This window comes from Oncorhynchus gorbuscha, linkage group LG01, assembly GCF_021184085.1.
Source record: "Oncorhynchus gorbuscha isolate QuinsamMale2020 ecotype Even-year linkage group LG01, OgorEven_v1.0, whole genome shotgun sequence".
Lineage (NCBI taxonomy): Eukaryota > Metazoa > Chordata > Actinopteri > Salmoniformes > Salmonidae > Oncorhynchus > Oncorhynchus gorbuscha.
This window is the reverse complement of record NC_060173.1, coordinates 33,942,883-34,014,971: the sequence shown is the minus strand read 5'-3', so window position 1 is coordinate 34,014,971 and position 72,089 is coordinate 33,942,883. Positions and strand designations below refer to the sequence as shown.

The following is a 72,089-nucleotide window of genomic DNA, read 5'->3' as shown; positions in this document are numbered from 1 at the left end:
ATTGGCAAAAGAGGTATTGTAGCCCAACAATTAGCTGGTATACTCCATCGGCCTAGCTCGAGGCTAGCTCAAGGCTAACTGGTGCTTGCTTCGGGAAATGAGGCTTTAGAACACAATAGCCACACTGTTGCAGCTAGCTAGCTGCGATGATCCGATGTAATGGTCCAGAGCTTGCGGCAGGAATCCGGTTATGTGGTAGAGAAAGCAGTCCGATATGCTCTGGGTTGATATCGCGCTGTGCAGACTGGCAGGTAATTGTCCGAGCTAAAGGTGAAGATCGCTAGCAGTGGTTAACAATGACTAGTAGCTAGTTTGCTGGCTAGCTTCTTGATGGAGGTTCCAGTTACAACCCGCCGCACCACATTGGGTGCGGCGGGTTGCCCGGAAAGTATAATTAGTTCGAAGATAGAAAGTGAGATTAAAATATATATGGAAAAAAAAAATCCCGCACCCGTCAAAAGATCGCTCCACCATCTCTTGATGAGATCATCAAAAGTTAAATGTGATTTTTAAACACTATGAGATTTGTGGTGATGTGGGGAGCAACAAAATTCCCTCCCTCTGGCTAGAAACTTGTTGCAGATTTAGAAAATCACTGTTTATTTTTACTTTTATCCTAACTTGTGATGTCACAGAGACACATTTTTTAGGGCCTTTATTATATTTTTAACCACAGATCATAGAAACATGCTGTTTTCACATACGTAGACACTGGTTTGGTGCTGGAGAATATGAATATGAGGTTGAAAAGTGGCGGAGTTGCCCTTTAACATATAGCCTATTACAGTATATGCTGGCCATAACCCTGGCCACCAAAGCACTGCCCCACTTTCTTTATGATTTCTCTGAAATATTGTCTATTGTCCTTGAGAACTATGATACAATCATTGTGTTGGGTGATTTTAGCTAGCCCCCGAATAGCAGCACTGTAGAAACTATTACACTCAACGGAACGACTTGATTAGTGTAGTGTCAACAACGCAGCCACTGCCAGCTAGCCTACAAAGTCAACAACGCAGCCACTGCCAGCTAGCCTACTTCAGCAGTACTGTATCATTTTAATCATTTTAGTCAATAAGATTCTTGCTACGTAAGCTTAACTTTCTGAACATTCGAGACGTGTAGTCCACTTGTCATTCCAATCTCCTTGCATTAGCGTAGCCTCTTCTGTAGCCTGTCAACTATGTGTCTGTCTATCCCTGTTCTCTCCTCTCTGCACAGACCATACAAACGCTCCACACCGCGTGGCCGCTGCCACCCTAATCTGGTGGTCCCAGCGCACGACCCACGTGGAGTTCCAGGTCTCCGGTAGCCTCTGGAACTGCCGATCTGCGGCCAACAAGGCAGAGTTCATCTCAGCCTATGCCTCCCTCCAGTCCCTCGACTTCTTGGCACTGACAGAAACATGGATCACCACAGATAACACTGCTACTCCCACTGCTCTCTCTTCGTCCGCCCACGTGTTCTCGCACACCCCGAGAGCTTCTGGTCAGCGGGGTGGTGGCATCGGGATCCTTATCTCTCCCAAGTGGTCATTCTCTCTTTCTCCCCTTACCCATCTGTCTATCGCCTCCTTTGAATTTCATGCTGTCACAGTTACCAGCCCTTTCAAGCTTAACATCCTTATCATTTATCGCCCTCCAGGTCCCCTCGGAGAGTTCATCAATGAGCTTGATGCATTGATAAGCTCCTTTCCTGAGGACGGCTCACCTCTCACAGTTCTGGGCGACTTTAACCTCCCCACGTCTACCTTTGACTCATTCCTCTCTGCCTCCTTCTTTCCACTCCTCTCCTCTTTTGACCTCACCCTCTCACCTTCCCCCCTACTCACAAGGCAGGCAATACGCTCGACCTCATCTTTACTAGATGCTGTTCTTCCACTAACCTCATTGCAACTCCCCTCCAAGTCTCCGACCACTACCTTGTATCCTTTTCCCTCTCGCTCTCATCCAACACTTCCCACACTGCCCCTACTCGGATGGTATCGCGCCGTCCCAACCTTCGCTTCTCTCTCTCCCCGCTACTCTCTCCTCTTCCATCCTATCATCTCTTCCCTCTGCTCAAACCTTCTCCAACCTATCTCCTGATTCTGCCTCCTCAACGCTCCTCTCCTCCCTTTCTGCATCCTTTGACTCTCTATGTCCCCTATCTTCCAGGCCGGCTCGGTCCTCCCCTCCCGCTCCGTGGCTTGACGACTCATTGCGAGCTCACAGAACAGGGCTCCGGGCAGCCGAGCGGAAATGGAGGAAAACTCGCCTCCCTGCGGACCTGGCAGCTCCCTCCTCTCTACATTTTCCTCCTCTGTCTCTGCTGCTAAAACCACTTTCTACCACTCTAAATTTCAAGCATCTGCCTCTAACCCTAGGAAGCTCTTTGCCACCTTCTCCTCCCTCCTGAATCCTCCTCCCCCTCCCCCCCCTCCTCCCTCTCTGCAGATGGTCAACCATTTTGAAAAGAAGGTCGACGACATCCGATCCTCGTTTGCTAAGTCAAACGACACTGCTGGTTCTGCTCACACTGCCCTACCCTGTGCTCTGACCTCTTTCTCCCATCTCTCTCCAGATGAAATCTCGCGTCTTGTGACGGCCGGCCGCCCAACAACCTGCCCGCTCGACCCTATCCCCTCCTCTCTTCTCCAGACCATTTCCGGAGACCTTCTCCCTTACCTCACCTCGCTCATCAACTTATCCCTGACCGCTGGCTACGTCCCTTCCGTCTTCAAGAGAGCGAGAGTTGCACCCCTTCTGAAAAAACCTACACTCGATCCCTCCGATGTTAACAACTACAGACCAGTATCCCTTCTTTCTTTTCTCTCCAAAACTCTTGAACGTGCCGTCCTTGGTCAGCTCTCCCGCTATCTCTCTCAGAATGACCTTCTTGATCCAAATCAGTCAGGTTTCAAGACTAGTCATTCAACTGAGACTGCTCTTCTCTGTATCACGGAGGCGCTCCGCACCGCTAAAGCTAACTCTCTCTCCTCTGCTCTCATCCTTCTAGACCTATCGGCTGCCTTCGATACTGTGAACCATCAGATCCTCCTCTCCACCCTCTCCGAGTTGGGCATCTCTGGCGCGGCCCACGCTTGGATTGCGTCCTACCTGACAGGTCGCTCCTACCAGGTGGCGTGGCGAGAATCTGTCTCCTCACCACGCGCTCTCACCACTGGTGTCCCCCAGGGCTCTGTTCTAGGCCCTCTCCTATTCTCGCTATACACCAAGTCACTTGGCTCTGTCATAACCTCACATGGTCTCTCCTATCATTGCTATGCAGACAACACACAATTAATCTTCTCCTTTCCCCCTTCTGTTGACCAGGTGGCGAATCGCATCTCTGCATGTCTGGCAGACATATCAGTGTGGATGACGGATCACCACCTCAAGCTGAACTTCGGCAAGACGGAGCTGCTCTTCCTCCCGGGGAAGGACTGCCCGTTCCATGATCTCGCCATCACGGTTGACAACTCCATTGTGTCCTCCTCCCAGAGCGCTAAGAACCTTGGCGTGATCCTGGACAACACCCTGTCGTTCTCAACTAACATCAAGGCGGTGGCCCATTCCTGTAGGTTCATGCTCTATAACATTACGACCCTGCCTCACACAGGAAGCGGCTCAGGTCCTAATCCAGGCACTTGTCATCTCCCGTCTGGATTACTGCAACTCGCTGTTGGCTGGGCTCCCTGCCTGTGCCATTAAACCCCTACAACTCATCCAGAACGCCGCAGCCCGTCTAGTGTTCAACCTTCCCAAGTTCTTCACGTCACCCCGCTCCTCCGCTCTCTCCACTGGCTTCCAGTTGAAGCTCGCATACGCTACAAGACCATGGTGCTTGACGGAGCTGTGAGGGGAACGGCACCTCAGTACCTCCAGGCTCTGATCAGGCCCTACACCCAAATAAGGGCACTGCGTTCATCCACCTCTGGCCTGCTCGTCTCCCTACCACTGAGGAAGTACAGTTCCCGCTCAGCCCAGTCAAAACTGTTCGCTGCTCTGGCTCCCAATGGTGGAACAAACTCCCTCACGACGCCAGGACAGCGGAGTCAATCACCACCTTCCGGAGACACCTGAAACCCCACCTCTTTAAGGAATACTTAGGATAGGATAAAGTAATCCTTCTCACCCCCCCTCCCCTTAAAATATTTAGATGCACTATTGTAAAGTGGCTGTTCCACTGGATGTCATAAGGTGAATGCACCAATTTGTAAGTCGCTCTGGATAAGAGCGTCTGCTAAATGACTTAAATGTAAATGTAAAATTTTAATATTCATGTTGACGAAGAAATTCACCCCAAATGTATGAATCTTTTGAGCTCTATGGACTTTATCCAACATGTTATTGGGCCCACCCATAACTGCAGCCATACTCTGGACCTGGTTATTACCAAGGTGCGTTCTATTGACATATCATCTATTGTTGATATTGCTTTATCTGATCACCACTGAGTATTTTTCACTACCTGGTTGCCCACAGCACAGGGTAATACTGAACACATGATTAAGAAACACCATCTTACCTCTGAAGTTGCTACAGATTTTACAGAACAATACTCCATCACCTATTCTGCTGCCTCTTGTGATGATTTAGTTGATAACTTTAATAGCAAATGAAGGGCAACCATTGTTGCCATAGCTCCAGTAAAGTTGAAAAATGCCACATTCAAATGGTGAGTCCCTTGGTTGAGTGAGGAAACTGTAAGTAATCTAGATTCTTCAGCTCATAGCAATTTTTGGCCAATCTCCAACCTTTCATTCTTAAGCAAAATTCGGGATAAATTGGTTTTCAAACAGCTACATTATTTTTTAAGTGCCAATCTTAAAAGAGATCTTAAAACACCTTTTTAGGGTGCTTTTTAATCGTTCAGTTATTGTTATTATTTCGTTTTTTATCCTCTTTTGTTTGTTGTGTAGTAAATATTCCAGTTTTATTTTCATTGTTTTTTATTTTAATTTCTTCGGTAAAGCACCATTTCTGAAATGTGCTGTATAAATAAAGCTTGATTTGATGTGATTTGTTGGGGCTGGCTCTATCAAATGTTTTGTGGTGCCTAGCTAACAGTTACTATGATTTGTCACATAATTGGGCCACTGGTGGCTCTAATTACCTCAAGCTCTGACGTCAGACTCAATCACACAAATGACAAGAGGCCAGCAATCCCAGTGTAGAGAGGAGGAAAATAACGGAAGAATGCTTTCTTTACTTCATTATATTTCAGGAGAACACACAAAATAAAGGGTCCTCAATTGATGAATAAAATAATTACACTACATGGTGCTTACACAATTACCATGTAACTGTCATAAATCTTCATTCCAGGGCTTGTTTTCTCTCCTCTAATTACAATTTCTTTGAGTGCGGTCGGTCTCTTTTCTCCAGCTGTTTTTATGACAGTGTGTATGTTCCCTCTCTGTACTGCAAAGGGTGCTGACAAGCACTCGGAATCGGATCATGAGCAGTCTGGTGGTGACATCTTCATGCTTCTATTTTTCCACGCAGACAGGAAGCCTGGCAAAGCACACATGCTAATGAGAGATGTTCTGCCACGCTGATTTCCTTGCTAAACTTCCTAGCTCCTTATGTTAATCTGTCCCAAACCAGATAAGCTAAACAAGGCAGGTGTCGAGGCAAAGGGACAGGTTCATCTCTATATAAACCTTTTCACATCAAATGTTTTCTCTTTCAAGCAAGACAGGCATATATCTTCTTCCCATAGAGAGCCTGTATACTATCTTGCCATTCATCCATCATTAAATGCATAGATACATAGGAAGTTATAGTATATACAGTCAAGTCCAAAATGATTGGCACCCTTGATAAAGATGAGCAAAAAAGACTGTATAAAATAAATAAAACAAACACTGATCTAAGTAATAATAAAAATCATAAAGATAGGGGTCATAATTATCGGCAGCCCTGTTTTCAATACCTTACAATACCTTGTTAGTGTTTCATATTATGTTGTGCCCAAAAGAAATGAATGGTAAATAATGTATAGTGTCATTTATAGTGCCATTTTATTATAAATAATATGTTTCTAAACACTTCTACATGAATGTGGATTATAACATCCTGATTTTAGTTCCTTTTTTATGTCTCTATTTTAGTTTGGTCAGGGCGTGAGTTGGGGTTGGCATTCTATATCTTGTTTTCTATCTCTATGTGTTTGGCCTGGTATGGTTGCCAATCAGAGGCAGCTGGCAATTGTTGTCTCTGATTGAGAACCATACTTCGGTAGCCTGTTTTCCCATTTCAAGTTGTGGGTGCTTGTTTTCTGTTTTGTGTGAGTACATGACAGAACTGTTGCATTTTGTTCTACTTTTGTTTTTGTTTCAGTGTTCCGGTTATAATAAACAACATGGACACTTACCACGCCGGGCATTGGTATGATATTTCCTACGAATCGTTACATGGATGCTACAATGATGACGGATAATCCTGAATGAATCGTGAATAATGATGAGTGAGAAAGGGGGTCCTTCAGAGGGTCATTACCAATAGCAGGGGATGGTTAGCATGTCTTGGGGGTATGATTTTTGACCCGGTGTAACTTTCTTACTCATCAATTTGTAAGTCGCTCTGGATAAGAGCGTCTGCTAAATGACTTAAATGTAAATGTAAAATCATTATTCCCGATTCATTCAGGATTCAGGAAAAGGAGGAGAATCGTTACAGAACCACACACCAAAAAAGGACCAAGCAGCGTGGTAACCTGGAGCAAAGATTTCTGGACTCCTGGACTTGGGAGGAGGCTGGGGAATATCGCCGCCCCAAGGAAGAGCTGAGCGGCGGCGATTTGAGGTAAGGCAGCGCAACAGGCACGAGAGGCAGCCCCAAAAATATTTTTTGGGGGGCACACAGGGAGTGTGGCAGAATCAGGTTGGAGACCTGAGCCAACTCCCCGTGCTTACCGTGGCGGGCGTTGTACTGGTCAGGCACCGTGTTATGCGGTCAAGCGCACGGTGTCTCCAGTGCGCGTTATTAACCCGGTGCGCTACATCCCAGCCCCCGACAAGTGCCATGCGAGAGTGGGCATCCAGCCTGGCGTATTGTGCCGACCCAGCGTGTTTGGTCAGATGCTGCCGGAGTCTCCCATCTATTCGGGGCCCACTGCAAGGGTCCCCAGTCCGAGGGCGGCAGCAAGGGTCGCCGCTCCAAAGGCGCCACTTAAGTGAGCCAAGACTATGGTGGAGTGGGGTCCGCGCCAGAGCCGCCACTGAGGACAGATGGTTTAATGTAGAAATGTTTAGACACATATTATGTTCTTATTTACATATTCTATTCTTACTTTCTCTGCACAATTGTAATAGTATAAAATGAAATAATTTCCCCCAAAAAATGTTGCATACAATTTAGCTCAGTATTTTAAATATTTATTTTATAAACGGGCCCAGTATTTCAGTAACCAAAGTGCATCCTCCCTGCATTTTATAGACAAGACCTTTTACCCCAAAGCACAAATCAATGAACCTTTCCCACTATTTAAGAATCAGAGTAGGGAGGGGAATATTTAAAAAGGTGGAATTTATATATAAAGGGCAGAGGTAGTAAAGTAGAGCGGGGACAACAGATTTTAAATGAAATGGTGTACAGATAAACTCCAACCTACGGTAGATTCTAACAGCAGTGTGCCTGATAGATGTCAAATGTACAGATCAGCTCCAACCTACGGTAGATTCTAACAGCAGTGTGCCTGGTAGATGTCAACGCTCCATGACCATTTGAAGTAATACGTAACTGAGCTTCAAGAACAACAAGAATCTGACATTATCAGAACAAAATAACCTATATGCATGGCACCTCTAAGTCCAATGGCTTGTCATGCTAATGATACTGATCTGGGAAGATATTATACAGTTTTTAGGGAAATAGGATAATAACAGGTTATTTGATTATCTTGGTTGACCATCACTGTAATTCGAAACAGGAGAAATTGCTTTGAGTCAAATTCAATAAACCCTGCAGTACAATTACTGTATTCTAAGCATGCTGTTATCCCCATTGAAATGGTAATCATCTGTCAGATGAAAATGTCAAGCTTTTTACAGTATCGCATGTTCCCATATAGATTGTATCAGAATGTCAGTACAGTACCACATGTTCCCATATAGATTGTATCAGAATGTCAGACAAGTCAGAGCAATCCGTATATATGATCCTTATCTTACGTCTTAAGGCTGCTGGATCCTACAATTATGGGACATTTTGAACAGGCGATAGGAATATTTTATGCCATGTCTTGTGTTGCTGTTCCATGTTACGCACGACAGTGTGGGTTGAAGAGGATACATGAGGTTGCAAACAAACTCTCCCTGACTACTAAGTTTTGAGATTAAAATGTATGAAGTCTGAGGTCATTTTGTAAATTGCAGATCAGAGGTGTTGAGTAGCTCTGTGGGAGGAGTGTAAACATGAGGATGGATGGAGGGTTGGATCACCTCCCTCTCTCTTGCCCCTTCACATTAACTGGCTATAAATATAGACATGATCGCAATTATTTTCATCCTGTATTAAGGAACTGACGCATCTTTTTCAATGAAACAGGTTTGATGGGTTTCATCAAGAATGCTTAGATGACGTCCATGTAATTGAAATTAGCATCATGATCTCAGTAAACAGCTCCTCTGTAAGATGTTAGAGGTGCAATGAACAAGGCAGTATGTGTCATCATTCACTTCTGGTTATGCCTGGGGTTGCAGACACTCTTCAGCTCAGAGGACTACTTCTACATTTTATTTTGAAAGGAAAATGAACTGAGACTTGGCATATCGTAGATTTTTTGTGCAGAGAAGGGAACACGTAGACAGTAACATGAACATATAGACAAAATAGTGAATATTGCAGCAAGAATGAGCTGAGACAAGGTGTCATCAATGAACATACAGTAAGTAGTACTGCTGGTGATATGAAAGACTACATGGGAGGTTTGTGCTGTCTGCATGTCTGAGAGATATTTGTAAGTTAACATGTACCGTCAACTGTCTCATCTGAAACGTTGATGGATATTGTTATCTGTAGGATTTTGTCTGTAAACAACAAAGACGAAGAGCTTCAGAACAAAACACAATTGTCCAGCCAAAGATGGTTTAACTGGTGAGAAGGGTGATTATGTTCAGCTGTTAATCATACACAGAAAGATAAATCACCATGACAATGAACCAAAGTCCTGGTTTGCTTTTCCATTTTGTCTGCAGCTCTTCCTCGAGCCTACTGTTTGTCCAGTGATTGTAGTGACATCACAGGTGTGGTTGTGTAATGGTTGTTTCCTGGTTGGCCACCCAGATGATCAGAGAGCGGGCTGTCTCTAATGATGCTGCTCTTAGCTAACTCACCTCCAAGGCTGACAGACAGAGCTTCATTAGTTTCTTCAGGATAAACGTCTGCCTTTTCGACTCTGTCCTCTAAAGCTACATCTCAAGGGTCAGTGATGGCACCTTCCTTCCTTTGGTCTATTTATAAATCCTGTCCCTGTGTGTGCCTCAATGAGCTTTCCTACACACTAGATGTGCAGGTTGGACGCATAACAACAATTGAGCCTGACTAGACCACAAACATTCATTTTTCTTTGTTATGTTTAAATTACAAATAAGGAAATCTCAATACATCATTGGGCCAGCCATAGTGTACGATATACTAAACCAACAACAAGGCGCCATTCAACTGAGATGAAAAACAGTGAAAAGAGAAATCATGTAGAAGTTCAAAGGAGGTGACATACTGTAGTGAGAACTAACATAAAGGCTAAACCAGCCATCTGCACATTTTCTGCAGGTTCAGCAATTCCAAATTCCTTTTTTAAATATGACCTCATTCTATGACACTTGAAAAATCAACAGTCCACTTTTGGAGCTGCTCTCTAGTGTGTTGTGCTGATTTGGGGAATCACACAGTAATCTTTCTTTACAATGGCAAGGACAAAGCATCACTGGTCGATAGACATTGCCAAATATGGTAAGCAACTGGAAGAATGGTTGAACATTAGAACTGTGAATCTGAATATTCCAATGAGTGAGGCATCAGCCGTTGACAGAAGTTATTGGAAACAGTAACCTGCTGCTTCTCCTGTGTAGCTTAAACAGGACACTTTCCCACGAAGCAACTGGGCTTTAAAAGAGTAGTAAAATCCCCAACATCAGGAGGAGCAGCAGGAGAACCGGAGCTCATCATGGACAGTTTATTTATTTAGGACACAACCAGGACACATCCCCTCCATCTGGGCTGCCACGAGGGGGGCACTGAAACACTGAAACAGGCACACACACATCATCCCGCCCACCTGGTACAGAAGCATTATCCTTACTGCTGAGTACAAATCAGCTATGACACCAAGGCCATCATCATGAAGATAATCATGAATATAATCCATGATGATTGACAAGTAATGACGCAATGCATTAATGTGAGGACTTTACCATACATGTACAATCTATTGATTTGACAGTTATCCTACCCAGGTGAGTAAAGGTTTGTTCACAAAACAAACCCTCTCCCCCTTGGGTCTCTGTCTATCACAGAGAATTCTGGGGTGTGCTTGGTCTGGAGTGGGCGATAAACAGACAAACTGCAGTAACGTGAAACTGTTTCAGATGGATTTGATGAACATTGAATTGTCAGTACAGTAGCTGTCAAAAGTTTCAACCATGCACCTACATCAGTGTCAAAGCACCAAGTTCAGCCAAATAACCATGAATGAATATGAATATTTATGACATCCATTCAGCATGGAGAGCTGATGGGGGCATGGAGAAGGGGCTTGTATGTGTGTGTAGCATCAGACCCTGAGGCTCAATAAAATCTGCAGACGTAAAATAACATTGAGGGGAGTTAAGGTAACAGGTGGCTAACTAAACTAAAATCATTGGTAAACGATACATGTGCCTTCTTAGCCATATTCAATACCTCCTTCATAATCGTACTATTATAGAAGGAAGTCACAAATCTCCTGTACTAATTTCTAGTTGTACAACCACCACAGATCATGTTTTGCCATCATTGAATCAAGGAGCACTTGGACCAGCTCTTGCATGGTAAAACCTTTGATTAGTGCTAATGAAATCAGCATCCCTCTCCAGAGCATAAATCCTATTCAATAGAGCACACTTCATCAGGGATCGTAACGCTGAGCACATCAAAGACACTAACAACCAAGCTAGCATAAATAAACTAATCTAGGAAACATTTCCTGGATCAAAAGAGAGCCCTTTATTATAAAATAACAACAATCTTTTTACAGTATAATGCCCAAAATACGTATTTTATATTTGTCTGTGTTGATCTCAGGAATGTGTTGATCTCAGGTCTAATAAAATGACAAAATAAAGCTTGGTTGTTTTTTATAGATGGCTGTTGGTGGTTCCGTTTCCTTCAGCCAAGGAATCACCATCCTACATCTGCACCAACACGTCACACATCATCATGCATGACACTATCCCTTGAGTACAAACAAAAGTCTATGAATCGAAATCCCACAAACGTATAAGTGAGATGGTGAAGCTTATTTAGCTATAGAGATGTTTTTCAAAGCCCATATTTAGAAGGGGCATCACAAGGGACATTATGGCAATGATGGTGACTCACCTCTTTGTGATACATACACAACAATCGTGCCACACAAAATATTCCTGGGCTGTGTTTACCCGGCATGTCCCCACCTCTTTGGAAAGCTTTCCATTATAAATGAGCGAACACAATATGTGTGATGATGTTCCTGTGATCCAATAGGGGATAGTCTTTGCATGTGGTCATTTGTGCAGATGAAAGAGGCCCCATAGACTGTTCTAGTGATACATATAAAAGAGCTTATGACATAAAAATAGGATTTGAATGTGCCATAAACACATTTCAATATAAATGCTAGAAGAGTTTAAATGAATGGAATACTACCGAATACTTTTGTGCATTTATGGTTCTCCCAATAAAATAATACACCAAATAAAGTGACAACTGTATGATTTTAGTAGTGCCATCCACATAGTGTCTCCTTAATGGTACTGTTCTTCCTCTGGGGTGTAGAATACTGGGAGGACAACCTGTTATTATCTCTATCTACTCAGCCAGGTAGACGTGCTCCTAGCTCAAGTCAACGCTCACAGAGATTTAACTCCCCTTGTCACAAGGTGAATTCGTGGCAAACCTGGAAGTCGGATTATTCCTTCCATTTTATGAAATTAACTATGATTCAATTAGTATGCTGGTCTCTTGTCAAACAAGTCAGTAATCAATGGCCTTGGTGTTGGCTAAATCTCCCATTTTTTGAATTTACCACAGTTAAACATAGATGGATCAAAACGGGGAGTTTTCATGTTCAAGCAGAGAGAGCAATCTCTGACAGGCAAGTTTATGCCTGCTGGGGGCACAGCAGGACCCAAACAGCTCAACCAATCAATTTGCTCCAATCCCTCAGATTAAAAGAGGTGCCATGCTATGTTTTCAATAACAACCTAACCCACAAAGACAATTCTACAGAATTCCCATTTCCCAGTACTGGGCATCACCCCAGGTTTGGCTCTGTAAAATCATTTGAAAACATCATAGAGATTCATGCTTTCTCAGTGGGAGGAGTGAGGGGGCTGATTGATTGGTCATTTCATACCATTCATTCAGAAATGTTTCAGTTGTCATAGTCCCCTCCTTTGACATGACAATCCCTTCTATTGAATGAGGGCAAACTACAAGCTGCGTGTGAGATGGGGATCCTCCTACAGGAGTTGTAGGCCTATGCAGTTTGGTGGCTTTCATTGTATGGCCCCACGGCCTATTTCTTACAGCCAGAGCAATAATTACTGACTTTTCATTCCCCTCTGGTACCTGCCAGCGCATCCCACCCCCTAACACAGCTGATTAGACACAGCTGCAGTACGCTGCTTTCCTCCACTCCACTTCCACACCCTCTTATCTCTGGAACCCAATGAACAATCATCTCACACCACAAAAGACTTATTCAATGGTCCACAATTGTCTGAACAGGAATAAAGACTGATTATATACTACCTGAAGAATCTTAAAACATGTATGAGCAGTAGAAGATGGCATCCGGGTTGATATCAAATGAGGTTTAGTTTATGATGTAATGTACTGCCGGGTTGGTCTTTGGATCTATTGTCTGTTGCCGATACCTCCAGAGGGTTCACTCTGCAGAGCCCCCCTGTGCCTGGTCCTGTCTTGTCCTATTCTGCAGACGAGCCCTGACATTCACAAGGACAGACGTGACTGATCGACCCGACATCACCAGCAACAACTGAATCAGAAAAAAATACTGTAATTTCCCACTTATCTGCAGAGGAGGTGTATTTTGGTCAGAGTGCCTCATGGTGTTGAAGACGTCACGGTCCCAGGGGTGTGAACAGCAGGCAGAGATAAGCTCTCTGACTAGCTGTCAGAAAAACACACGGACACACACATGTTCTAACGCTTCAGACAGACACAGCTCCTCAACTGCTCTGATCAACCGCTTTGATCATGCCAAGCAACATAAAACTACAGTGCTAAAATTGATTTGCTTAATGTCAGTAATATTTCAAATCTGTATTTTAGACCTTGAGATTATAGGCAATACCATGAGAAACTCAATATATATTCTTTCCAAAACATCTGCATAAAGGGTACTGAGGGCAGAAGTTGGAACAGAATCAATTGTGTCATTTTGGAAGAAATGATCTCCTCCCACCAGAAAGCTTCTAAATCAACACCAACGTAAGACATCCGCTCCAATCTGGATTTTACCCGTAGTAATTTGTGCTTTGTTTTAGCTTTCAATGCTATGCCATTATCAATGCCTTTGAATGGGTTCCCCCCAATACAAAACAATAAAAAACTAAATAGTAAAATAATTATATACAAAGAAAGATGCAATACATAATTCAGGTATATCCTAAGGGTTGTGATAGAGCCCCCTTTAACCAACCATTTGTCTCTCCATCCCAAAAAGATTCATGTTAATTCTAGTTCCCAGTGTGTATTTATTTCAATTAAATGTATTATAATGTAATATAATTGATTTGTTTATTTCATATTTGTTTTTATTAGTCTTGTCTGTGGTTACCGTTGAGGGCCACATTGGAAATAAGTGCTGTATAATGCTTTCATGTGTTATTACATTCCAAATATCTGTCCGTTCTATTGCGAGATTCTTAACAATTTAATGATTGTTTGGAGGTGATTTTGTGGTAGTTTGGTGACGCTGGCAACAGTATGAATTCAGGCATGTTTTGGGTGTGTTTTTGTTTTCTAACGTTGCCCTTACTTAAGTTAACCCTAGCCCTGATCTTACCCTAACCACTCACTAGCATGCCTAAATATTATACTCGTTGTGAGATCATGTTACAGAAATTTGATCAATCAGTTAAATAAATGTATGTTTTACCATGAATACCTAGATCTCACCTTATTCATCAAGTTTAATAATTGAACTGTCTGTAACAGTATGCTAATGAAGTTATTCAAGAGTATCCATACACAGTATTTAGAATTGAACATGATCTCTGGTTCTCTTCATGCAGTGCAACTAGATCCTGTTTTGATGTGAATAAAGGAACCAGCGGTTGAAAAGCATGAGAGGAAAATCCTCAGTGTCCAAGGGCTATTCCATTCAACAGGGTGCAGACAGGTTGAAAGGCAGTGATTTGGTAGTGTGAACAGGGGAATGACAGGGTGTACTATAACTGCAGTTAATTGTGCTACAGCAGAGAATCTGAGAATCTGATTCCAAGAGAAACAGAAACAATGTGGTCCAACCATAAAGACACAGCATAACCATCTGAGGGTAGAATACCAAAAAACCCTATGCCTTATGGAGGATGGTTTTGCTGGACAGTATTGTTGGCCATTGCTGCCTGGTATCGTTGTAATCTATGGCATTGGTCCTAGTTTTAGCATATGACGGTTTGATTAATGCAGGCCAGCGAGAGGTTATCCATTCCAATATTCAATTAAAGGCTCAACAGCACCTCCCGATAGGTGGAATTTACTGTTAACAAGCAGCTGATGTTAAACCTTCAGGCCTGCTGCTGAAGAGGGATATTGAAGAGAAACTGAAAATTCAACACAGAGGACATCAAAGCACCCACTCTGCAAAATGAGTAACAAACTCCTTATTAGATATTCACCAATCTCCTAGGATACAGCCGACACACACAATAACAACCCAGCTAAATTATTGCTTGTATAATGCTCTTGAATAATGCTCTTCTTACAAAATTACTGCTAGCCAGGAGCAGGGCAAGTGTTGGCCTGCGCTATGAGAGGACACCGGCAGAGTGAAGGAAGAGTGGAACCATTTCTAGGCTTCCGGTGTGACAGTACAGCACAGCACATATCAATGTCAAAATACAATAGGGAAGATGACTGTAAATGGCTCACACTTCAAGATACATCATCTAATAAATGGAAGCAGAAATCCCAATATTATCCTCTGTTTATATCCCATAAGCAGAGGATAACAGATTTGTAAATTATACAGGAAATGTTTCCCAAAACCGGGGATATGTAGAGCCAGGACCAAGCAGCAGAGTTCGTGCCAGTTTATTGCTGTCACAACCCACACATTCAGTTGATACAATCGCTGAGACACCAAATGCCATGAGAATGTCAGACTCACTTTTTAAAGAGACAACTGGCTCAGAGCCACAACGAACATCCATCTCTGCAACAGCACATAAAATATGGGATATCTCTACCTATTACGGGAAAATACATTCATAAATGCTGGCGAGGTCTAGTATTAGAGAGAATGCATCAAGAGAAACAAAATAGTAGGCTCTATTGATAAGTTTGAAGGGATTTATTAGGATCTCCATTAGCCGACAACAATGGTACAGCGAGTCTTACTGGGGTCCAACACATAACCAAAAATACATTACAGACAAAAAAAAGAATGTAGTGTGTGTGTGTGCATCTATCAGTTCACATACATGTCAGTACATACACACAACAAGTAGGTCGCATGGGGGAAAGGAGTTTTTGTGTGAGGTGTTGCTTTATTTATTTTTTGAAACCAGGTTTGCTGTTCACTTGCTTGAATTTCCTCCTTGAATTTGTTCTGGAACTAGGGACTGTGAAAAGACCCCTGGTGGCATGTCTTGTGGGGTAAGTGTGTAAGTCAGTGCTGTGTGTAAGTTGACTATGCAAACAATTTGGAATTTCCAACACATTAATGTTTCTTAAAAACAAGACTCTCAACCAAGAGAGACTGGCATGCATAGTATTAATATTAGTCTTCTGATTACAATAAAGAGGAAGACGTGCTGCTCTGTTCTGAGCCAGCTGCAGCTTAACTATTTCTTTCTTCGCAGCACTTGACCATACGACTGGACAATAATCAAGGTAAGATAAAACTAGAGACTGAAGGACTTGCTTTGTGGAGTGTGGTGTCAAAAAAAGCAGAATATCTCTTTATTACAGACAGACCTCTCCGAATCTTTACAACCATTGAATCTACAGTACCAGTCAAAGTTTGGACACCTAGTCATTCAAGGGTTTTTCTGTATTTTACTATTTTCGACATTGTAGAATAATAGTAAAGACATCAAAACTATGAAATAACACATATGGAATCATGTAGTAACCAAAAAGTGTTAAACAAATCTAAATATATTTTAATTTTGAGATTCAAATAGCCAGCCTTTGTCTTGATGACAGCTTTGCACAATCTTGGCATTCTCTCAACCAGTTTCATCAGGAATGCTTTTCCAACAGTCTTGAAGGAGTTCCCACATATGCTGAGCACTTGTTGGCTGCTTTTCCTTCACTCTGTGGTCCAATTCCTCCCAAACCATCTCAATTGGGTTGAGGTCAGGTGATTGTGGAGGCCAGGTCATTTGAAGCAGCACTCCATCTTGGTCAAATAGCCCTTACACAGCCTGGGGATGTATTGGGTCATTGTCCTGTTGAAAAACAAAATGATAGTCCCACTAAGCATTTTTTTTTACATTTTAAGTCATTTAGCAGACGCTCTTATCCAGAGCGACTTACAATTTGGTGCATTCACCTTATGACATCCAGTGGGACAGTCACTTAACAATAGTGCATCTAAAACTTAGGGGGGGGGTGGGGTGAGAGGGATTACTTAACCTATCCTAGGTATTCCTTGAAGAGGTGGGGTTTCAGGTGTCTCCGGAAGGTGGTGATTGACTCCGCTGTCCTGGCGTCGTGAGGGAGTTTGTTCCACCATTGGGGGGGCCAGGGCAGCGAACAGTTTTGACTGGGCTGAGCGGGAGCTGTACTTCCTCAGTGGTAGGGAGGCGAGCAGGCCAGAGGTGGATGAACGCAGTGCCCTTGTTTGGGTGTAGGGCCTGATCAGAGCCTGGAGGTACTGAGGTGCCGTTCCCCTCACAGCTCCGTAGGCAAGCACCATGGTCTTGTAGCGGATGCGAGCTTCAACTGGAAGCCAGTGGAGAGAACGGAGGAGCGGGGTGACGTGAGAGAACTTGGGAAGGTTGAACACCAGACGGGCTGCGGCGTTCTGGATGAGTTGAAGGGGTTTAATGGCACAGGCAGGGAGCCCAGCCAACAGCGAGTTGCAGTAATCCAGACGGGAGATGACAAGTGCCTGGATTAGGACCTGCGCCGCTTCCTGTGTGAGGCAGGGTCGTACTCTGCGGATGTTGTAGAGCATGAACCTACAGGAAAGCACAAACCAGATGGCATTTCGCTGCAGAATGCTGTGGTAGACATGCTGATTAAGTGTGCCTTGAAATCTAAATAAATAATAGCTAGTGTCACCAGCAAAGCACCTCCACACCATCACACCTCCTCCTCCATGCTTGGGAACCACACATGCGGAGATCATCCATTCACCTACTCTGTGTCTCACAAAGACACAGCGGTTGGAACCAAAAATCTCAAATTTCAGACCAAAGGACAGATCTCCACCGGTCTAATGTCCATTGCTCCTATTTCTTGGCCAAAGCAAGTCTCTTCTTCATATTGGTGTTTTTTTGGTAGTGGTTTCTTTGCAGCAATTTGACCATGAAGGCCTGATTCACACTGTCACCTCTGAACAGTTGATGTTGAGATGTGTCTGTTACTTGAACTCTGTAAAGCATTTATTTGGGCTGCAATTTCTGAGGCTGGTAACTCTAATTAACTCTGGGTCTTCCTTTCCTGTGGTGATCCTCATGAGAGACAGTTTCATCATAGCACTTACTGGTTTTTGTGACTGCACTATAAGAAACTCTCAAAGTTCTTGAAATGTTCTACATGGATTGACCTTCATGTCTTAAAGTAATTATGGACTGTCATTTCTCTTTGCTTATTTGAGCTGTTCTTGCCATAATATGGACTTCGTCTTTTACCAAATAGGGCTGTCTTCTGTATACCAACCTTAACTTGTCACAACACAACTGATTGTCTCAAATGCATTAATTAAGAAGGAAAGAAATTCCACAAATGAACTTTTAACAAGGCACACCTGTTAATTGAAATTCATTCCAGATGACTACCTCGTGAAGCTGGTTGAGAGAATGTCAAGAGTGTGAAAAGCTGTCATCAAGGCGAAAGGGGGTAAAACAAACCTGTCTCACGTCAGTCTAATCGGAGCTCACATTCCCTATTAGTGGGTGAACAATCCAACGCTTGGTGAATTTTTCCACCTTGAAGATTCTCAAATATAAAATATATTTTGATTTTTATAACCCTTTTTTTGGTTACTACATGATTCCATATGTGTATGTCATAGTTTTGATGTCCTCACTATTATTCTACAATGTCAAAAATAGTAAAAATACAGAAAAACCCTTGAATGAGTAAGTGTATCCAAACTTTTGACTGGTACTGTATATGTTTTTCCCATGAACTTTTACAATCTAAGGTAACCTGAGGTAATTTAGTCTCCTCAACATGTTCATTACAAGATGTTGCTGAGGTGTAGAACTCAGGGAATGATTTGTACTGAATACAATGCTCTAAGTTTTAGAGATGTTCAGGACCAATTTATCAGTGGCCACCCATTCCAAAATTGACTGCAACTCTTTAAGGGTTTCAGTGACTTCATTAGCTGTGGTTGCTGATGCATATATGGCTGAATAATCACTATACATGAATACACATCCTTTGTTCAATGCCAGTGGCAGGTTAATGGTAAAAAAAAGTAGAGGGCCCAGAGAGCTTCCCTGTGGTATGCCACAATTTACATGTTTTGATATTAGAGAACTTTCCATTAAAGAAAACCCTCTGCGTTATATCATATAGATAGCCCTGAATCCATGATATGGCAGAGGTTGAAAAGCCATAACAAAGAAGTTCTCAACAACAGGTTATGGTCAATAATATCAAAGGTTGAACAAAAATCTAACAGTACAGCTACCATAATCTTCTTATTTTAACAATTTTTCAACCAATCATCAGTCATTTGTGTCAATGCAGTACATGTTGAGGGCCCATCTTTGTAAGCATGCTGAAAGTATGTTGTTAATTTGTTTACAGAGAAATAGCATTGTATTTGGCCAAACACAGCTTTTCCCAACATTTTGCTAAGAGCTGGCAGCAAGCTGATAGGTCTGCTGTTATAACCTGTAAAGGCCGCTTTACCACTCTTGGGTAACGGAAATACTTTGGCTTCCCTCCAGGCCTGAGGAGAAAAACTTTCCTCTAGTCTCAGATTAAAGATATGACAGATAGGAGATACAATAGAGTCAGCTACCGTCCTCAGTAGTTTTCCATATAAGTTATCAATGCCAGGAGGTTTGTCATTATTGATCTTCAACAATATTTTTTTCTCTTCTACCACACTTACTTACCAAAATTCGAACTTACAATTATTTTCTTTCATATTTTTTTAATGCTTGAATACGATGGCTCACTGTTCATTGTTGCCATTTCCTGCCTACGTTTGCCTACTTTGCCAATGAAGTAATGATTAAAATAATTGGCAACATAAAATGGTTTTGTGATGAATAACCCAACTGATTTGATGAAAGATGGAATTGAATGTCTTTCTGCCCATAATTTTACTTAAAGTACTCCAATGATATCATTGGTCTTGGCTTCATAATACAGTTTCTTATTTTTGTTGAGTTTAGCCACATCATTTCTCAATTTGCAGTAAATCAGCCAATCAGATGTGCAGCCAGACATATTAGCCAATCCGTTTGCCCATCTCTTTCAACCATACTGTTTTTTATTTCCTCATCAATCCATGGAGCCTTATAACAGTTCTAACAGTGAGTTTCTTAACAGGTGCATGTTTATAAATAATTGGAATAAGCGATTTCATAACTTCATGAAGTGCAGTGTCTGAATGATCCTTATTAAATCAAACCAGATCAACAAATATTTGTAACATCATCCAAATAAGAGTCACAGCAAAATATTTTGTATGATCTCTTATACACTATTTAAGGCCCAGCTTTTGGAACTTTGGCTTTCCTGGAAATAGCCACTATATTGTATCACTGCATCCAATGGGTACGGATACATTATTAGAAGAAAGGTCTACGGTATTAGTAAAAATGTGATCAATGCATGTGGATGATTTTGTTCTTGTAGTGTTTGTAAACAACCTGGCAGCTTGCCATATACTAAACTCAGCAAAATAAGAAACGTCCCTTTTACAGGACCCTGTCTTTCAAAGATCATTCGTAAAAATCCAAATAACTTCACAGATCTTCATTGTAAAGGGCTTAAAAACTGTTTCCCATGCTTGTTCAATGACCATAAACAATTAATGAACATGCACCTGTGGGACGGTCATTAAGACACTAACAGCTTACAGACAGTAGGCAATTAAGGTCACAGTTATGAACACTTAGGACACTAAAGAGGATTTTCTACTGACTCTGAAAAACACCAAAAGAAAGATGCCCATCTGCGTGAACGTGCCTTAGGCATGCTGCAAGGAGGCCTGAGGACTGCAGATGTGGCCAGGGCAATACATTGCAATATCCGTACTGTGAGACGCCTAAGACAGCACTACAGGGAGACAGGACGGACAGCTGATCGTTTACGCAGTGGCAGACCATGTGTAACAACACCTGCACAGGATCGGTACATCCGAACATCACACCTGCGGGACAGATACAGGATGGCAAAAATAACTTCCCGAGTTACATCAGGAATGTACAATCCCTCCATCAGTGCTCAGACTGTCCGCAATAGGGTGAGAGAGGCTGGACTGAGGGCTTATAGGCCTGTTGTAAGGCAGTTCCTCACCAGACATCACTGGCAACGACGTCGCCTATGGGCACAAATCCACCGTCGCTGGACCAGACAGGACTGACAAAAAGTGCTCTTCACTGTCATGGTTTTGTCTCACCAGGGGTGATGATCGGATTCGCGTTTATCGTCGAATGAATGAGCGTTACACCGAGGCCTGTACTCTGGAGCGGGATCGATTTAGAGTTGGAGGGTCCATCATGGTCTTGGGCGGTGTGTCACAGCATCATCGAACTGAGCTTGTTGTCATTGAAGGCAATCTCAACGCTGTGTGTTACAGGAGAGACATCCTCCTCCCTCATGTGGTACCCTTCCTGCAGGCTCATCCTGACATGACCCTCCAGCATGACAATGCCACCAGCCATACTGCTCGTCAATCCCATTGAGCACGTCTGGGACCTGTTGGATTGGAGGGTGAGGGTTAGGTCCATTCCCCCCCAGAAATGTCCGGGAACTTGCAGGTGCCTTGGTCGAAGAGTGGGGTAACATCTCACAGCAAGAACTGACAAATCTGGTGCAGTCTATGAGGAGGAGAAGCACTGCAATAGTTAATGCAGCTGGTGGCCACACCAGACACTGACTGTTACTTTTGTTACTGATCCCCCCCCCTTTATTCAGGGACAGACTGTTAGTCACATGTCTGTGGAACTTCTTCAGTTTAAGTCTGTTGTTGAATGTTGTTAAATTAAGACAAATATTTACACGTTACGTTTGCTGAAAATAAACGCAGTTGACAGTGAGAGGACGTTTCTTTTTTTGCTGAGTTTATAATGATTGCATATAAACAGCTCCTTCTTCAAAAGACGTTCTGTAAACCTTTCAAGCCCATAGGAGGCTGCTGAGGGGAGAATGGAACATAATAATGTCCAGAAAATAGCTAATTAAATGGCATCAAACACCTGGAAACCATGTGGTTGATATATTTGACACAATTACACTGATTCCGCTCCAGTCATTACCATGAGCCCATTCTCCCCAATGAAGGAGCCACCAATCTCCTGTATCAAGCCCCCCTCTGTTTAGAGGCAGATCAGCACATTTACTTAAATAGAAAGATCTGTATCTATGTCAATAGATGGCATCTGAGCAGAATGACAATTTCAACGGTCTCACTCAGTTTCACTCATGTTGATCTTGGTTTATTATGAAAAAGACCAAGCTAAACTAGTAGAGAGATCTAACCTGTACATTTTGACTTTGGGATAAGCCTCACTGTCTCCTAGCATTAGATGAGATTCCACTCCATAAGACTGCATCTTGAGGGACCCTCCATATCTCTTGGGATTTCATACTGCATGTTTTGTCTTGTCTAATTAAAACAAAATAAACTCTCAAATGTCTTTATTTTGAAAAATGCTGTTCCATTTATATCCAGCTTGAACTTTTCAAAGATATCATCCATTAATAGACCCCCTATTATTTTAGCCCACCGTGAAGCATCACACAGTGTCAGAGACGAGAGAAAAAAAGGTTATATTTAGAAGGAGGTAGAGCAGCAGGTGCAGTGTAAGATATCTGAAAATGGAAACTGCTCCCATGGGACACAGCGCTTATTCTCTCTGCTTTTATTATTTATTTCCCTTTTAATATTCTGCTGACGACAGCAGCGTTGGGGCAAAGATCATATGGAGACTGCTTATGTCCCTGTAGTTCCCATGTTAATGAACGTGCATCGACCGGTAAGCTTGGGGAATATGGCTTTGTCCTGTGTTCTGATCCCCACTCCATAATCTCCCTTCCTGGAGTGGCACCAGTGTGGATAGACTAGCCCAGGGGTTGGCAACCCCGTTCCTGGAGTGGCACCAGTGTGGATAGACTAGCCCAGGGGTTGGCAACCCCGTTCCTGGAGTGGCACCAGTGTGGATAGACTAGCCCAGGGGTTGGCAACCCCGTTCCTGGAGTGGCACCAGTGTGGATAGACTAGCCCAGGGGTTGGCGACCCCGTTCCTGGAGTGGCACCAGTGTGGATAGACTAGCCCAGGGGTCGGCAACCCCGTTCCTGGAGTGGCACCAGTGTGGATAGACTAGCCCAGGGGTCGGCGACCCCGTTCCTGGAGTGGCACCAGTGTGGATAGACTAGCCCAGGGGTTGGCGACCCCGTTCCTGGAGTGGCACCAGTGTGGATAGACTAGCCCAGGGGTTGGCGACCCCGTTCCTGGAGTGGCACCAGTGTGGATAGACTAGCCCAGGGGTCGGCAACCCCGTTCCTGGAGTGGCATCAGTGTGGATAGACTAGCCCAGGGGTCGGCGACCCCGTTCCTGGAGTGGCACCAGTGTGGATAGACTAGCCCAGGGGTCGGCGACCCCGTTCCTGGAGTGGCACCAGTGTGGATAGACTAGCCCAGGGGTTGGCGACCCCGTTCCTGGAGTGGCACCAGTGTGGATAGACTAGCCCAGGGGTTGGCGACCCCGTTCCTGGAGTGGCACCAGTGTGGATAGACTAGCCCAGGGGTCGGCAACCCCGTTCCTGGAGTGGCACCAGTGTGGATAGACTAGCCCAGGGGTCGGCGACCCCGTTCCTGGAGTGGCACCAGTGTGGATAGACTAGCCCAGGGGTCGGCGACCCCGTTCCTGGAGTGGCACCAGTGTGGATAGACTAGCCCAGGGGTTGGTGACCCCGTTCCTGGAGTGGCACCAGGTACTACATGATTTGTTCAAACTAGGCACCACACCTGACCAAATTAGCTAATTGATCAGTTCAGTGATTGCTTAAAATCAACGCACCTGGTCTTCGGCACTCCCGGACCAGGGTTGTCTACCCCTGGACTAGCCTCACAATGATACAGACTGTCTTATTTCAGCCACAGGAGGTTAGTGGCACCTTCATTCGGTAGAGCGGACTTGCAGTAATGACTAGAGCGGAATCAGTTGAATGGAATCAAATACGTACATCAAACACATGGTTTCCCATCCGTTCTCCCCTCAGCAGCCTCCTGTGATTTCAGCATCTACCATCATGGCATGTCATATGCCTATTCTTAATCAAACTGAAGCATTCGTGTAACTGCAATCCATCCAATAATTGTAAATATAACAACAATTTATAATTGAAATACAGTATGTTGCACAATATCATATCCCAGGCCACTTGCTCAAGTAAACTGAGATAACACCTTATCATTTCTTGTTGCTTGACAACAAGATCTAGACACAAAACAAACACAAAATCTAGACATTCATAATGACTCTCTGTTAGTTCCTGGGATGAACACAAAACATGGAAGTAGGGGACTCCCTGCTGTTCCATAAACCACCTCTCCCTTGTGCCTTCCTGGTAAATAACAACATTTCACAGGAGTCTGCCAAACAATCACTAGTCGGGGGGGGTGTCACTGGCGTCCTTGACTGTTGAAGTCCTGCAACAGCAGTGTAGTGTTTGGGTGGGTATTAAAGTGATTAGTCCATCTCCTTTGAGGAGAGCTGCTGGGGTCATACGGGCTAATGATCAATGGGCTTTGGGATTCTTTGTGCAAATGGAAAACATCATCAACAAATACATTTGGTTAAATGACTGAAGAGCCCTCCTGTTTCTTGGTGCAATGTTATTGTTCTGATTACCTGTTCCTTGCAAAGCTGAGATCTTCATCGCTCTCTGCTGTCTCATAGCAACCTAAAAATAGAAATGTCCCTATTTGGTGGTATGGCTGTGATGGCTGGAACAAGTTTTGGCCTCTTTAATTGTGCTGTAAACATGTCCTGTTTTCAAGATCTTGCAATAGAATACATCCAAGAAATATCCAATGCATTTGTTCTTGAGTTCAGGAGGGCAACCAATTGACAATTTTGATGTCTTGGGCATACGGGCACCCTCATATGACTAGGCTACACACTAAAACAAATGGTTCTATATAGTGCCAAATACGGGTTCTTTGGCTTATAACCATAGAAGAACTCTTTTAGGTGGTGCTATATTTTTTGTTTCAGCATGACAATGCCCCCGTGCACAAAGCGAGGTCCATACAGAATTGGTTTGTCAAGATCGATGTGGAATAACTTGACTGGCCTGCACAGAGCCCTTACCTCAACCCCATTGCATACCTTTGGGATGAATTGGAACGATGACTGTGGGCCTAATTGCCCAACATCAGTCCCCGACCTCACAAATGCTCGTGGCCGAATGGAAGCGGGTCCCCACAGCAAAATTCCAACATCTCGTGGAAAAGTGGAGGCTGTTATAGCAGCAAAGGGGGGGACCAACTCCATATGAATGCCCATGATTTTTGAAGGAGATGTTTGACAAGCAGGTGTCCACATGCATTTGTTATATAGTGTATATAGCACCAAAAAAGGGTTACGCTATGGTTACAAACTTTTTGGGGCTATATAAAACCCTTTATGGTGAATGGATCTATAAAGAACCTTTATCTCAGAAGCTTCTTTGAAGAACCATACAGGGTTTTTAATAGCCATATTATTTTGTTAAAATTCCATAGGTTTTATGATTGTGTTTATAAACAAGTTGAATCAGGTTTTCTAAGACTGGAATGGCTGGGGGTCCCTGAGGAGAGAATTGAGAACTACAGACTCAGTCAATAGTTCACAATTGACAAAAGGCCATTCGTGAGACTTACACAAGACACCATCACTGACCATAGTCATATAACAGATAACATAACATTTGAAAAACTGGAATAACACTCACTGCATGGTTACACAAAAAAGAGCTGTGAACAAACCACGCCCCCAAATATTTGAATGAGCCACTGCCTCTACATTTTAATTATCACTAAAAGAGGAGAGAACCCTTTATTGAACTGCAAAGAACCATTGAGGTGATCAAAGGGACCTTTGGATCAGTATGGTTCCACATAGAACCAGCACCCTTCCCAAAGAACCCTTGTGGAACTCTCAATTGTGTGTGTACTGAACCCAACATCAGCACACGATTTCTACTTCTGTCCATTTGGAAAGGTATAGCGAAGACATGTTCTTGAAACAGTGTTTAAAATGCACTGTAGTTGTAAGTGTACAAAGACGTTTTCGGGGCACCTGAGAATATAAAGAAAAGTAGGACAGAGACAGGTGACGCCACCTCTCTGGAGCAACATCTGTCATGTTCATGGGAATTATCATTTTAAACTGTAGGCTATAAACTTCCAGTGTACAAAAATATTAAATTATACTTTGATGACCTTTATATATACACTGAATCTTGATTCTTCCTATCTGGTGGGAGTAGAATATAGCCTAAGCTGTTAAAAAATGTAATTATAAATATGTTATGAAACTGTGAACATTCCATTTTATTGGAAGGTAGAACTGGTTTGTTTGTGTGCTGTAGACATGAAAAATGTGACAGGTTCTCACCAGAAGCAATCTTTATTTTTGTCGACTCTGACGTCAAGAAAATGCACGTTTCATTCACCAGGCAAAACAAAGTTATTTATACCTCCAGTAGCTTGAGGTTGTGATTCTTGCGCAGTGAAAGGAATGCCGCCTATTGGACTGATCTATTGCGTTTCCATAACAAAAGCGACCAACATGATGCGCTATGGTGCAAAAGCTCTTAACCTAAACTAGGACAGTATTTGAGAACCTCCGATTAAATTCAGGGACTATAACGAAGAACCATTTGAAAACTTTTATTTTCATTATGTTTCAGGATAGGTAATGACAAAACATTGGATGCACCTTTGAATATGACAAGCCTGGATCAGGTAAGATACATGGTTGAATGACAGTTAAACCTTCTTGATATTTTGTATAAAACCATGTGGATGAATGCAGATTTTTTTCTTGCTAAAAACATACATAATCAACATTAATATACCACTCATGTAATTTCATACTAACATTGTATAGACCTCACACTTTTTGAGAAGCCTACTATTATTCGATCATTTAAGATAGTTTAGCTAATGATAATATGAAACGTTAGGAGCATTTAGCCAACACCTTAAATTGAAGTCCTTTTTAGGCGACTTCTGTTGCTAATACTTTATTTTAATGACACAAGGATCATAGTATATTAGAAGTGTATAAACAAATGTAGCTGACATTGTGCAACAAATTATGAATTGTGTAGTTAAAACGTTTTCTACCAGACGCGCGTCTAACAAGTTATCCAGAATGAGGACCATGGACAGCGACGCGCTATAGACTATTCTACGCGATCGCGCGAGGATGACTCGATCATGCACATTAGGTAGCCTACACCAAGACATATCTTACTTGTCATCGAGTCTTGTAAGAAAAAATAGCAAAGTAGATGTTTTTGCTGTAGGCACTCTTTTATGCTATGCACAGGATGTTAACGCTCATGGTGAGGCTGTTTTCTTCTACAACCATATGATTATCTCCATATGTCATGTTCTATATTTTCGGTATTTTATTATCTAAAGCTCGAACTAATTCATTTATAGTCTTGGATCTGGGATTAATTGGTCAATTGCAGAGCAACAACAACAAAAAAGTTAAAATACTAGACTAAGGTTGTCTATCTCCATCTAGCAAGCAATACATTCAAAATAAATGGCTTGATTTAAATACCTACATATAGCCTATAACGCACATTCTTCCATCTAACTTGTTTTACACAGGGAGATCGAAGCTTACAGAAGATACATGTGACAAGATTAGGCCCCTAGAAAAAGAAAAAGTCGCACACTAGGAGCTCAGATGCAATAATTGTATAACCAACGTTCCTGACAGCCAAGCCGTCTTCATCAGGGTATATATAAAGGTTAGGCTCCGATTCACTAAGTTATATTTTTTTCATTGCTACAATCAGTTTCATGTTTTGACAATAACGCCACCTAAATAGGTATAAAGTTTCGTCCATAATTGACATATCTGTCCATGTCTTCAAAAGTGATTTTTACTGAACACAGACTGCCTCCTGGTGGTAGTCTTGAGAGGCTTGGAAATGATCCATTGTGATGACTCCATGTGTGATAATACTAGATGAATCATTGAGCAGACCTAGATTTAACAAAATATAATGAAATAAATCAATACTTTGTTTGAAGGGCTGCAGGTTGTGACTGCCTTTCACCACTGAGGGAGGGCGCTATCTGTGGTTGTCTTGGAGATGATGGCAGACATACTGGAGCTGCGGACAGACGGGAATTCGCTTCTGAAAGCGGTATGGCTCAGACGCCTGCGGCTCACCAGGCTCCTGCTTGAGGGGGGTGCCTATATTAATGAGAGCAACGAGCGAGGAGAGACACCGCTCATGGTGGCCTGCATGTCCAAACACAGCGACCCGCAGAGTGTCAGCAAGACAAAGCTGGTCAAGTACCTGCTGGATAATAAGGCTGACCCTAACATCCAGGACAAAGCAGGCCGGACAGCCCTGATGCACGCCTGTAGCCAGAGGGCGGGACATGAGGTGGTGTCCCACCTGTTGACCAATGGGGCTGACCCAAGTCTCGAAGACAGGAGCGGGGCTTCTGCTTTGGTCTATGCAGTCAATGTTGATGATAAGGAGACTCTAAAGGTTCTCCTAGATGCATGTAAGGCCAAGGGCAAAGAAGTAATCATTATCACCACAGACAAGTCACCCTCTGGCACCAAAACCACCAAGCAGTACCTTAATGTCCCCCCTTCCCAAGAGCTAGAGGATAGGTGCTCCCCTGCATTCTGCACCACTCCCTCTGACATTGAGCTCAACACCTCATCACCTAACTCAGCCGAGCAGCACAACACTATCTTCAGTTTCCAGACAAAGTTGAAAACATCATCCAGCACAGCAGCAAAGCTTCCCAATGGGCCAACCTCTCCCACACGGCGACCAGCCAACCCCAAGCGTGCTCGTTTACCCCAGCTGAAGCGTCTGCAGTCAGAGCCGTGGGGGCTGATCGCTCCCTCCGTCCTGGCTGCAGCTGCGGCACACGAGGAGAGTAAGAGAGCCACCTCTGAGGAGGTTGTCACAGGCGTCAATGGACTTGCTCTGTCCAAGAGATCGACTATGTCTCGACAAAACAGTGTGGATGGCAAGGATGTGTTGTTCCCACAAATGTCATCCTCATTGTCTGTCCCTCTAACTTCCAAATCGACCTATGAGAGGTCTCTGTGTCAGCACCAGCCCCTGGCCCGGCGTAGCACCGTCCCTGTAGACCAGGACAGTAGCAGCAACAGTGTGCCAGCTAGCTTGAGAGACCAGGTCTACAGGAGACGGCTGGGCACTGACCACTATGACTCAGACTCCCAGCTGTACTCAGACTCTGGCATGCTGGACTCTCCTAAGGTTCCTCTAGAGAGGAGGAAACTCAACACATCTCCATTAGCCATGCTGACCAGCTCCAGGGAGTCCCTAGACAGCAATGCCAGCACGTCATCACCTAGCACAGCACGTCGCCGCGCACCAGGCCTCTTGGAGAGGCGAGGCTCAGGGACTCTGCTGCTGGACTACATTTCCCATACGCGGCCTGGCCATCTACCCCCACTGAACGTCAACCCCAACCCTCCTATCCCAGACATCGGAGCCAGCAGCAAGCCCTCATCCCCTCTTGCCTCGGGTTTCATATCAATAGCTCCAGTAGCACCAAACTCACCAAAGAGAGGCCAGCTCAAGTCAAAAAAAAAACTTGTAAGGAGGCACTCTATGCAAGTGGAGCAAATGAAGCAGCTCTCTGCTTTTGAGGAGCTGTAGTGGAGTCATTGTTTGTAGATGTAGCAATGTTAACATAAAATAAGGCTAACATTTCTAAAGGAAATTTTGTTGATTGGAATTTCAACTTTTCCTCTTAGAAAACCAGTGGAACATGGATATAACTTGCTTACCAGTATAAAGTTGTAAATGTTATGGATGCTCTTAGAATATTAGCACCACCTATTAAACGTTACAGGTTAGACACTCGCAACATCTAAAGCATGGCTCCTCTAACCGTGTTCCTGAAGAGCTACCCTCCTGTAGGATTTCGCTAAACTGATTCCGTGTATCAACCAGCTAATTATTAGAATCAGGTGCGTTAAATTAGAGTTAGAGCAAAAAGGACGGTAGCTCTTCAGGAACAGGGTTGGCTGAGAGATATTTTTTTTTAAGTATTTGAAAATCATACAAATTATTTGACCATAAGTATATGAAAAATAATCCTCGTCGGCACCTCAAATCCTTTAGATGTGCAATCCTAAAAACACATACAGTAGGAGGTACATGTGTAGCCAACAAGTCATCTGGTTGTATAGAATGTTGTTATTAGTGCAACATGCAGATGTATGTTGTAGCTTTAGTATTAAATTGAGGTTGATTGTTTTGTAGCAAACTTGTACACAGTGCCTTCCAGACAAATTATCGGAAAAGAGGGTGGATCAAAAAGTAATTTATCGTTCATAATGCAACCACAAGATGTTTTGTTTTTGTGCCGTTGGTTTAATGCCCAATATGAAAGGCTTAAGAGTATAAACAAACCATGTATGACTTATATGCCTTAGCTAAATACAATTTAAGAGATTACGTAAATCAGCACTTTATTATGGTAGGTTTTAAATTACCCAAGAGAAAAATGTATGTTATTTCTCTAAATGTTTTGTAGATATAGCACATGTATTTTCATACATCAGTTCCATGACAAGACAACATAATATGTGTATACTACAAACGTACGTAAATACAGACTTAGTGAACCTTGTTCCCCTAGAATAGAATTGACACTTACGGCAAAGTAAAAGTTCATACAGCTTCCATGTAACTTAACTATGAGACATTCATTCTGTGTAAAAGGCTCACGTTAACATATTTCGATGCATAGTATTTTTGTATGTAGTTTGCTGTGTATTCTAAATAAATGTCTCTAAAGCAAATGTTATTCAACAGTTTCTTACTGAATGCAATGAGGTTTGGATGCATTTCACAGTTCATCATCATCAGATGGTAATACAGCTGAAGTCGGTTTACATACACCTTAGCCAAATACATTTAAACTCAGTTTTTCACAATTCCTGACATTTAATCCTAGTAAAAATTCCCTGTCAGTTAGGATCACCACTTTATTTTAAGAATGTGACATGTCAGAATAATAGTAGCGAGAAGGATTTATTTCAGCATTAATTTCAGCTTTAATCACATTCCCAGTGGGCCAGAAGTTTACATACACTCAATTAGTATTTGGTAGCATTGCCTTTAAATTGTTTAACTTGGGTCAAACATTTCAGGTAGCCTTCCACAAACTTCCCACAATAAGTTGGGTGAATTTTGGCCCACTCCTCCTGACAGTGCTGGAGTAACTGAGTCAGGTTTGTAGGCCTCCTTGCTCACACACACTTTTTCAGTTCTGCCCACGCATTTTCTATAGGATTGAGGTCAGGGCTTTGTGGTGGCCACTCCAATACCTTGACTTTGTTGTCCTTAAGCCATTTTGCCACAACTTTGGAAGTATTCCTGGGGTCATTGTCCATTTGGAAGACCCATTTGCGACCAAGCTTTAACTTCCTGACTGATGTCTTGAGATGTTGCTTCAATAAATCCACCTAATTTTTCTCCTTCATGATGCCAACTATTTTGTGAAGTGCACCAGTCCCTCCTGCAGCAAAGCATCCCCACAACATGATGATGCCACACCCATGCTTCGCGGTTGGGATAGTGTTCGTCGGCTTGCAAGCCTCCTCCTTTTTCCTCCAAACATAGCAATGGTCATTATGGCCAAACAGTTCTATTTTTGTTTCATCAGAAAAGAGGACATTTCTCCAAAACGTATGATCTTTGTCCCCATGTGCAGTTGCAAACCGTAGTCTGGTCTTTTTATGGCGGTTTTGGAGCAGTGGCTCCTTACTTGCTGAGAGGCCTTTCAGGTTATGTCGATATAGGACTGTGGATATAGATACTTTTGTACCTGTTTCCTCCAGCATCTTCACAAGGTCCTTTGCTGTTGTTCTGGGATTGATTTGCACTTTTCTCACCAAAGTAAATTAATCTCTAGAAGACAGAACATGTCTCCTTCTTGAGCGGTATGACGGCTGCATGGTGCCATGGTGTTTATACTTGCATACTATTGTTTGTACAGATGAACGTGGTACCTTCAGGAGTTTGGCTGATTTATTTTGATTTTCCCATGATGCCAAGCAAAGTGGCACTGAGTTTGAAGGTAGGCCTTGAAATACATCCACAGGTACACCTCGAATTGACTCAAATTTTGTCAATTAGCCTGTCAGAAGCTTCTAAAGCCATGACATAATTTTCTGGAATTTTCCAAGCTGTTTAAAAGCACAGTCAACTTAGTGTATGTAAACTTAGTGTATGTAAACTTCTGACCCACTGAAATTGTGATACAGTGAATTATAAGTGAAATAATCTGTCTCTAAACAATTGTTGGAAAAATTACTTGTGTCATGCACAAAGTAGATGTCCTAACCGACTTGCCAAAACTATAGTTTGTTAAGAAATGTGTGGAGTGGTTGAGAAACAGGTTTTAATGACTCCAACCTAAGTGTATGTAAACCTCTGACTTCAACTGTATGTCAACATTCTAAAGGCTAGGCCAGTCCTAGTGGTAACCAGGTCCATCATGCCAGACCAACCATGGAGGCACTCAGGTCCCACAGTTTCTTGGCAGCTGCATCATCCTGGCCCTGAGGGGCCACAGTCTTTGGGGCGCAGTCACTGTAGCCAGGACAGAAAAAAAGATTCCAAAAACACACACAAAGTTAATGACACACATTGAACATATCCTAGTATTAATCTTATCTAGATCCATATTCTGTAAGCATGCAATGTAACACCCACTGTGAAAAAAACAAGCTCTAATGGCATCTGACCTGTAGTAGAGTCCACTGACATCTGCCAGGCTTTCTTCTACGGCACAGTGGATGGTGGTCTGGGCTCCCTCTCTAGGGGACTTGAGCCAAAAACTAAGAGTCTTGTAGATGGCTCTTTTCCACAGGGGCATGGTGGGCCAGAAGTGCCGACCAAGCTCAGTCCGGATGACTCCAGGATGGAGGCTGTATGTAGTTACTCCAGTTCCTACAGTCACAGAGAAACACACACAAACATAGGTAATGTCATCTATCAGCCTAATTCAATGCAGTGAGTCTGCAGAGACTCTATTGAAGAGAGATGCAACACACCATGCACTTCGTGCCTTTGTTATGCCAAACAGTGTTACGAACATACTTCCAAATGCATGCTGTAAAATGAAAAGATGCTGTGCAGCAGAGTTGAATCACCTTGTAGTCGTGTTGCCAGCTCCCTAGTAAAGAGCACATTAGCTAGCTTACTTTGCCGGTAGCTTTTCCATGGACTGTAATCTTTATCTAAGTTTATGTCATCAAAATAGATCTTGCCTGTTGAAAAAAAAGTAGAATTATTCAGTGGAACATAGCAAGTCACATATGGATATAATGTCAAAACATGGTCTAACACTAAGCAATGAAAGGTACAGTGCCTTCAGGAAGTATTCATACCACTTGACTTTTTCCAAATGTTGTTGTGTTACAGCCTGAATTTAAAATGTTTTACATTTAGATTTGGTGTCACTGGTCTACACAAATTACCCCATAATGTCAAAGTGGAAATATGTTTTTCAAAATTATTACAAATTAATTAAAAAGAAAAGGCTGAAATGATTCAATAAGTATTCAACCCCTTTGTTATGGCAAGCCTAAATAAGTTCAGGAGTAAATCCAATACAACCCATTACTGAGTACTGAGTACCACTCATATTTTCAAGCATAGTGGTGGCTGCATCATGTTATGGACATGATTGTAATCATTAAGGACTGGGGAGGTTTTCAGGATAAAAATGTAACGGAATGGAGCTAAGCACAGGCAAAATGCTAGAGGAAAACCTGGTTCAGTCTGTTTTCCACTAGACACTGGGAGATGAATTCACCTTGCAGCAGGACAATAACCTAACACAAAAGGCCAAATCTACACTGGAGTTGCTTCCTGAGAAGACAGTGAATGTTTCTGAGTGGCCAAGTTCTATGGTAAGACGCACAATTGGCATAGCGTCGTCCTGGTTACGGAGGGTTTGGCCGGTAGGGATATCCTTGACTCATCGCGCACCACCGACTCCTGTGGCGGGCCGGGCGCAGTGCACGCTAACCAAGGTTGCTAGGTGCACGGTGTCTCCTCTGTGCGGCTGGCTTCCGGGTTGGATGTGTGCTGTGTTAAGAAGCAGTGCGGCTTGGTTGGGTTGTGAGGCGCATGACTTTCAACCTTCGTCTCTCCCAAGCCCGTACAGGAGTTGTAGTGATGAGACAAGATAGTAGCTACTAACAATTGGATACCACGAAATTGGGGAGACAAAGGGGGTAAAATGACAAATTAAAAATAATAAAAAATTTGACAGAGCTTGAAGAATTTTGAAAAGAATAAATGGGCAAATGTTTCACAATCCTGGAGTGAAAAGCTCTTAGAGACGTACCCAGAAAGACTCACAGCTGTAATCGCTGCCAAAGGTGCTTCTACAAGGTATTGACTCAGGGGTGTGAATACTTTTGTAAATGAGATATTTCTCTATTTCATTTTCAATGCATTTGCTAAACTTAAAACATGTTTTCAATTTGTAATTTGGGGTATTGTGTGTAAATGGGTGAGAAAAATCTATTTAATCCATTTTGAATTCAGGCTGTAACACAACAAAATGTGGAATAAGTCAAGGGGTTTGAATATTTCTGAAGGTACATGTACATGAAAATAATTACAGGCTAAATCATGGATTTTGTTTGGGCAATCAATCATAAATCCTATGAAACACTGAATCATTGTTTTATATGGTAAATGACCAACACAAAATGATACCTTTTTCATGAGCTAAACTGGAGACGTTGACAATACGGCTTGGGACTGATTTCTTAAGGAGATTCAAAAGGCAATTTGTCAATAAAAAGTGGCCTAAGTGGTTGGTACCAAACTGCATCTCAAAGCCATCTTCAGTCTGCCATTTTGGACAGCTCATGATACCTATCAACAGAAATAGAGAAGAAAAGTTAGTCTACTCCCTGAAATGTAGTTGATAACATAGGTTCAATCAGTAAGGCTGGTCTGAATGGATTGCTCACTTAACTTAATTTAGTAAGCACAATATAATTCACATTGCTTCCTCTTCTATGGGCACAGAAGGAATTTATATCTAATGTTTACAATCTTCTCATCAACAGCACAGCATCATGACACTCCTCCTACTTTACTATAAATAAGCCACGTGCAGAATGTCAGTCCCGTATTACCCTATTGCCAATGAGCACAGCTGAATAGTGCAACTTTACCACGCTTGCTAAGGGGCAGATCGTAATTTACTGGGGGAGGGGTGGTCCAAAATAGGAGAGGGTTGTTGAACTTGTGTTTGTTGCTTTGGGGGGGTTGCGTGTTTTTCTTTTTTTGTGCACATGGGAGGGCTGTGCGATTTTTCCCGTGGTTTACATCCACTAGTTGCAGGTTTTACTATATAATTTCTTCCATCCTAGCCAAATTTCCTTATCTGCTCACATACCCTTATATCAAGGTGTTTTGGTATTTCCCGTATGCTCTTCGCTGTTCTGGGTGCTAACTTTACTATTCCACAGGTCAGTATAGTCTACCAGTCAAACCTTCTATCCTGCCCTCGATCCACCATTCATAGTGACAACAGTGGTAAGGGGATTGTTTGTCCAGATCTGCAATAGGCTAACTAGCAATCATACCGCATATAAAAACATTCAAAGCTGCATCAACATTTTATATGAATCAACCAGAACAAATAGGAAGAGCTGATACGCAGTGTAGAGGCCAGGTGCATCATTGCGCATGAATGAACAGTGAAGACATGACACACACAGATAAAACAAAATCTCCTCTCATGATCTTGTTAATGGACAATACAATGATACTATCTAGACTAGCCTAGCTGAATAATTGCATTATTATTATCAAGTGAGTACAACATTCTAGACTACTCTAGGCTGCAGGTGAAAATGTCCTTTGTAAACAAAATATCGGCGCAAAAGCCCAGGGATTTTAATGTTTCATTTGATTTGGACCAGTACTCTCAACAGTCAATAGAAAGACACAGAAAGGCACAGTAGTAGGCCAGTCTGGCTGTATTTCTACTTTTGATACTGAACACACTGTCTGTTTTTAATCATCATGCTCCCAAGTCATCCTATAATAATGTGAACACATACGCTACCGGCAGGCCCAGTTATTCAGGAAAGCTTAACACATGCTCCGCCTCCTATCCAATCTTAGTGGCTATTCCTCACGCACCTAGAAGCTAACACGTTTAATGTATTACTTTTTATATGTGGCACAATGTTTTAATCTGATTAGGGTACTTCAAAACATTATCCTGTAGGCATGGGCATCATCCAAAATATAATTCCAGCATCCTTGACATTAACCAGGTTTCCATCCAACCTTTATATGGGAGTAAAGTAGCCTACATGTTTGATAAAACATTTCTCCACATCCTGGGAAAGCATGCAGTTTATTAGGCTACAGATTAAATAAATGATGATGAATTTCACAGGGCGGTGTAAAAATGCACAGTGATGAGGTCGATGCTCCTTCCAATAAATACCGAGGGTCTTATTCTGGTGACATGATGATCGATCCATTTGACAAATAATAATAATAATTGCATATTTATTGTCCAAAACAATCGCATCATGTAGTAAGCTATACCTGCACTGTATCTGTTGGCTAGAGCTCACGTGCCAATACCATAGTGCGCACATTCGCTATACCTGTACCTACGCAACATTTTTTGTGACAAAACCATCAGTATGTCCATAGTTGAAAATGGAAACCCATTTAACTTAAATGTTTTATTCGGCACATGGGAATTTAACCTCAGAAGGTATTTTTATGCGTGCTATGTATTTATGCAGAATTTAATCTGCAACAAGTGCATTTTATACTGGGTAAGCCTACAAGGTAGGGAGGGATGTGTTTTCTGTCGAGATTGACAGTCTATTTATTGTGGTGTTGAAAATGCAAAACATGTCGGTTTATTTTGTTTATTGTTGTGTGGTGATTTGGCACAGAAACCTGTTGGTTGAAAATTAGTTGCATATGCAGTACCATGAAAAGTTTGGACACACGTACTCATTCAAGCGTTTTCTTTATTTTTTACTATTTTCTACATTGTAGAATAATAGTGAAGACATCAAAACTATTAAATTAAATATTTGGAATCATGTAGCAACCAGAAGAGTGTTAACTTTTTATGGCTGCAGGGGCAGTATTGAGTAGCTTGGATGAAAAGGTGCCCAATGTAAACGGCCAGCTCCTCAGTCTCAGTTACTAATATATGCATAGTATTATTAGTATTGGATAGAAAACACGCTAAAGTTTCCAAAACTGTCAAAATATTGTCTGTGAGTATAACAGAACTGATATTGCAGGCAAAACACTGCGGAAAATCAAAACAGGAAGTGGCTTCTATTTTGAAAACTCCATGTTCCATAGCCTCCCTTTGCTAGATTTAAAGGGATATGAACCAGATTCCTTTTCCTATCGCTTCCTCAAGGTGTCAACAGTCTTCAGGCATAGTTTCAGGCTTTTATTTTGAAAAATGAGCCAGAACGATAACATCGCGTCAAGTGGTCACATGAGTTTTGCTCGCACAACAGAATTTGGATAGGTATTGCTTTTCCTCTCCTACTGTGAAAGACATTTGCGGTTGATATATTATCGATTATATATTTTAAAAACAACCTGAGGATTGATTATAAAAAACGTTTGACATGTCTCTGTGGACATTATGGAAACTATTTGGAATTTTTGTCTGCGCTGTCGTGACCGTTCTTTCCTGTGGATTTCTGAACATAATGCGACAAACAGAGGTATTTTGGATATAAAAATCATCTTTATGGAACAAACAGAACATTTGTTGTGCAACTGGGAGTCTCGTGAGTGAAAACATCCGAACATCAAAGGTAAACGATTCATTTGATTGCTTTTCTGATTTTCGTGACCAAGCTTCCTGATGCTAAGTGTACTTAAAATTTACACAAACACTTGGATTTGCTTTCGCTGAAAAGCATAATTTCAAAATCTTACACGACAGGTGGATTAACAAAAGGCTAAACTGTGTTTTCTGATATTGCACTTGTGATTTCATGAATATAAATATTTGTAGTAATATTTATTGAATGTAGCACTATGCTATTCAGCGGTTGTTGATGACACTTATCCCGATATCGGGATTAAAGCCATAACAAGTTTTAAACAAATCAAAATATATTTTATATTTGAGATTATTCAAAGTAGCCACCCTTTGCCTTGATGACAGCTTTGCACACTCTGGCATTCTCTCAACCAGCTTCATTAGGTAGTTGCCTGGAAAGCATTTCAATTAACAGGTGTGCATTGTTAAAAGTTCATTTGTGGATCATTTTTCCTTCTAAATGCGTTTGAGCCAATCAGTTGTGTTGTGACAAGGTAGATAGTCCTATTTGTTAAAAGACCAAGTCCATATTATGGAAAGAACAACTAAAATAACTAAAGATTACTTTAAGACATGAAGGTCAGTCAATCTGGAAAATGTAAAGAACTTTTGGAAAGTTTCTTCAAGTGCTGTCGCATATCCATCGAGCGCTATGAAGAAACTGGCTCTCATGAGGACCACCACAGGAAAGGAAGACCCAGAGGTACTTCTGCTGCATAGGATAAGTTCATTAGAGTTAACTGCACCTCAAATTGCAGCCCAAATAAATGCTTCACAGAGTTCAAGTATCGCACACATCTCAAAATCAACTGTTCAGAGGAGACTGCGTAAATCAGGCCTTCATGGTCGAATTACTGCAAAGAAACCACTACTAATGGACACCAATAAGAAGAAGAGACTTGCTTGGGCCAAGAAACACAAGCAATGAACATTAGACCGGTGGAAATCTGTCCTTTGGTCTGATGAGTCCAAATTTGAGATTTTTGGATCCAACCAGTGTGACTTTGTAAATAATAAAAATAAATAATATGCCATTTGAGACTTTTTGGCATACATTCAACCGGGAAGTGTGACTTTACAGAAGGACCATGAGACACAGAGTAGGTGAACAGATGGTATGCGCATGTGTGGGTCCCACCGTGAAGCATGGAGGAGGAGGTGTGATGGTGCTTTGCTGGGGACTAGGGTTGCACATTCTGGGGAATATTCAGAGGTGGAAACTTTCAGTGGGAATTAACAGGAATATATGGGAATTAATATTAATACCATTTAAATTTAGTAGAGTATTTAGTATTTAGTCAGCCACCAATTGTGCAAGTTCCCCCAATTAAAAAGATGAGAGAGGCCTGTAATTTTCATCATATGTACACTTCAACTATGACAGACAAAATGAGAAAAGTAAATCAAGAAAATCACTAACTGTATTAATGGCACCTGTTTGAACTTGTTATCAGTATAAAAGACACCTGTCCACAACCTCAAACAGTCACACTCCAAACTCCACTATGGCCAACGCCAAAGAGCTGTCAAAGGACACCAGAAACAAAATTGTAGACCTGCACCAGGCTGGGAAGACTGAATCTGCAATAGGTAAGCAGCTTGGTTTGAAGAAATCAACTGTGGGAGCAATTATTAGGAAATGGAAGACATACAAGATCACTGATAATCTCCCTCGATCTGGGGCTCCACGCAAGATCTCACCCCATGGGGTCAAAATGATCACAAGAACGGTGAGCAAAAATCCCAGAACCACACGGGGGGACCTAGTGAATGACCTGCAGAGATCTGGGACCAAAGTAACAAAGCCTACTATCAGTAACACACTACGCCGCTAGGGACTCAAATCCTGCAGTGCCAGACGTGTCCCCTGCTTAAGCCAGTACATGTCCAGGCCCGTCTGAAGTTTGCTAGAGAGCATTTGGATGATCCAGAAGAAGATTGGGAGAATGTCAGATGAAACCAAAATATAACTTTTTGGTAAAAACTCAACTCGTCGTGTTTGGAGGACAAAGAATGCTGAGTTGCTTCCAAAGAACACCATACCTACTGTGAAGCATGGGGGTGGAAACATCATGCTTTGGGGCTGTTTTTCTGCAAAGGGAACAGGACGACTGATCCGTGTAAAGGAAAGAATGAATGGGGCCATGTATCGTGAGATTTTGAGTGAAAACCTCCTTCCATCAGCAAGGGCATTGAAGATGAAACGTGGCTGGGTCTTTCAGCATGACAATGATCACAAACACACCGCCTGGGCAACGAAGGAGTGGCTTCGTAAGAAGCATTTCAAGGTCCTGGAGTGGCCTAGCCAGTCTCCAGATCTCAACCCCATAGAAAATCTTTGGAGGGAGTTGAAAGTCTGTGTTGCCCAGCAACAGCCCCAAAACATCACTGCTCTAGAGGAGATCTGCATGGAGGAATGGGCCAAAATACCAGCAACAGTGTGTGAAAACCTTGTGAAGACTTACAGAAAACGTTTGACCTTTGTCATTGCCAACAAAGGGTATTTAACAAAGTATTGAGATAAACTTTTGTTATTGACCAAATACTTATTTTCCACCATAATTTGTAAATAAATTCATAAAAAATCCTACAATGTGATTTTCTGGATTTCTTTTTCTAATTTTGTCTGTCATAGTTGAAGTGTACCTATGATGAAAATTACAGGCCTCTCATCTTTTTAAGTGGGAGAACTTGCACAATTGGTGGCTGACTAAATACTTTTTTGCCCCACTGTATTTACCATATCATATGGAGAGAGAAACATGAACCTTTTATCTTATCATAAGTAGACATAATTGGAAATGATTAAATCCTTCCAACAGAAATAATCGTTAGCTCGACTCTACCTGCATTATTAATAAGGATGTCCAGTCTCTCTTCACTTTCCAGGATCTCTTTGGCTAGTTGTCGCACCGACTGTAGGGATGCCAAGTCCAACTTTTTGACAATCACATTCCCATTGCCACTCCTCCTCCTGATGCCCTCTGCAGCTTGATTGGCTCTTGTCATGTCCCTGCAGGCCAGAATAACCCTTGCCCCTGTGGCCAAACACAGAACAGACATTACACTGTGAGCTCATCAAATCAACTGCCCAACTACAATGAACAGAGAAGAAGTTGAATACTTGTTGCTCACCCCTGCTAGCCATGTCAACTGCAGTCTCTTTCCCAATCCCAGTGTTGGCTCCGGTGATAAGGACAGTCTTCCCGTCCAGCCGGGCTTTGCTCGTACACACCCCTCCAGCCAGCCATTTACGCAGAGCAAAGAGCCCCACTCCTGTCACAATATTATGGTAACACCTTACATTGAGGTACACTTTATAATTTATTTGTAAATGATTTATAAGTATTTTAAATTAGCTTTTCGATAGTTAAAGTAATACATTTTTATGATTAATCATCATTTAGTAACTTTACAAGTAAATTCCATTAATTTGGTCAAACAATTATTCAAAGAAATAGGTAGCATATGAAATTTTAATCCAAGATTTTAAATTCATTTTTGATATGAAATTAAGCTTTAAAATTTCAATCTGACATAATTAGTGATCTTGATGTTAGGTTTCAGAAGTCCCATTTTAAAGATGTAACATCCGCCCTCTTAGCACACCAGGTGAACAAAATACATCCAGCATCTAGTCAGACGAAACGTTGACATCACAGGGCCAGAGAGAATATGATGTGATGACATCATAACACAATAACGCTAGACATCATTACTAGGGGTAGAATTTTAAACCCAGTTTCATAGGACCTCTAAGTTAAATCCTCTGATGTGATGACATCACAACAAGGCCAGACAGATTCTGATTTGATGACATCACAACAAGGCCAGATGGATTCTGATGGGATGACATCAGAATAATGTGAGACAGAAATCTGATTGGATGACATCAGAATAGGGCCAGTCAGAATCTGATTTCATTACATTTACAATAGTGCCAGACAGATTCTGACATTCTTATTTCTATGGAATCTGATGTGATAACATCAGAATAGGGCAAGACAGAATCCGATATGATGACATCGCAATAGGGAAAGAGGGTGCCAGACTGCCCTGCATTATGCACTACTGCCACCATGATTACGAAAACCTGCCTTCCTTCGTCATGCGCATCAGCGATTCATTGGACTCACCTGGACTCAATCTGGATTTCTGTACAGCACTTTGAGATATCAGCTGATCTAAGAAGGTCTATATAAATACATTTGATCACCTGTTTATTACCTCCCCTATATGTGTCTGTTCTTCAGCTCCGTTCCCCACTTCTGTAGTAATTGTTAATTGTGTGTTAATTGTGTATTACACGATTCTGATGCTGTTTCTGTCCTGTTTTCATGTCCGTTCCAGTCAGTCCTTACAGTTCCATGAAAAGAGTGCCTTTGCATCCCTTTACATTTATACATTTTGGACCAATATTGCATTTTCAAAGTATGTTATATTCATTGTTTTAAAATGGTGAAACTATTAATTGATATTAATTGATTTTCTGGTGTTTTGTTGTGGAAAACTGAGCAGTTCGAGCATAACCCTGTTGTTACCTCTAGATAGACAGGCTACAAATGTTTTGTGAAACTTGCATTCAATTGCCTCTCCCTGTTGCACACAACAAGCTTAATTTCCCCCCTGTCACAAGCTGATGTATGGCTTATTTAAAGATTAAATCGTCATATATATATATATATAAACCTCTTGAGACAGGTAAAATAGTTTTTTATTATGTATTATGTTTGACAGAATGTTAAAATTAGGTGGAACGACTTTGCTACACTACTTACGTTGTTGTTACATTTCATAAAGGACCTGTAATAATTAAAACAATAATGTTTTTGTTTTTTCTTTACCTGTGACTGTGATAAGAGCGATCCCCGTCGGATATTGTCCAAAAAAAGTCTTTATTGCTTTACCGTAGTTCTGCATGTTATCAGTTCTTTAACTGCTACTGACTGTAGAATTAACCTCTCTTCAATATTGCTATTCAGCGAAAAGAACCAGGAGAACCTCTAGTTAATTCAACTCATATATATCAATCTCATACATATCAACTTTGTCGAAATAAAACTGTTTATCAATGTGACGTAATGTGCAATCAGGAAGTACTGGAAGGTCAAAGAAACAACGTGTTACAGAACGGGGAATCCTATTGGTCCATCCAGTGGACCAATCATATGCTGGTTTTCCCATTGTTTCATCTACAATATTCCTCCAGCAGAGGTCGCTCCACGTCCAATTACAATAAACAAAATCATTAATATTATTCCATCAGGTGAAGCTGATAGAACAAGCAGTGTCAAATTATTGTTCATAGGCCGACAATCAGTGCAGGAAGTCAATCAAACCCATAAACGTGATTGATCAAAACATAGACTGTATACAAAACACCACTGAGAAGATAACATCTTTCTTGGGCCACATTTAGGCAATGCCAATGTCAGTGATTGGGGACATTGCCCTGTGTAGGGTGCTGTCTTTTGGATGGGACGTTAAACGGGTGTCATGACTCTCTGTGGTCACTAAAGATCCCATGGCACTTATCGTAAGAGTCGGGGTGTTAACCCCGGTGTTCTGGCTAAATTCCCAATCTGGTCTTCATACTGTACCATCATGGCCACCTAATCATCCCCAGTTTACAATTTGTTGATTCATTTAATGCCTTCCCTCCTCTGACTTTATGAACTTGGGAGGTGACCTTCCTGGTCTTAACTGAGGGACTGGCTCATCTCCAAGCTTTGACTCTTACATGACTGCACTTCCCATTCTTTCTCCCAGTATGGTAACCCTCCACAGCTAATATTAGAGCCCTTCACAGAGGAGACGGAATGTGAGAGGATTATGTTGACTCCATGTCCCAGTCCATACACAACCCATCTGGGCCTATCAAACCATAGAATATATTAACTACGCTGTGAATTTGGACAACCAGCATAGAATGTCTTGACTCTAACTGCTGCTGAGAGTCAATTATGCCTACCTAAAACGTTATATTCAAATGAATCATGGCTGCGTCTCATTCTGTGTATATCATCATAGCTGCGGGAAGTAGTTTGGGGGTGGGCATGCTGAGTTTTTTTTTTGCTGACTGGGGAGGGAGGATAAAAATGTCGCCCAGACATTATCACCCCAATATTAGGTTTATTAGGTTTACAGGTCTATAGAATGGTGTGTACAATGTACTACTCAACCTCATACATAGGCTACATTGACTTATTTAGGCTACTTGTGGAACAGTGCATACAGTGCAACATGAAATTGATGCATAATGCACAATATCAAGGCCAACTTCAAATACCCACATCAAAGTGAAAGTATCCGGAACATAAAACAGCTGACTGCGAATGCGAACTATGCCAGATAAATCCTACACGTGCATTGAAATAAAAGGAATACTTCAAAGGAATCGCTTAAGGCCACAATCAACAAGGATGCAACAATCTACACATTAAGTCCGCACCCATGATTTAGCACCGCTGCCCACCTGGTACAGGTAGGTCTAGTTGAGCTCTGTGTGGTGTTGCTGAATGGACCGTATCTCTGTCTAGTAGCCAGCTAGAATTAAGCTGTTCAGTTTGTTGGCAGTTAGACATTTTCTGGGGACAGTTGAGTAGCCTACAATGCTTACATGAAAGTCATAACTGGCACGCAGATTTTTTTAAACTGCAGGATCAATTGTAAATTGTCACTAGTATAAAAAAGGTTGCAGACCCCCACGCTATAGGCTATATGAAGCCATCCTTGTGTGAAACATTTTCTATCATCAGCAAGACTACTCAGAGAATTTTCATATTGCAAAATAGTAGCCGATGAGGAGGCTGCCCCGAAAAACAGTTTGTCTCTATCTGAAATCATTGTGTTGCCTATGTAGCATCTGTTTGCTCATTATATACAAAATAACAGCCCTACATCCACACTATAGCTAAATAACTTACTGATATTTCATTAAGTTTTTCCATCAATATTTATCTGTTAGAATATCTCATTTTAATTCAGGAAGATGGACAAGCAAGTCTGATAGAGTAAGAGATGAAAGAGGCAGGTAGGGTTGCAGGCAGAGGATAATGATGTAGGCCTAAAGCAAGATGTTACAAAAATTAGCCCAACTAGGTAATCATTCATTATTTGCATTATCTCAATTATCATTATGTCATTGCATGACAATGCACATTTGTTATAGTCTACAATTGCTTTTTATCTTTGAAGTAAAAAACAAGACATGTCTTTGGGGAAATGCTCAAAATAGCAAGTTGTTAAGTTGTTTATATTCATACCAATATGCCGACATGAAACCAAACTTGCACCAGTCTGTCTACTGGGTGAATAAATGAAAGTAACAATTAGGCTTACAGCTATCACAACCTATATTTTAAAAGCGAAAAAAATATCTTTTGGTTTTGAATGGTCCGAAAAGGAGGGATCCCCACCTCCCAATAAAATTCACCCTTGGCTATCAGACTACAACAACGTTAACAAGCAATGTTCTCTCTAACGCCTCGATTACACCAACAGTGTTATTATACACCAGAAGTACATTATTTTACAATGGAACGCTGCGTTTGCCTTGCAGCATTGCGTTGTTGAGGCAGTTGCAGTGCCTTCTGTGTGGTGCGTACATTGGAATTTCTTCTTCTTTTTTGACCTTTATTTAATTAGGCAAGTCAGTTAAGAACAAATTCTTATTTACAATGACGGCCTACCCCGGCCAAACTCCCCCCTAACCCGGACAACGCTGAGCCAAAAGTGCGCCGCACTATGGGACTCCCGATCACGACCAGTTGTGATACAGCCCAGGATTGAACCAGGGTCTGTAGTGACACCTCTAGCACTGAGATGTAGTGCCTTAGACCGCTGCACCACACAGGAGCGATTGAATGCATCAAACTGTAGGGTATGTGTAGACGGCTTGACAGAAATGGTAGCAGAAGGTAAATGTTGAACTTTTGTTGCACACTTATCCAGATGATGTTGTGTATCATTTTGCATAATAACCCTATTGGTGTGTTCAAGATGTAGGCTGCACAGCTCTTCCAGCATTGCCACACCAGGCCACATAGAGATGCAAGGGACTGAACTTCACTGAGTTCACCCCATTAGTTTTCACTATATAGATCAACGTTTTTCTGTGATCGAATCAACATTACAGTGTATCAGCCCCTTTTCAATGCAACAAACCAAAACAAATCTAGTTTTGCATTATTGAATCTGTAATTTTGTTGTAGACAGAGCCAGAGCGCAACAGTGTAGATTTCTATTGGTAGGTAGCCCAGGAGGGGTCTTTCAATCACCCAAGAGTGAATGATGCTCTTTTCAGATCAGAGCCACAAGTGTGAACATTTGTTGATATCCTTTACTAGTTAGAACATTATTAGCCCAGTTATAGATAAGTATAGGTCAGCAATGGGGAGTTACTGCTTCCTACAAGAGCGCAAAACATGTAGGCTGCTTTCAAGCTGTCTTTGAAAGGAGTCAAGTAAAAAGCTTATGTCTTCATTAAAGGGGCAGTGTTGTATTTTGAGACAGGCTTGAATATGCAAATTAGCCAACTGCCAGAGGGGTAGCCTACATTGTCTAATTCTCTGTGTGGTAATAATAATACATTTTATTTATAAAGTGGTTTCTTGCATCATACAACATAATACAATGCACTTTACAGTCAGCTATTTGGTCCATGGTGTTACAGACCAAGTAAAAAATAATGAACTAATGTCGTGAGCCTTTCATAATGTAAAAACATTTTTTAAACTCTAATGCAATGTAGGCCTGCATTGAACACATATAGGCTACTGTAGGCTATATCATAGAAATCAAAAGTTATCTACATGTGAAAATGTCATGGGATACGCTCTATTGGTTTCGTTGGTAGGCCTGCATTAGGCTCAAATAGCCACTCAACCCTATTGGCTACTGTCAAAAACTGTAAGAGTACAGCCTCGGTGTACAAGTTTCCTTTCACAAGACCTAAAATGTATTCAGTGCACCCCAAAAATGTGAGGGCACATTGTTTACAAATTCAAATTCAAAGCAAATAGGGCACTGCCTTAACAGCTGACTGGTAAAGCAACTGGCAGTCTGCCATCTGCTTTCTAAAAGAGACGGAAAAGGCTAGCATCTGCTCTCCGAGCAATGCTTTGCATGGTCCTAGAGCCAAAATTGACAAATGGAGCTATAGCATTTTAATCGGGATTGTAAATGCTTTCAGTGTACTTTTTATATCAAAGGCTAATACAGGACTGGTAAAGGCCCAGTGCACAATTTGTGTCTTAAAAAAATATTTTTTTTTATTTTTATTGTATTTAAAATAAAATAAATATCTCTTCAGATTTTTCAGAGGGTGCCCCCCTACTTCCCGCGGTCATGAATAAAACTGAAAGCTAACTGGCTCTTGTCTAGAGTCTAGACAGCAGAACGGATGGCTGTGCAGACAACCCAGTCTCCCAGACTATACCTCTCCTCTCAGATTGGGTTGGCGCAGAATGAAAATCATAAATGCCCAATGCGGATTGGGACGGTTAGTTAGAAGTCCCTCCCTCCTCTATTGTCTTTGACTGTGTCACGTAACGTCAAGCGTGGGTGGGGAGGTGCTGATTATATTGCAGTGAGCGGGGGTTCTTTTCGGCCCTTCTTTGCTCGGAGTTTCACTTAGCTGCAAGTAATTTGGGCAAATAATGGCTGGATACTTGAAGGTCCTCCGCTCTCTCTCTAGGTCGGCGACCACTCTCTCCAAAAACCCAGCTGTGCTCGCGCCAGCTGCAACCTCCCAGAGTTTGCAACAGAGGAATTGTGAGTTTTGAGCCAAATAGTGGCCATTTGTCATAGTTACATGATATTTTACAGAATCATACAGAAAGTACTTTTATAAGGAACACATTAGCCTGTCCAGTGTAGCTTTCTCGCCGTTACTTTAGCTCGATATGGTAGCTGTCTCTTGCGCCCCATTTGGCCAGTTTTAGATGTTTGTTTTATTTTGGTTGATGGGTAAGTCACTTACTACTAATATGAAACATTCTTCAGTTAGCCAATTTATTCCACATAGTACAACATTTGCTCGGTTAATGGCTAACGTTAGCTGTCAGTGCATAAAATTGACTTGTTTATAAGGCGAGTCATCTGCCTGACCTAGAAACCGGTAGCGAGGGGAAGAGGGTCGAGGGAGATTTGTCTGTCACTTTGTTGTCTATAAACTTTAAAATGCATTTCACCTTTGGCCTAAAGTAGAGTGCATCACTATGAATTAGGATATTAGCATATTCTAAATATTGAAATATCAAATCTGACCATTACCATTTACCATGCGAGCAACGTTTGTGAATTAATTTGTTTTAGGTGTGGGAAAAATGTATAGTGTCCGTATGAAATACGGAATATACATTAATACAATTAATATTAATAACTGTCAATGTTTAAACCTCCATTGTTTGGCTCTAGCCACTTTTTTTGGCTAAGAAACCTTTACCAAGGTTAACATATTGTGGGACAGGGCTCTAAATGGTTGCCAAGTGTTACGTCCAACCAGCAGCATAACTGAACGATGTCTCAATTTTGGAGTCTATCAAGAAATGTGTTTGACGGGCACTGATACATTTTTTTTTCAATCTTGACCTCCCTAATAACTTTACAGATGCCCTATAACCTTCCAGATTTACTTTCAAATTAGGAAGTCCAAAATATGGATGGTATTTAAGATAGTATTATTTTGTTAGTAGCTAGCTGTAATGCCCTGCCACTTCTATTCTTTGACTTTGAAGCACGGTATAAAGTAGCAGGTCAGTTGAAGGGTAGCTTGTTCCCCCTTCTATCTGCACACATGTAGGCTTTACACTCTGTTGTCTCTGAATCCTAATCCTGATATTTATGTGTTGGAAGAAGTGACCTAGCTTGCTGCCAGTGATGTTTGTCTAGAATGGGGTTTTGTGAGGATTGACTCCAACGAAGGGGCTCTGGATAGATTAAAGGCCTTGGTCCTGTTAAAACAACCCACTATCAATCCAGTCATAACCTTGATGTGGTTGTAAGGACAGATGTAAAAAGATCTGTCTGATTTAAAGCAATCACAGGCAACACTTCTGTTAAAGTATTACAATGATCATGGATGGAAACTTTCAAACTATGGTGGATGGTTTTGGTGTGACATTTGACCTTTTCTTAACCAAAAACATCATTAGTCTGAGTTTGTATTGCTTTGATTCAATTGACATGTTCATAAAGGTATTGGCAATCTGTTCAGTTTTTATTATTACAGTCACAAGATGGACTTTGTCTGCCAGGTGCATTTTATTGTGTGTAGCTGGAGCTTTAAATTTTGCTGAGTGGAATCATTTTTAAATACAGGCATGAATGGGTGTGGTACATTTAGTCTACTTTTGTCATTTTATTTGGTATAACATAATTAAAAGGTAGTGATATACAGAAAATGGAGTTAAATAAATCCACATTATAACCAACAAATGTTTTGGTCGTCTGTTTGTACCATACACAAACACACTTCGTTCAATGCGTATGCAGACACAACTACTTTAATTTGCTCATCTCATGCTTCTTGAAGAGTAGCTGAGTTCTGTTTTAAATGGCTGACCTGAAATGTAGCCTAGACCTTATGTACGTTTAAAAAAATAACCTTAAACACACTTGACTGAGATTTTAGTTAGCAGAATCTGCATAGCATAGCATGATCTGACCTTCAAGAGTTAAGCGCATGTAGATATATTGGTTTGCATTGTCCTTGACTACTCAAATAGGTGTATGTCATATGGATATGAAAGGCCTGTATCACACAAGACAAGCTATCTTTCAGATAAGCCCTCCAGTTGCAAGTGACTGTTTGCTCATGTGTCCCTGTTGGCCTCCTACTGATATGTTGCATACGTTAATGACTAATGTATAAACATGTTTTGTGAATGCTTAAAAGCTGGATGTGGAGGTCCTAGGCTGGTGTGGCTACACGTTGTCTACGGTTGTGAGGCTGGTGGACATACTGTCAAATTCTCTAAAACGGAGGTGGCTTATGGTAGAGAAATGGTCAGCATTCCAATTGCAAACTCCCTCAACTTGAGACGTGACAACTGCACATTTTAGTGGCCTTTTATTGACCCAGGACCTGTGTAATGATCAAGCTGTTTAATCCGCTTCTTGATATGCCACACCTGTCATGTGGATGGATTATCTTGGCGAAGGAGAAATGGTCACTAACATGTATGTAAAGAAATTTGTGTGCAAAATGAGAAGCTTTTTTTGCCTATTGAAAATATTGGATCTTTTATTCAGCTCATGAAACATGACCAACACTTTACAATTTATTTTTGATATTTTTGTTCAGTATAGTAGTCATCGCTCCTGCCAGAGTACACATTCTGGGTAAACAATTTCATCTCACCTGCTTCTTCTCTGGCAAGTTGTCATTGCGGATCACGTTCTGAACTTTTCCTTGCACATCTTACATTACAAGAGTATTGCAGTTTTAGCTTATTTTTTTTACAAATGTTTGGAGGGGGGATGATGAATCTTTCATTCAGAGTTCACCCCAGTGTCCGTAAGCTTTTTACACCTGGCAACATTTTTGCTCAAAACACATCTGATTTCTGCTAAATGTTCTCTACAGTATTCAGAAGTGAAGGATGGTCTAATTATTGCCAGTTGTGATGGCACGTCAACTATTGACTCTCAAAGGATTAAGTCCTGTATGACTGAATGAGTCTTCCTTTGATTGCATGCAGTAAACTAGATAACCCAATCTCCCTTTTACTGTATCCGACTACTGTCGAACATCTTTATTGGGTCATGGCCAAGGAATGGAGACTTAAATGAAGACTTGCGGCAGAGATGAGTAAGAAAAGTTATGGGCCTTATTTTACTCCTTGTTGAGAGGGTTTGTGAATGTCCAACAAAGCTCCTGGATTACCGGTAGTCTGTTTTGAGAGATGCATAGTTGCACTAAAGGTCACATGTTGTGTCTACTTAATATAAAGGTTGTCGTACAGCATAGGTCCATGTGGCGGTCTTATTTGATCATTCTACTGAATACCGCCATTTTGTTTCTTTACACTTCTTGGATGTCCTGGGGAGCAGTAGAAACATAGACTTGGCAGGAACATCAGAAAGTCACTTGATTCCCTGCACTTCCCCTTTCCACTCCCTCTCCACTGCATGGTCTATCTGGAAGAGTGGGCGAGGAGGGCCTGCCTTCTGCCAGGGCCTTTTTAAAAGGCAGAGTCGTGTGGGAGCAGAGCCTTGTTTTCTAATAGATAATTGGACTACTTGTCTGGGTGAATCCGAGGGCATGATGCATTGCAGCTACAGATGAAGGAAAATACAAATGTCTTGCTGTCAACATTCTTTAGTTATGGGCATTAAGAGAGCTGAATATCTAACTGTTCATGGAGATATGAAACCATGAAGTGCAAATTACAGTGCAGTGTCTTGTAGGATGAGGTGACTTTGATCTCACAACTCTCCTAATTGAGAACCAACTGTTTCTAGAACCCTCCCAAGCAGCATGAGTCTGTTCATGAAATCTTTTCTGAGACTTTTAGAATATTCAGACTTTCAAAGAAAATATTCCAGTGCATATTGTAATATTGGTTGTCATTGGTTTTTGGGTGGGCATGTTGCAGTCAAATGACGTTATCATTAAAAAAAAAAATAATAATAATACATTTTGTGTGTGTATGGTAATGACCTAGAATGACCGACTGGTTGCTGTGCAGTTTTTGTATTTAAACTAGGCCAACATTGGTGCTCCTCACTACTAGGTGTAGGTCAAGATTGGGACAAAGGTTGCCAGTTTCCATTAATGCACTCTTCTATTTTGGACAGATGGGGACAAACGTATCAAGGTGTCCCAGCCTGTGGTGGAAATGGACGGAGATGAGATGACCAGGATCATCTGGGAGTTCATCAAAGAGAAGGTGCTGAACTGGGACCATTGGAGGAGGGTAGAGGGATGACACGGTGGTGTCTGTCAGACCCAGGGGAGGATTGCTCTCTGACTAGTCTATTTTTACACAACTGACTGACCCACAGATTGAGAGTGTTTGTGTCTGAGTGCTGGGAGATTGCCTGTATGCTGTGTCTTTCGTTGTAAGGTTTCTCTCTTGCATTGGCTGCTCGCCTCCTGGAGATAGCAGATGGTGTGTTGGATTAGTCTGAACATAAATATTAATGGGAAAAAAACATGACCCGTTTTCTGACTAAACATGTTTAATGCATATTGTTCCACGTAAAACAATATGGGATCACACCACACGAATGAGGATACAATTATATCTACCATGTGTTGCTACCATGCTGTGTTGTCTTAGGTCTCTCTTTATGTAGTGTTGCGGTGTCTCTTGTCGTGAAGTGTGTATTTGTCCTATATTTTGTATTTATTTTTATCCAAGCCCCCGCAGGAGGCCTTTTGGTAGGCACTCATTGTAAGTAAGAATTTGTTCTTAACTGACTTGCCTAGTTAAATTTAAAAAAACAATGAGTGGTATCTAAATGGCATTCATTGTGTTTTTTTAAAGATTTCATGTCAGTATTGAATTGACAATCTTACTGTTATTTTGATCCTTATGTGCTTGGACTGTGTTGTGGACATTGATTAAAGCACATCCATACCATCAATCATAGCTCACTGTTGAGACAATGTCTGGAATCCTCTTGTCCTCTGAATAGATTATACCAAAGATCTATTATATTGACAAGATGGTCAAGTGACTGCTCCAACAATGGAAATAAATTTCCTCCATGTCCGATGGGACCATTCTAGCAATGAGGCCAAATATGCGTGACTGGCACAACTAAGTTGTTTTTCTCAGTTGCCGGAATGCCACGTGCATCCACTTGGATCCGTACATTTGTAACAGCCTAAACATTACAACTTCTATTTTATCAGATATGCCTCACATAATTCAGCACTTTTTCACAAACCTCGGACTCTCACCTGGACAGATTATGGGCGCTGTAAATCCTTTCGCTTTGCTTCTTCCTTTCTGTTTATACGTAAGGTCAACTTTCTTTGTCTGTGACAGCCTGCAGCTGGACATAGTTTGAGTTCTGATTCCTATGTCAATGTTCTACTCCTCCAGCTTATCCTCTCCAACGTGGATGTGGAGCTGAAGTACTACGACCTGGGTCTGCCATACCGTGATCAGACTGATGACCAGGTCACCATCGACTCTGCCATCGCCACCCAGAAGTACCATGTCGCTGTTAAATGTGCCACAATCACTCCCGATGAACAAAGAGTAGAAGGTATTTGAATAGCATTTAGCATCCCTTCTCCAAATGCCCCCCACCCACCCTTCCCCCAAGGGTCACTCAACTTCACACAATGCGTTACATATTTATTTTTCACTCATGGAAACCTACGGTTGATGGTTTAAATGTTGCCATATTGCTGTTATATGAGAACTGGTTTTCCATCAGAGTTCAAACTGAAGAAGATGTGGAAGAGCCCCAACGGAACCATCAGGAACATCCTAGGTGGCACAGTCTTCCGTGAGCCAATCATCTGCAAGAACATTCCCAGGCTTGTTCCAGGTTGGACACAGCCCATCACCATTGGCAGACATGCCTTTGGTGACCAGGTAAGTTCCTTCTAAATGAAAGAAATTGTATTATTTTTGTCTTCAGTATATGTGATTGTAACCTATCCATTGTTTTTACAGTACAGAGCTACAGACTTTGTTATCAGCCAGCCAGGCACGTTCAAGATGGTCTTCTCCCCTACTGATGGGAGCAAAGGCCAGGAGTGGGAGGTCTACAAGTTTCCTGGAGGTGGCTGTGGAATGGGCATGTACAACACAGATGAGGCGAGTTCAGCACGTCATTCACTTCTTAAGATTACTTTACTTTATTTCTTTATAAAATAAATAAATGCCGACATTATTTTGTCCTAGGTTTTTCTTCCTATGAGATTCAAGTGGTAGTGCATGGAGTGAGTTCACCTCCTGTAAACCTGCCTTACCATGTTTGTTTACCATCAAGAGGAGGAGTGTTTGATTTGACAATATCAGAGGTCATGTGGTAGACTTTCAACTTGTCTAGTGGAAATAGAAGTGTGAAGTGCGGACTAATCGGGGGGTTAATAGCCAGAAGGATGTTAACCTCTGTACTACTGCTTATGACCTACACTTGGGGTGACCCATGTTCTCTTTCTATTCTACCACAGTCTATTTCAGGCTTTGCGCACAGCTGCTTTCAGTACGCCATTGGCAAGAAGTGGCCCCTCTACCTGAGTACCAAGAACACCATTCTCAAAGCCTACGATGGTAGATTCAAGGACATCTTTGAGGAAATCTACCAGGCGTTAGTATTTATTTTTATGACTTTAGCCTTAACCGGTTATGGAGTAAAATATTGGTTGTTTCTTCCTGGTTCATGGGGTTCCTCGCATAGTTTATATTCTGTAATGCACTGCACTCTAGGTTTGTGAGAAATGTACCATTTCTCTTAACGTTTATACTGCACTTTAAAAAAATAGATTTAAACCTTGTTATTTCATAAAATGAAGCGAATTCACAATTTGTTCTGTGTATGACCGCTGGGGGGGGCAATGCACTTCACTCTACTGCAGTCCTGGCTACCTACATACTGGTCGTCACTTGGTACCAAAGTCATAAAGCCGATCTATTTCTCTTCTTAACGTGATTTTAATCCTAACCTCAACTACACTGCTAACCTTATGCCTAACCTTTAAATTAAGGCCAAAAAGGGAGACATTTTTCATAAATTTTTACAATGGAGAGTTTTGACTTTGTGGCAGTGGTAACGAATGAAAACCCTACTTGTATTTGCAGAGCAATCATTGTACAATTTCGGCCATCACGGTTTTTAGACATGGCATTTGAACTCTTGTTTTAGATATGCCGTTAAGAGTATTGAAGTCGACATCCTCTACCATTGACAATGGCTGCATATTAACTGCAATAATTTCTGTAATCCGCGCTGTGATTTTCTCGCTGTCTCTTATCGCACTGCTACCAGGAACTGGTTGGGTTGTCCCTTTCAGCACTGCACCTGTACTGCAACTGTAGCTCAGTTCCGCATCACAAAGTTTGCATTTCATCACCTCTTAACGTCTCAAAATATTGCCATACAGGACTTTGCTCCTGTCACTTCACTTTATATCCGTGTCAAATAATTCTAAAGATTCATATTTCCTAACGTTACAGCATTGTTGCCTAAGGTATTTGTAAAATATATATATATATATATTGGTGTCTGTTAGTGGGAATTTTGTGATAACTGCACTGTGACTATAATAAACATATATATATATATATATTTTTCAGTTAGGGATTGTTCTAAATGTTATTGATCCCAATGTCGTATAAACTTTCACACCCCTGCTGCACTCACTACCATATTGTTTGTGTCCATAGGAATTACAAACCAGAGTTTGACAAGCTGAAGATCTGGTACGAGCACAGGCTCATTGATGACATGGTTGCCCAGGTGCTGAAGTCTGATGGTGCCTTCGTGTGGGCCTGCAAGAACTACGATGGAGACGTACAGTCTGACATCCTGGCTCAGGGTGAGGGATTCTGAAATGTACACCTCACTTCAAATGAAATGAGTTTGGATGAAAATAGTCCCTGTAACAGGTTTGACTATGGGTGACTGACATACTGTGTGGGTTCTCCACAGGTTTCGGCTCTCTGGGTCTGATGACGTCAGTGCTGGTGTGTCCCGATGGCAAGACCATTGAGGCAGAGGCAGCCCATGGCACAGTTACCAGGCACTACCGCGAGCACCAAAAGGTTAGTCAGTCTAGTACTAACCGCCTCCATTACAACCCTAGGTCCATATTGAAGCATAAATCATGGCGCATACAACAGTGGTATGGGAGGAGTCAAATTAGTGTCTCTGTTTTAATGTCTGCCTGGTTGATTTGTGTATGAACAGTGCCGTCTAGTGGTGGGAAATATGCTGCCAAAATGACTTCATAGGCTGAAAGAAATGATCCATCACCATGGGATTGTTGTAGCCCTATTTTGTACCTGCTTTTACATTATCAGTAAAGTATCGGGATTTCCATGGTTAAACTGTGACCTTTGTCCACCTTTAGGGAAACCCAACAAGCACCAACCCCATTGCCAGCATCTTTGCTTGGACCAGAGGGCTTGAGCACCGGGGTAAACTTGATGGCAACCCTGACCTGATCAAGTAAGAAATTAATTGAGCTCGTCTTTTAAATTATTATTTTTAACAGATTGTCACTAGATATGATCATTTAATGATCACATTTGGCTTTAACTTAAGTCTTCATATACTGTACCATGAAGGGAATTAATTATCATACAACAAGCAGTTGTGCTGTAAAAGTCCCACTGTCCTATTCCATTAGTGTTTGCCAGGCCAAATGGCAGTGTTTTAGATTCACAGGTCAGCTGTTGTGACTCTTACTGAAATCTTGTCTGTTTGACCTGCAGGTTCGCTCTGACTCTGGAGCGGGTGTGTGTGGAGACCGTTGAGAGTGGCGTTATGACTAAGGACCTCGCTGGCTGCATTCACGGCCTTTCCAAGTTAGCTCATTACTATTGCATTTACTAAATTATTGATCTGACTAACATGTTAATTAATGCATGGATCATTGTCATGTTTTTGTATTATAATCAGGGGGGGAGAAAATCATTTGATTTTTACCTGTTATTGAAGTGTGCATGACTCTCTCAGGGACAGGGCCTTGACTGAGTAACTTGTGTTCTTTCGTTGCAGATGCAAGCTGAATGAACACTACGTCAACACTGAGGACTTCCTGGACGCCATCAAGAACAACCTGGACAGAGCCCTGGGCAAGTGAAGGACTGAAGAGTGCAGCTAGCCTGAAAGTGACATTGTCCTGTTTTTGTACCTAATTGTTAACTTCGGTCAGATAGCCACATGCATATTATCTGAAGAAAGAAGTAATATGTAGTGTGTCAGATTGTACTGTTGATCTGTTCCATCTAGCACTCCTGTCTCTATTTCCAGGGTTCTATTTTTGTAATGAAGTACTATATTCCGATACTGTATTATGCCTTCAAAGCAACATGAAGGCCATGTCAAGAATATTTGCTAATACATCTTGTTTGATCCTATGCTTGTGTTCTGCCTCATTTTAATATTCTATGATAAAAGGAGCACACTGAGTTTAAAGGTAAATAAATTTATTATTTTACAGTATTGTCTGGCACACATTTTACATAGTTCTAGCAACAGGATATTTCCACACCAATGTGTAACACAGAAAGCCATTCAAGTTCCAGATATTTTTTTCCCCCCTCTAAATAGTTATCTCAAATTTGCATTTTGTTTATTAAGGTGATGCAGGTGATGTCTGTAAAATTAAGCAGGGAATAAAATAGTGAATTTCCCAAATTTTCAGCTGGGTCTGTGGCCCTGTCATGTTGGGAGTTGTCATTCATCACTTTAGACCAGTGTGCAGCATGATGGATAGCACACTCCAGGGCACTTCATTTCTGTCAAGTTTTAGGACCGTTCCTGTTGAGACTCCGCCCTGAACCAAAACCACCATGCGTATGCAGGGGCTGCATTTGCTTTTGAGATCTGTCCCATAAAGGCTTGCATGGGGCATAAATTGTGAAACTGCACTAGTGTCTTCATGGTAATCTTTTAAAATATACTTTGGTGAGGATAAAACCCAAAGTCTATTGGGCAACATGAAATCAAGCTCTACAACGCAGAGAAAGGGTGTCACTAGACTGCTATTGTGTTTAGCAATATACCCCAGAATTGGTCAGATTCTTTGGTAAATGGTGTCTACATTGGAGGGGCAATATAATTTATTTTGCTTTTAGCACACTAAGCTGTGGTCTCCAATACAATTATTTGACTGGGGACAAAAGTGACAATGCAAGAACTTCAAATCAAGCTGGTCACATTGGGCTATAAATTGATTGCATGAGCAATATTAGCGGAGTCTGACACTGGGCGAACGATTTATTTCTGCACATTGCAAATATAACAATGAAATTAAAATCCTAGAACTGTAGTTGAAACTACTCACAGTATAAAATGTTAACCTGGGAAGTAGAAAAAAATAAATGGTTGGTTCACATGAACTGTTGAACGGTATCAGCTTTGGTAAGGGACATGAACAGAGGACACATTTGACAGGCCTGTATGCATTTCTAGACATGTTAGTAAAAGCAATAATACTCAGCTGTATTCTGACTTATCCGCACACTTGCTGGGGATTGTCTGAGTAAGTGCATTTCACTATCACATATGTTTCCCTAAAAAGTGCTTACAGAGTTAGGCCACCCCTGGGGATGTATGTTGAGTAGGACTCTCCCAGGAGGTTAGATTATTTATTTTCAGATATGACCTTTTTCACGTGAACACATCAATCACAATATTGTGGCACCTAGAGGTGAAGTCACGTTTCAATACAAAACAAGATGCCGATGAGAAATGTACAATCCCAAATGACCTGTCTCTCACTCCCAATGAATATCAGAGCAAGAAAACCGAGATTCCAGTGCATATGAATGGGCAGATTCCACCACTTTAAACTGCTAGCGGCACTACCTCCCTTTTAGTTTACACTTCTACTCAATATGGGGTCTTTTGTCATCATTCATGCTGTGTTGTAGCGCCCTGCACCCTTGGTGTAGCTGCTATAATACTCCAATTCAGACAGTTTAGCGATGTCTGGTGTGTTGATACTGGCCAGGTTCTCTCGTTCGCTGAATTCAAGGTTCTCTTCATTGTAGTCCTCCTGGTTCTCTATGTCAGGGGGGGCTTCTGAGAAAATGCACAGACACACTCATGAGCCCATCTTGTCCTCTCTCTCTCACACACACAGCAACTCCCAGCCTCAGAAGACAGCCTCCCTATCGCTCTCCACTGATAGAGACAGGAATGTCTAATACAAGAACTTCTATATTTACAAAACACAGAGAAGAGCAGCAGAAAAGCACCATAACACTTGGCCAGTAGATTACAGTACATGCTGAGTCAAAGTGCATTAGGCATTAAGGGCAGACTGACTGACAACGCAACAAGACGCCCATTGAAATTTCAAGTGTATCTGAGAAATTAACATTATGTAAACATTTTTTTTTTTTACATGGTATTGCATTAATTCATGACCAAATCATAACTGCCATCAGGTGCATAACTGACATAAGGTACAAACTGATGGATGGTAGTCACCTCGCCCGTCTGGTGAAGCATCCAGGACGCCGTGTTTGACCTTCATGTGTCGGCTCAGATTGCCCTTCAGGTTGAACTTGCTGGAGCAGTAAGGACACTTGAAGGGCTTGCTGCCAGCGTGGAGGTGCATGTGGCCCAGGAGGTTGTACATTCTGTTGAAAGATTTGCCACACACCTGGAACACAATAGAATAACAATACTCTCAACACTCTTGGAACTGTGAAACTCAACCCATGCTGTCTATTGAGACCTACTCCTCTTACCTTGCACTTGAAAGGTTTGACAGGCAGGTGGACGATCATGTGTGTTTTGAGGGTCTGTTTCTGGATGAAGGTCTTGAAGCAGACGTGACACTGGAAGGGCCTGATGCTGGCGTGGATCAGCATGTGTCTCTTGAGGTTAGCAGAGAGGGTGAACTCCCGGGCACACACCTCACATTTGAATTCTTTCATACCCTGGGAAAATAACGAGGGTTGGCAATTTAATTAATTAGATCATTTTCTTGTTGATGAACAGCATGCTATGGTTTCACAGAGACATTGAAATTAACATAGATATTGGTTGTTATTATAGAGAAGCATACACACACAAACACAGAGAAATCATAGGTCAGAGCAGGATGTGTAATTGCTGTACGGTAGACGTGAAATCCTTGCTTAATGGCCGCAACTTGATGCATACACATTAGCTCCACCAAGTGTTGGCTCTGGGCCTGTGACGCTCTCACAATATGGAAAGGTGCATGTTTAGTATTGGAAAGTGCATTAAAACATTAACATGAATGTTTGGATACGCCTAGATTTTGATGAACACTAAAAATAAGTGTAATTATTCGTAACAGTATTTGTAAGCCAATATTTGAGTAAATACTTTGTTAATGTGACACCATAATTACTAAGTGCGAGGCTCTAGGTCTAGGATGAATCATGGTAGAGATCAGAGCATAAAAAAGGTATGAGTTGGTATGACACACCTCACAGCACAAAGCACATACAGGAAGAGGTCAGGCCAAATACAATGAACCAAGCACTTTGAAGGTTATGTTTACACTGCAACTGGTTGGGGCAATAGGAATAACAGCCTTTAGATATTTTGATATATACCTCTGAGTTCACCTAACCCCATTTACCTCTGAATTTATGGGAATATTGAGCAACACACTACTGCCCTTATCTTAGTGTTTATCACATTAATCAAGGGGTATGTGATTCATTAGAAGCAGACTACTTGATGACTTAGAGCATAGTGGAATATATGGACCATCAAAAGTCAGTGGAGTTTCAGTACCTGGTCAGCGAAGGCTTGCGGTATTAGTACCTTATGAGTGAGGGCATGCTGCTTGAGGTGATGGATCTGGACAAACTCCATGCCACACTCGGGGCAGACGTAGGGCCTTACGTTCTGGTGCTTCATGAGGTGGTTCTGCAGCTGGCTGCGGTAGGCAAAGGACTTGTTGCACTCGGTACACTGGTAAGTGGTGGGGCCCTGGTGGCTGGTCTGGTGGCGCTTCAGGTGGGCGTGGGTGGGGAACTCCATACCACACTGGGAACACAAGTGGCAGTGGCCGTTCTCATGCTTGTTCTCGTGGGACCGGAGCTCACTGGGGTAGGCGAAGCCTCGCCCACAGAAGCGGCAACTGTAAGGCTTGATGTCGGAGTGCTGCAGCATGTGCCTCTTCAGGTGGCTGGTCTGGGTGAAGGCCTTCTTACACACGGTGCACTTGTGTGGCCGGGTGCCCTGGTGGGTGAGCAGGTGGGTCTGGAGGTGGCTAGGCTGCTTGAACAGCTTGCCACAGTGCAGGCACTCGTGGGGCTTGATGCCGTTGTGGCCCAGGATGTGGGTGACCAGGTTGTACTTGGAGGTATAAGACTTCTCACACATGCGGCACTTCCATCTCTTCAGGCCCTCTCCCACATCCACGCAGTAGGACTCATCTATCTGGACGTTGATGTCCAGCCGGTCGATCTGCATGCGCCTGGCTATCCCCTCGGCGTCTGCAGCCCACAGCATGCCCTGGCTGCTCTCGTCATAGTCCCCCACGGCCACGTCAGCAGACTCATAGGCCACCTCGCTGGACTCAAAGTAGTGGTTCATGATGGGATTGGGACTGTCTCCCCTATCTCCTCCAGTCTTGAGGTTCAACACTCCGTCCTCCTCAGCTAACTCCTCTTCTTGCCCCTCTCCTCCTCTCCCTCTCCTCAACTCTGGCCGAGTGTCTGTCTTGGTCTGACTGGACGTCTCTTTCACACACACAGCACAGTTACCACAGCTCTGCTCCTCCTTCAGAGGCCCTCTGTGAGTGGCTGGCTCCTCCATCTTGCCTGGGCTGCTAGGGCTCTTTGCCATATGGATGCAGGACGGAGGGGTTTCAGACTCTCCTCTCTCCCCTTTGACCTGAGTCTGTACGCTGGGGACTTTGTGAAGCTCCCCTGGCGCTCCTCCTTCATTCCTGGGCCCCCTGGTTCTCCCTCTGGGCCCGGGGCGCCTCCTCTCATTCCTGTGGGGCTCCGACTCCCCTACAGGTTCAGCCAGGTAGTCCCCGTTGGCCCCAATCAGCTGGTCAGCGTACTCATACTCCATGCCCTCTGGAGGAGGAGGGGTCCTGCCATACTCCCTGGGCTCGCCCATGTAGAAGCCATTGGGGGCGATGGTGGCTCCAAAGATCTCATTCTGGGAGATGAGGCCCAGGACAGCAGCCTGGGCTAGAGACAGCACCACCACGGGATCTGTCTGTGTTCCTGCATCCACCTGGCCTTCCATCACCTTGGGGTAGCACCGCACCAGACGGCCACTCTCCTCCTCCTGACAGAACACACACACAGCACTGATCAGGTCAGCACACAGCAGCAGCCCACATCACACAAGGACATGTATTCAGCATTGTGAGATTGCTTTATAACATAAGACACATTGCTTACACATATTGCTTAACTACAAGGACTGACCAACAGATCTCTCTAAGTGATATGGATTCCTAAGAAATCAATGGTAGGTGTGTGTGGTGGGAATAATGATTAAGGATAGCCCTTAAGATCCCTGAAGTGGTCTGACATTTGTTTGTTATGCAACCCTCCTTCCCTACAACTCCACTGTTACAAGAATGTTTTCCAGACAGTGTTAGCCTGCTAGAGACAGTCAGCCGCATTCTGACAACACCGGGCTTCTTGGCTCTGAATCCAGTAGAGCACATTAGATGGAGGAGATAAGGCCGATCTGTGCCTGAGCCCCGCTTCCTTCCTTGACATCCTTTAAAATAATAAGGAACAGAAATGGGATGCAGGTCCAACCAGGAAGTGGACTTCCGTGGCCTGTCCACAGAGCTTCCTGTGGAGTCCAGAGTGGCCCTGGCCAGGCTGAACATGCTGGATTCATCATCACTGGGTTGAAGGTTGGGGCTATCTACCAGTCCCATTCATGAGGAGCAAGCCTAGCTGTCTGCCTTGCACACCTGACAAACTCAGTTATAACCATGACAGAAATATGATTGAGAGGAGAACTCTCAAATCTTTCGATATTCAAGACTTATACATAAGAGTAATGTTGTGGTTTAAACTGAAATGCAGCATGACACGCTACAAATGATTGTGTTTGCCCTCTAGATGTTTGAAAAGGTAAAACAGAGTGGAACTATAAGAAAGCTGAATGCTGGCATGACCAAGCCTCAGCTCTATGATACATGACAAGTCACTAGACACCCCGATACTTTCAGTTGTTTCCTACAAACCTGGTGAAGTGAAGGGAAAATGAATGAGAAAAACCTGTGTCTTTATAGGCCTACACCTTAGTCTAGGTCATACAATACCACACATCATGAGCTGCTACCTTTCATAATACAATACTGAAGAAAGAGACAGAGGATGGAGAGATGGGAAAAAAGAGAGAGAGAGAGAGAGAGAGAGAGAGAGAGAGAGAGAGAGAGAGAGAGAGAGAGAGAAGGAAAGAGTTGAGTAGACCTGGATGCCCTGATAACCACGTCATTTATAATTACTGCTTTTAAAGTAGTCAGACAAGGACAAACTGTGTGTTTGTGAGAGAGGAACAGAGTGAGTGAGGTGTGTATCTATCTCTCTCTCTCTGTGTGTTTGTGTGTGTGTCTCTGTGTGTGAGAGAGAAAGAAGGAGAGGGAGGAAGAGAGAGGGAGATGTGGGTGGGGGAGGAGTGGCGGGAGGGAGGGAGGGAGAGAAATGAGATGGAGGGGCTGAAAGATAAAGAAAGAGAAGGGAGGGAGGGAAGAGGAGGGAGGTGAAGGGAGAGATTGAGTGAGCATGTGAGAGAGAAGGGAAGAGGGAGAGAAAGGAAAAGGAGAGGGAGGGGTATGGGGGGAGTGAAAGAGACAGATAGAGACAGAGTGAGTGAGTGAGAGAAAGAGAGAAAGGAGGGGAGGTAGAGAGGGGGAAGGAAGGAGAAAAACACGACAAAATGAAATGCAGGAGAAATGAAAGACAAATAACAGAGAAACAGAAAGGCAAGATAGTAATTGCAAGAATCCATAGTTATTCATTTTAAGTTGTATGTAAGGTTTAAGACAAAATGTCAAACAATGAGAACCAAATTATTAACAATAGCCTAGCAAATGTGTGAGAGACAGAGAATAGTTAGTAGTCTAGTCTTATCTGTAAAATATCTTATTGCTGCAGTACTCTATGTAGAAAAGTAATCTCCTTTGACTTAGACATACACAGTGTAACCACCTTTAAAACAACCCCACTACCTGAACTAGTATTGTAATCACGGTCTCAGAGGATAGGCTAACAACTCACCACATTGTTCCTGGTGTGATGTTTGAGGTGTTTCAGGGATCTCATCCTTCAGGAGAACTGAGTGGAGTAAAAAAATCCAGCTCCTATTTATATCTGTGGGAGAGTGGGGCGGTCCCACGACTCATCCTCCTCCTACTGTTGCTGTTATCAGAACTGACTGTGCCGGCCCCTCCTCCCCTGCCCCCTCCCCTGCCCCCTCCACACACACACACACACACACACACACACACACACACACACACACACACACACACACACACACACACACACACACACACACACACACACACACACACACACACACACACACACACACACACACACACACACACACACACACACACACACACACACACACACACACACAATCACCCCATTTCTTTCTTTCTCTCTCTCCCTCCCTACCCCTTCCTTCCTACATCTCACTTCTCTTTCTTTCTCCTCCTCTCCTTTTTCATTCTCTCTCTCATTCCCCCCTCACTCACTCACACACACACACACACACACACACACACACACACACACACACACACACACACACACACACACACACACACACACACACACACACACACACACACACACACACACACACACACACACACAATCACCCCATTTCTTTCTTTCTCTCTCTCCCTCCCTACCCCTTCCTTCCTACATCTCACTTCTCTTTCTTTCTCCTCCTCTCCTTTTTCATTCTCTCTCTCATTCCCCCCCCCCCTCACTCACTCACTCACACACACACACACACACACACACACACACACACACACACACACACACACACACACACACACACACACACACACACACACACACACACACACACACACACACACACACACAAGTACATACAGCACACACATTTTCTCTCTCTTTCTCACCACACACAATTCAGCATGACCCTTCAACACACATTTGTCTTTAAGGCACACAGAAACCCTAGCTTCTCTTATCACACTCATACTTTGCATTTCCTTTTGCAAGCATACTCCAACACACAAACAATTATAACATCTAATCAGTTGCTCCTCTGTGTGTGCGCGTGCACAGACACACACACAGACACAGTATGGGTGTAGGTGTGTCTGTCAGTGGCTAACTGTCACAAAAATAGTGACTGAGATATGCAAAAATATTTACTTTCTAGAGAACATGTAGTTTGTCGGCTTTATTTCTTAAATTAAATGTATTAAAAGTGAGACAGTTTTAAGTGTACCATGTCTGACAGTCAGTAGAAAAATGAGTGACAAACGAAAGAGGAGAAAGGAGAGAAAAGCAGTCAGGAAAGAGAGGGAGGGAGTGAGACAGACATGGGGGAGAGAGAATAAGGAAGAAAGAGGGAGAGGGAGTGAGACAGAGAGGAGGGAGGAAGGGGGGTTAGAGAGACAGAAAGAAAAAGAGAGAGAGGAAAGAGAGATGGGGGAGGGGGAGGGAAGAACAGAATGCAGCAAAAAAGGAGGAAGAAGGGATAGGAGAGACTGGGGGAGGGAGAGCAAAGCATAAGAAAGGATGTGGTAAAAGAAAGAGAAAGAAAGAATGAAAGAGAAAAGAAAATAGAGGAGGGAGGGGGAGTGTTCGAGAGGGGGTGGGGATGGGGAAGAGAGATAGAGAGAGGGAGGGCTGAAAGAAAATGCAGTGAAAGAAAGAGAAGGGGGAGGGAGGGCTAGAGGAAAGAAGAAGAGAAAAATAAGAAAAAAGGGGGATGGTGGAGTGTGAAAATAAAAAGAAGAGTCCATCAGCAAGAGAGAGAGAGAGAGAGGGGGAGTGCAGAATGAAGGAGAGCGAGGGGGGTGAGAGCGAGGGGAATGAAGAGAAAGGAAAGAAGATAGGGAGAGAGAGGGAGGGAGCGAGAGAGAGAGGAAAAGGAAAAACAGCAAGGGAAGACATTAACTATTGAACTTCCAGATTTATTTCAGGCTGTATTCAGAAACAGTGCGGCAAAGTACCTGCGGGCTGAGCTTAGGTAGTCAGTGTGTGCATAGTTGAGTGCTTAGGTAGTCAGTGGTCCGACTCCGGATGATCTTAGTAATGAGCCAGGTACGCTTATATGACCATGCTTCTCTTTAAGTCAGAAACAACAGATCAATATCCCTGACAGAGTACTACTGTCACAACACACACTAGTGATAGATCAGTGATAGTCTGATTTGATAACATTCCCTCAGTGAGAGACTCAGCTACCAGGGGTCAACTTTACCTCGTGAGGTGTGACATCTACTAGCAGTGACATGGAATTATGCTGTGGGACATGTACTGACTGTACATACAACATACTGTATCTTACTGTGTGTCTTTGTTACACACACACACACACACACACACACACACACACACACACACACACACACACACACACACACACACACACACACACACACACACACACACACACACACACACACACACACACACACACACACACACACACACACACACACACTATATGAATATGAACACATGCCAATCCTAATAGTATAGAGCATAATATTCTCCCCTAAATAACAGGAAAGGGCAAACCTTGAAAACCTTGAACAATCATCAGCAGTTGGGAATGCTGTGAGAATGAGAGAGAGATAGAGAGACGAGGGGAGAAGAAGATAGGGAGTGAGAGCGAGGGAGAGAGAGATTGAGTGAGGGTGTGCGTGAGGGGGAGAGATAGCAGGAAGTCGAGAGAATGGGAAAGAAAATAGAAGGAGAGCAAGGGAAGAAACAAAGAGATAAGAGGCTGAATGACAAAGAAACCACATGGAGGAAATAACAAGGGCCACGTACATTAAACAACACAGAACTAGCCTATGGGGAAAATGAAAAATACTGAGACAACACAAGTTTGGGGAAGGAACACACTGGCTCCGTTCCAGGCCCACATCTTCACAACACAGAACCTGTCCAGTTGCCCATCTGCCTATACATCTGGGGCTGCTGCTGGAAACCAGCACTAATATGATAGAGAGAGAGAGAAACATACAATGAATAATGAGAGCCTACTCATGTCACCGCTCTGTGTGTTTCCACAGGTTTCCACATGCATCCGTACTGAGAGAAACAGAGGGAAGTGAGCCATGGCCCAGCTATCACTAGTGTAGCTACTAATAGTGTTTCCACTGTGTGTGTGTGTGTATGCCTGGGAAGTGGAACAGGCACACACTGACACCAACACACACTTTCAGTTCCCTCCACAGCTCTAAAACAACACACTTATGAAATGGGTGTCTGTGTGAGTTACTGTAATAAGTTTCTCTTTACATTTCCTCACAGACTGGTTCTTTACATGCTATGATCTGGAAGAGAGGAACTATAATATATCCAACAGCATCATATCTCAGTGAGTCAGATTTGATAACATTTCCTCAGAGAGAGAGAGAGAGAGAGAGAGAGAGAGAGAGAGAGAGAGAGACTCAGCTGCCAGAGGTCAGCCTTACCCTGTGAAGAGGGATTTCTACAATAGTGACATGGAATTATGCTGTGGGACACGTATTGATTGTACATACAAAATATCTTACTGTGTGTCTTTGTTAAAACACACAAACAAACACACACATACCCCCACCCTCCTTCTCCATATGTTCCCCTGACACCCTTGTATATTGAGCTCACATAGCCAGTGCTTCAGAGACATCTTCATTCATCATAGTGACAGAGTGGGGAGAATGGCATCAGATCTAATGGTAGCTCAGGGTAACACTAAGCTTTGGACATTGAGTCTGCACCTCCATTAGACCTACTAGAAACCATCTGCAAAAAACAGCTAAAGACTTCAAGATATACACAATATTAGGAACGTCCTAATATTGAGTTGCACCCCCTTTTGCCCTCATAACAGCTTCAATTTGTCGGGGCATGGACTCCACAAGGTTAGCTTCCCACAGTTGTGTCAAGTTGGCTGGATGTCCTTTGGGTGGTGAACCATTATTGATGCACACGGAAAACTGTTGAGTGTGAAAACCCCAGCAGTGTTGCAGTTCTTGACACACTCAAACCGGTGCGCCTGGCATCTAGTACCATACCCCATTCAAAGGCACTTAAATCGCTTGTCTTGCCCATTCACCCTCGGAACGGCACACATACACAATCCATGTCTCAATTGTCTCAAGGCTTAAAAATCCTTCTTTAACCTGTCTCCTCCCCTTCATCTACACTGATTGAAGTGGATTTAAGTGACACCAATAAGGGATCATAACTTTCCTCTGGATTCCCCTGGTCAGTCTGTCATGGAACGAGCAGCATGTTTTGTACACTTAATGTATATACACATTTCAAGTGGGGTAGAGAAAGAGTGTCTCTGACCAGTGTCTTTCCAGTTAACCCCCTCACATTCTCTACACCCTGGGAAACAACGACGTGAAAAGAAACTTACAAAGAACTCACTTCCCTCTCTAGTTTTGAACCTGGGCTTGTGATCAGTCCTGTGGGTTAATGTTGTTTGTGGCCTAGTAGCCTATCTGACCTCCCATCTCAGACATGTACCAGGAAGCAGCCAGGCCCAGAGTCAAAGCCACACCAGCCTCACTTCACCTCTGCATGGCACATTGATATAATGATGTGCCTCAAGCATGATTAGCAAGTGTAATTAAGCTTCTCCTCAAAAAACAGCAGGCTTTTTCAGAAGCACAGACAATTGCACAATTTGAATGTGAGTATCGCAGATGGAATATTGCAATGGGTATAAAAGCTGCCCCACCCTGCCTGCATCTGTCCAGCTCTCTGCTAAGTTGGCTTGTAAATGACTTTTACAGACAACACTTACTGAAGCAAACAAACACACATCTGCAGCATTACTGATTGAACAATACAGGTTTCTGACGCCCACCTGAGGATCTTGTCATGCAGGTGAAAGAGGACCCAAAAGCGACTTGGCGAAAACAGAGTCTTTAATCCAGTAAAGTAATTACAAACAAAAAAAACAACTTTCACTCGAAATGACGAGGACAAACTGGAGACTCGATCTTGAACAGCAGGTGAACAGCAGGTTGCCTCGGGAAGGCACTTGAACCAGACAGACTCAGACACCTGCTCACCACGCAGCATCTGAGGAAAACACGACACGACAGGGCGATACACAATCACAGCACGGTGAATTCTAAACAAGGAACCGACAGGACAGGAACGGAACACAAAGGAAGAAATAGGGACTCTAATCAGGGGAAAGGATCGGGAACAGGTGTGGGAAGACTAAATGATGATTAGGGGAATAGGAACAGCTGGGAGCAGGAACGGAACGATAGAGAGAAGAGAGAGCGAGAGAGTGAGAGAGGGAGGGGGAGAGAGAGGGATAGAAAGAGGGAAAGAACCTAATAAGACCAGCAGAGGGAAACGAATAGAATGGGGAGCACAGGGACAAGACATGATAATAAATGACAAACATGACAGATCTGGCTTTTTCAGTCATCTATTTTCTGTGTTTGAGGGCCACAAAATCCACTTGTCACTCAAATTCTTGCTGGATTGATTGCTTTCATTTTACTCCTGCGACCCTTTCATACTCTTGCTTGTGCCGGTCGTTTTTTCAAGTTAACTTTATGACTGCGGAAATGTTTGTAATGACCTGTCAAACACACCACAGTAGTGTCTGAAATGGGCTCAATGGAATACATTGTCTTTCCGTTGCATCTATAAGAAAGCTAAAGCTTTGTCTAGGATTTAACATATCATCTCGACACTTCAACGCTAAAGCTTTGTCTGGGACTTAACATATCATCTCGACACTTCAACGCTAAAGCTTTGTCTGGGATTTAACATATCATCTCGACACTTCAACGCTAAAGCTTTGTCTGGGATTTAAATATCATATCACTTCAACGCTAAAGCTTTGTCTGGGATTTAACATATCATCTCGACACTTCAACGCTAAAGCTTTGTCTGGGATTTAACATATCATCTCGACACTTCAACGCTAAAGCTTTGTCTGGGATTTAACATATCATCTCGACACTTCAACGCTAAAGCTTTGTCTGGGATTTAACATATCATCTCGACACTTCAACGCTAAAGCTTTGTCTGGGATTTAACATATCATCTCGACACTTCAACGCTAAAGCTTTGTCTGGGATTTAACATATCATCTCGACACTTACATCACAAGAAAGAGAAGGTAATTAATGAGGCAGTCTAGACAACTCAGGTGAGTGCAGGTAGAGTAGATAGGACGTTGTGGTGGTTGTAGCCCTGTTCCACCCATTTATGTTCATATATACAAATACACCAGTGTCTTTATACAAATTAGGCACGTATCATTTCCTTTAGTTGAATACAAAATATAAAAAATACCTGATACCATTAGAAAATGCATAGATGAGCGCATAAAAAAATAACTTTGACAATAAATTGAATACCTGAATTTCCCTGAATTCCATTCATATTTGTCTGTGACAGTAAAATGTTTCATGTGTCAATTCCTGATAGATTTTTTTAAATTCTAAAAGTTTGGAGTATCTTCATCCATTGCCCAACTGTTGCATCTATTAGAATTGTTTTTAAAACCTTAATTTTGATAACCGTTGCTACTGTTAGATTCTTCTAACAAATCATTTTCACAGACACAGAGACAGGATGCAGTGATGGGCAGACAAAATCCTAAATAAAAGATTACTCCCCTCATTCTGCACAGGGCTACTGAATGGAAAGACAGAATATTAGGAATGAAATAGCTCTGCTAGGAGACAACATTGGAGAAAGGAGTGTGGGAGAGCTGGAAAAAAAGAGAATATAAAAGAGAAAAGACAGAGTTGAGGGAGGAGAGGAGAAGAGCATTCAGCAAGGAGGATATAAAAGGAGCAGAGAGGGGGGCGAGGGAGTGAGACAGAGAGCTATGGAAGGGAAGAGAGAAAAAGGAGAGTGAAAGAGAGAGAGCATAAGAGAGTGAGAGAAAAGAGGGGGGCATGGGAGAGCGAGAGAGAGCAGGAGTGGAGAGTGAGTGAGGAGAGAGAGAGATCAAGAGAGAGAGGGGGGAGGGAGGGAGGGGGAGTGAGTGAGAGAGAAGCAGAGACAGAGGACGAGAGAGAAAGACAGAGAGAAGAGAAAAACAGAGAGGGGGAAGGGAGAAAGAAAGAGAGCCACAAGAGACTCAAAAACCACAGAATAAAAAGCCTCTGTTTGCCTGTAACTCTATATAGATATACAAATGTGAATATATAGATATTCTCTGTATGTATCTATGACAGAGTAGAATAACACAGTACAGCATGGACCTCAAATTAATTGAATCAGTCACTAAACACAAAGTGGCACCATGGAGGAAAAAGACATATATTTTCCTATCAAATATAGCCTACCTCTTCATTTTAAGATGAGTTTTGTGATAGATCTACCCAGATATCTCATCCCAAGGACTTTGAGCCCCAAGATGCTTTACGCCATGCAGCACATGTAAAGGTATCGCTCAGCCGAGGTAAAGGCTCATCAAGTTCCGTCCAGTCATTATGTGTGGACAGGCCCTGACACTTTGCACACCGTTCAGAGAGGTAGCATGATGCCAGTGTCCTACACTACTCCCATGTTTCCAGATTTACTCAAGGTGAGGCCCACAATGAGCCAGTGAAACCTATTAACACTAGAGGTCTCTGGAGTGCCTAGTTTTGGGCAGAGCCCACCTCATTCACATGGACTCATAAACAGACAGCAGGACAGAGCTGTTGTTGTCCCTCTATTGTTTACTTACTGTTTTGTATTATTCCTTCACCTCCTGGAAACAAATTTCAGTCCGAATTACTTTTCCTTCATCCAAGTTTCATTCTTTTAATTCAAAACCCTTTGTCTATCTCTTCTTTGTACCTTCCTCCTGTTTCCATGGTTACCCCTCTCTCTGCTCTGTACACTATCTATCTCTTCCTCCGTTTCCCTCTCTGTCTCTCTCACTCTGTTCTTATCTTTCTCATTTTGCTTTCATCTCTGCCTCCCTTCCTCCTGCTTTATCCCACACCCTCCTCTCTCCGACTTTTATCTCTTTTCACTTTCATCTGTCTTTCACCTTTTTCTCCCCTTCAAGCCTGCCATTCCATCATCCATGCTTTTGGTTCTTACTTATGGAGAGAAAGTTTTATCGGTTTCCCTGTCAATTCTGCATTTGTAATCATTTCCAATTTATCCAACCCACTTTCCATTGCCATTAGGTTTTTTTAATGCTTTCAATTATTGTCCAAGAAAGAATGCGTGACTAAGATAGTGACCACAGGTGCGTAGGCTACTATGTTATCATAAAAAAACAATGATTTCTATCCAGATATCCTGTGATTAACTGGTTGTTTTGA

General features: G+C 42.4%; 4 protein-coding genes across 7 annotated transcripts; 2 read left to right on the top strand and 2 right to left on the bottom strand.

The window, feature by feature from the left end:
• Positions 1-26,620: 26,620 nt before the first annotated feature.
• Positions 26,621-31,073, top strand: ankrd34c (ankyrin repeat domain 34C). The gene is made up of 2 exons (XM_046350964.1): positions 26,621-26,794; positions 28,106-31,073. The coding sequence occupies exon 2, from the start codon at positions 28,168-28,170 to the stop codon at positions 29,728-29,730; it is 1,563 nt and encodes a 520-aa protein (XP_046206920.1). The 5' UTR covers positions 26,621-26,794; positions 28,106-28,167; the 3' UTR covers positions 29,731-31,073.
• Positions 31,074-32,413: 1,340 nt separating this feature from the next.
• si:ch211-107o10.3 (uncharacterized protein LOC407663 homolog) lies at positions 32,414-43,051 on the bottom strand. The gene is made up of 7 exons (XM_046314502.1): positions 42,790-43,051; positions 41,081-41,221; positions 40,792-40,983; positions 34,819-34,980; positions 33,240-33,356; positions 32,832-33,036; positions 32,414-32,676 (listed from the first exon to the last, which is right to left on the bottom strand). The coding sequence occupies exons 1-7, from the start codon at positions 42,863-42,865 to the stop codon at positions 32,580-32,582; spliced, it is 990 nt and encodes a 329-aa protein (XP_046170458.1). The 5' UTR covers positions 42,866-43,051; the 3' UTR covers positions 32,414-32,579.
• A 4,538-nt stretch (positions 43,052-47,589) lies between these two features.
• LOC124036400 (isocitrate dehydrogenase [NADP], mitochondrial-like) lies at positions 47,590-57,000 on the top strand. The gene is given in 13 exon segments (XM_046350952.1): positions 47,590-47,631; positions 47,633-47,695; positions 47,698-47,719; positions 51,749-51,840; positions 53,005-53,170; positions 53,345-53,505; positions 53,587-53,730; positions 54,090-54,226; positions 55,303-55,454; positions 55,568-55,680; positions 55,989-56,086; positions 56,353-56,445; positions 56,639-57,000. Coding segments are annotated over 13 exon segments (1,353 nt in total). The 5' UTR covers positions 47,590-47,604; the 3' UTR covers positions 56,724-57,000.
• Positions 57,001-57,052: 52 nt separating this feature from the next.
• znf710a (zinc finger protein 710a) lies at positions 57,053-63,901 on the bottom strand. Of its 4 annotated transcripts, none has more exons than XM_046350911.1 (5): positions 63,841-63,901; positions 60,368-61,882; positions 59,344-59,535; positions 59,081-59,255; positions 57,053-58,669 (listed from the first exon to the last, which is right to left on the bottom strand). In XM_046350911.1, the coding sequence occupies exons 1-5, from the start codon at positions 63,883-63,885 to the stop codon at positions 58,503-58,505; spliced, it is 2,094 nt and encodes a 697-aa protein (XP_046206867.1). In that variant the 5' UTR covers positions 63,886-63,901; the 3' UTR covers positions 57,053-58,502. The 4 variants fall into 4 exon arrangements, with proteins under 4 accessions (XP_046206867.1, XP_046206875.1, XP_046206884.1 ...); XM_046350919.1 differs by having other exon boundaries at positions 57,053-58,666; XM_046350928.1 differs by having other exon boundaries at positions 60,398-61,882.
• Between the last annotated feature and the right edge of the window lie 8,188 nt (positions 63,902-72,089).

What these genes read in the sequence shown, in the direction of transcription:
- ankrd34c (XM_046350964.1), top strand. Translation starts at nt 28,168, where the DNA reads ATGATGGCAGACATACTGGAGCTGCGGACAGACGGGAATTCGCTTCTG.
- znf710a (XM_046350911.1), bottom strand. Translation starts at nt 63,885, where the DNA reads ATGAGATCCCTGAAACACCTCAAACATCACACCAGGAACAATGTG. An exon ending in ATCACACCAGGAACAATGTG is followed by an intron (nt 61,883 to 63,840) that starts GTGAGTTGTTAG and finishes GTGTTCTGTCAG; the next exon opens with GAGGAGGAGAGTGGCCGTCT. An exon ending in CGCAAGCCTTCGCTGACCAG is followed by an intron (nt 59,536 to 60,367) that starts GTACTGAAACTC and finishes TTATTTTCCCAG; the next exon opens with GGTATGAAAGAATTCAAATG.
- si:ch211-107o10.3 (XM_046314502.1), bottom strand. Translation starts at nt 42,865, where the DNA reads ATGCAGAACTACGGTAAAGCAATAAAGACTTTTTTTGGACAATATCCG. An exon ending in CGCTCTTATCACAGTCACAG is followed by an intron (nt 41,222 to 42,789) that starts GTAAAGAAAAAA and finishes ATATTGTGACAG; the next exon opens with GAGTGGGGCTCTTTGCTCTG. An exon ending in AGTTGACATGGCTAGCAGGG is followed by an intron (nt 40,984 to 41,080) that starts GTGAGCAACAAG and finishes GTTTGGCCACAG; the next exon opens with GGGCAAGGGTTATTCTGGCC.